Genomic DNA, 72089 nt, shown 5'->3' on the forward strand with positions numbered 1-72089 from the left:
GGATGGAAGGAATGGAAAATAAATTCAATTTTTTATAGTTTGTTTTTATATATCTTTAAAATGCTATTGAGATGCTTCTCTGTATGCTGGATTTAATTGAAAAGAGTGTCTAACCTTCTAAAATATAACAGGCTAAGTGTGAGAATGGAACTATCCTGGTATTCACTATTAGCCTATAAATACACGTCTCTTTTTGGGCATTTAGATTTGTCAAATCAACCTTTGTCCCTCATTACCTATTTTGAGCGTGTATGGGGGGAGGGATGTGTTTATATTTTAAACCTTGCATCCACCTCTCCACCAACCACTACAACAGCCATGATGACCAGGTCTACGGTAACCGATTGACCTGCCTTAGACATTGCCAGCTAAGTAAAGAGAAAGAAAAGAATAAGAGAAAAGTAATACAGGAGCAGCCACACTGAGTGAAAACTCTGAGAAGTCTGGAGCTGTGTAAATGAGTGAACCTCGGGGAGGGTGCTGGGCAAATAGAGGGCCCCAGGAAACTTCTTTTGATTAGTGTTGATTCTGACCAGAGGTTCTCTTTGAGATCTCCTCCTCTCTAAAATGGATGTTAGGATTTCCCTTCCAAGGATGTTGTGAAATTAAATGAGAGTGACTTAAGCAAAATATCTAGATATAGTACATAATAAATGAGTGCTATCATTACTTACATCAAATCCTCATGCAGAGAAGTCAAGGCGTGTCTCCTGATTGAGACAGTTTAGACCTTTTAGCTAATACATTATAAATGATGAGGTGAAGTCACAGTGTTGATTTCCCAAACAAGATATATCGATCCTCTCTTGTAACAACATCCTTTTTTGCAATAACTTTGTTTTTTATGCCACATTATTGACACACAGATTTTGTGAGATGAATATTGATGCTGCGGATCCTCTCCATTTTTTAAAGCATAACTGACCATTTGATTTTAATCTGATGCTTTCAATGTGTCAGTAAGTGTTGGTAAGATGCTAACATTTTTCTTTAGAGACTGGGAAAATTAACCTGTGCTGAGCAATTTGCTTGAGGTTTATGGAGAAGTATGTAGTTGGAAGTGAAAGCTCTATCCCTCTCTTTGCACATAGAAGAAAATGTCAGCCCTTGTGATGGAAATGGGAAAAGACTGGGGCTGGTTCTGGGCCGTAGAGAAGGAGATGCTTCTTTAGCCAAGAGAAGCCATTATCAAGGAGCAAATGTGGGTTAGATTTTCATACAGACCCAAGAAAGTAGGCAGAACTTGAGGTATAGGGCAAAGATTGATTACAGAGATATCTATAGAATACCTTCATCCTAACAGAAACATGGGCAAGGTTAGGAGTAAGGAATACGCATCTCTACTCTGAGCTGGCAGGGATGACTAAAGGAGGCAGGCATGGGGGGGAAGGCACATACCCTGGAACTCTGTGCAGTGTCCAGTGATGGCACAGTTTCTGTTGATGGTGTAGAGACCACACATCTACAGACCTTCTTATGTGATACTTGGGTCAATGTCCTTGGAACAGCCTTCCCAGGAGAAGAATCCAGTAGGCAAAGTCTGCCCTCAGCAACCTGAGCCTTCTCATCTGTGCCTTTTTGCCCCTACTCTGAGATGCTTTTATCTTGTCTTCCTTCAGAATCTCAGTACTAACCCCACCCATGTAAAACATGGGCTCAGAGAAGGGATAGTCCTGTCCACCCAGATATCCATTTTTACCGTCTCCTGATAGGGATGTTGTTGCCTTCACCACCCAATTAGACGGATCAGTAAATAATTTGGGAAAACAGCAGTTCAACACCTGGTAGGATATTATTTAAAACCCAGTCCCAGATTTAAAGGTTTTTATAAAAACTTGCCATCTCAAAAGTATCTCTGCCCTCAACCTGCTGGTGGTCAGCAGGAGTCTGGCTCCCTTCCAGCTGAAGACACCAAACCTCCCAATAAAGGAGCAGCTCACACCACCATCACTCAGCCATGCCCCCAGCATGAAATATTCTAGCACCACTTTAGTAAACTCATAGCCAGTGGAGGGAGCCGTGCCAGAGGGGAAAGAGAGGCCCAGAACCATGGTTTTTACCTTGGCTGTTTATCAGAATACCTGGGGAAGAATAAAAAAATATATAGTCTCCTGACTCTACTTCAGAACTAGTAAATCACAATCTTTTGTAGTTGGTCCTTAGCACCTTCATTTGTAAAAAGATCCCTGGATAACTTAATGCACATTTCAGCTTTGGAAATTCAATCTAGGTCAAAAGACCTTGAGTAGACCTTGTAGCAACCAGAAAAGCACCGGCTTTCTTGGCCTCTAATTCAATCTAAGCCATGCTATTTTCAGAGTTTGAGAGATGCGGCAAGGCTACTTGACGTGTGATGCCAGTACAAAGTGGTGTTGAGCATCTCAGCATGTTTTATCTGGAGGCCCCACTCCTTCTTCCATGGGCACAAACAAGAGAGGAAAACCACAGATACTGAATTTTATATTTGATTCCAAATCTGTAAAGTGTTTGAATTAAAAGAACACTGCTAGGGGCACCTGGGTGGCTCAGTCGGTTAAGCGGCCGACTTTGGCTCAGGTCATGATCTCGCAGTCTGTGAGTTCGAGCCCCGCGTCGGGCTCTGTGCTGACAGCTTGGAGCCTGAAGCCTATTTCGGATTCTGTGTCTCCCTCTCTCTGACCCTTCCCCATTCATGCTCTGTCTCTCTCTGTCTCAAAAATAAATAAACATTAAAAAAATAATAAAAAAAATAAAAGAACACTACTAGAAATAGAAAAACAAAACAAAACAAAAACACCTAAATATCCTTTAGTAGGGAGAGGTTAAGTTGTGATATCCCCATACAATAGAAAGAATGTCAAGTGATCCTGAGTAAATACATTTATAAATCTAAAAGGATGACATAATATACTGTAGATGGGAAAATAAACATTACACATAGCATGACCAATATCTGCTCAGAACGACATATACATGCATACATACATGCAGATACAGATTGCAACCAAATCTTAAACAAATATTACAAAATGTTTACTATGGTCATTTCCAAGTAAGGACACTCTGGGTGACTTTTGTTCATTCCATTATTGTCTGACTCTTGTAAGGAACATGCATTATTTGCAGACTTGAAAACAATGAAAGAAAGTACCACAAAGACACAATGAGCTCATGCTCTCAGCGTCTCTCACCTCAACTACCATGGTAGCTTCTCACATCTCTCCATCTCATAAGTTTTCAATATGACATCATCAATATCTTAAAATGCAGACCAGGTAGTATCCATCCTCTCCAACTTCAGCAACTTCTCATTAGGTACCAAATGAGGTCCAGCTCATGTCATTTGGGTTTACTCCTGATCTTCCTTCAAGGCTGTTTCTCTCTTGAACTGCTGGATCCCTCCTACCATGCCCGAGTCAGAGCACCCCTAGTACTACCGGCACACAAATATTTTCAATGCTGGGTGGCCTTCTTACATTTTTTTTCTTTTTACCTTTCCAATTACACTTACTCTTCAATAGTTGCTCAGAAATTGCCACCTACATCAGGCCTCCCACTGACACCCTCAGATTTAATGGCCCCTTCCACCACACCTACACTGTATGTTGGTTGAACCTCCAGGTGCCACCTATTTTTATTCTTTCTTGTTTATTGTTTACAGCTTTACTTCCACTGGGGGATAAAGGCTCCTGGAGCAAAGTCAGCTTCCTGTTCACCTTTGGATCTTTCATTGTTCCCAGCTCAGTGTACTGCAGATTACATTCACCCAATAAAAAACACGTTAAATAAAGCCTGAAATGTCAATAACCCAAATAACAATATCGTTCCCAAAGTCTATAGGTTTGGAGAAATTGTATCACTCCTACATTTCTGGTGGCAATGTAAGATTGTTCACCCTCTCTGGAAAATAGTTGGGCAGTTTCTTATAAACCTGAACAGGCAACTACCATATGATCCAACATTTATAGTCCTGGGTATTTAAGCCCAAGAAATGAAAACTTAAATTTACACCAAAACTTCATATAGTAGTCCCCCTCATCCACAAGGGTTATGTTCCAAGATCATAGTATCAAAAATAGTATAAAAAACTATATATGTAGGATGCTTTTCCTATACCACATGCCTGTGATAAAGTTTAATCTATAAATTAGGTATAGTTAGATTAACAACAATAACTAATAATAAAATAGAATGACTATAACAGTATGCTACGACAAAAGTTACGTGAATGTGGTTTCTCAAAATATCTTATTGCATTGTACTCACCTTCTTGTGATGCTGGGAGATGATTAGATGCCTACATGGCAGGATGAAATGAGGTGAATGACACAGGCACTATGATGAGCGTTAGGCTACCATTGACCTTATGGCTGTACTTTAGAAGGAGGATCATCTGCTTCCAGACCGTGCTTGACCTTAGGTAACTGAAACCAGGAAAAGCAAAACCACGCATAAGGGGGGACTGCTGTGTTAACTATACTTTCTAGTTTCTGTATCTGATGTTCTGACATCTGGAGCTTTGCTGCCTGGGGAAGGACTGATCCTCCCATGGGTGGTTAAGTTTGTAGATTCCTAGAGGTAGCAGAGCACTTTCCCAGAAGCCTGTCTTTTATTGTGCAAACAAACCAATCCAAAGCCCGAATCTCTGACCTGCAGTAAGTGCTGCTCTTAACACTTCTGAGACTCTATTCTCTGGTGGGGCCAGGCATCAAGCTGACTCTGCAGCCTGGAGCCCACTAAAATTATTCAAATGAGCCAGTCTTAACCGGGTTCATTGCTTAAATTACCTTGCTCATTCCTTCCCATGAAAACTACAGTAAAGGCCTTTCTGTAGTTTCCCAGCTCTTTCTCCCTGCCTGCAGCTGACCTTAGTGTTCTCTTATGTGACCCTGCAGGCATGGTGTGCTCCTGTCCTCATGGGGACTATGAGTAACAAGGAGTCTTTTCAATGGCAATGTCTCCTGATCTGTTGGCCTCATCATACTTGAATGAAACAAAAGCCCAGGTAGGTTTTAATGCAAATCTATACATGATAACCCCAAACTGGAAATACACTCAGATATCCTTCAAAGAGTAAATGGTTAAACGAACTGTACTAGACCCATACCATGAAATATTTCTCAGAATAAAAAGGAATGAACTATCAATAAATACAACAACTTGGATGGATTTCCAGAGAATTTATGCTGAGTGAAAAAAGCCAATCCCAAAAGTTACATACTTTATAATTCCATTGATATAACATTCTTGAAGTGACAAAATTATGAAAAAGACAGATGAGTGCTTCCCAGGGATCAGGGTGTGGAAGCAGGGCAGGAAAGAGGTGGGTATGGACAGAAAAGGCAACATAAAAGATTCCTGTGGTGATGATATTGTTCTGTATCTTGACTGTAGCAGTATCAAGATCCTAGCTGTGATATTGTACTTTATCAATGAGAAAGGTTACCACTGGGGAAAACTGGGCAAAGGGTACACAATTGTATATGAATCTATAATTATATCAAAATTTAAAAAGTAATTAATATAAAATTATAGTATTACACTTAGAATCTAAGAGATGTGTTCAAAGCTATCAATAAATAGCCCATAGAATCTTTTAGTAAACTTGATCATCTATCCAAAGTCACTCACTGACAAATAAATTCTGCTCCTTGCTATAACACACATTTCTAGACCAAACGATAACTATGCGCTTAAAACATATACACACATACACACACTATAAAATATTGCTTATAGTCATAGGTCTTCATAGGACAAGGAGAAGAAATATTAAGGAAATTACCCACAAATCATGTCACAGCATCTGTTGTGGAAGAAAACTTAAGAAGAACAATAATATATAGAAGTGACTAATAGTATCAAAGTGATTATTTGTTATACATTTACTTTAAAAGGAATCATTCATGATGAGATTAACATATTAAACCAAAGATTTTAATTAGAAAGAGATAATCATCATAACTATAATCAAGAGACCAAGTAATGCCATGATACATAGGGAGTTACAAATAATAATCATAAGCCAAATTATCTACAAGGATACTGTGCTTGTATGTCCAACATCCCATCGAAGTCATGTTCAAGGCAAAATGTATGCTTGTGAATATCAATCAAATCAAAATTAAATGAATGCCAGATGATTAAAATATGGAACAGTGACAGGAGATAGTTGCAGGAAGTGATGAGAAGGCCACCAAACAATCCTGTAAAACAGGAGCCTGAAGTAGGAGGAAGGCCCAAGAGTGGGATACTGACAAAGATCCAGCTTTCTGAAATGGAAGGATGAAGGCCGTGAGGGTCTATTCATAGGACATGAGAAAAGCCCATGGAAATTGGCAAAAGACATTAAAAAAATGTACACTCCAGTGGGCAGTGAATGGCCCTCCACTTTATTGCCTGTGAATGAAACAGAAATGGGGAAATGGGTACAGAAGCAGTACCAGGAAGTAAGTTCAATGACAGCTCTCCCAGATGTTGTTACCCCTCCTCCAGGAGGCACGTTTCTCTGTTAATCTGGTACTTATGTGTGACACACACCACTGTAAGAAGATTCTACCCCTTTCCAATAATAGCTAGAGACATATGCCCATACTGACCATGAAAGGAGGGGAATTTGTGACCGTCTGAGACAGATAGCAGCTGACCTGTAAAAAAATTCAGTGACTTCCCTTGGGTGACAAGAGGACTGGGGTGTGTAATGCTGATTAATGGAAAATATCTTAAGGCTCAATTCCTTCCTACAGTCTATTATGGCAACCTTAGATTCATTTGCAATAAAAGTGAAAGACCTCCAGAGTTGTTTTGCAATGGATAGCAGCTACGATATGGGAAGTTTGGCCCTCTTGGAGAGATTTTCTGAAGAAAGTCAAATTTCCAGGATCTATTCATCTGTGAGGACTATTGTAACAAAATACCACAATCTGGGTGGCATAAGCAACAGAAATTTATTCTCTCATGGTTGTGGGGGCTGGAAGAAGTCCAAAAGCAAAGTATTAGCAGGGCTGTTTCTCTGGGGACTATGGGGCAAGAATCTATTCCAGGCTTTTCTCCTTGGCTTGTAGATGGCTGTATTCTCTCCATGTCTCTTATCATTTTCCCTATATGTGTGCCTCTGTGTCCAAATTTCACCTTTTTTAAGGACACCAGTCGTATTGGATTAAAGCCTATCTTGAACTTGATTACCCCTGTAACAGCACTATCTACAAATAAGGTCATATTCTGAGGTATAAGAGAATGATTTTACCTGTTGGATTCACAGGCAAAGGGAGGCAGCCTCTATCTGGAGGTTCCCCTGGGGCTATCCCCGACATGGCCACCAGTTACTCCTTTTGAAAAGCAGCTATTAATTTGTTTCTGGGTTTTTCTGGACACCTGACATCTGAACATCCCACAAATAAAGGCCTTATGACTCCTACATGAAATTCACATTTTAGGGTAGGTGAACTCAGACTCAATAACAAAGTGGGAAGGGCCCATAAATCTTCCTGGCCAAATGGAAATGATACCTGTGACATCTTGGCTTTACATGGAAAGGTGGTAGCTATCTCCAGGGGAAGAATTTTTTTTTCTAAAAACGTGGGCCTAGTTCACTGTAGTTCAGCTAAGCTAAAACATGGTGGTGCCCGCTGGCCTACTCCGACTATTCAAGGTCAGCATCAGCTATGCAGAAGAAAATTGGAAGTGGTGGGCAGAACCCAAGCCATTTTCAGAACTCTAAACACTATTCTCCTTGATGAACCTTGTTATATTTTTACTGACTCTTGTTTTATTGCCAATTACTTATTTCATCTGCCACCTGGACAATAAGGCTAGCAGGTTAAAGATACCCCTCTTTGGAACTGAGGACTATGGAGACAAATAATGGCTGCTAGTCAAAATGTGTAGGTCCCTCAGGTAGGTGACCCCTGTAAAAGTCTGCTCTCTGATGAGATTGCCTAGGATCAAGCTGTTGGCCAAGCCTATACCACCCTGATCACTACAACCTGACCATCAACACACTGGGCATGGAAAGAGAGACTGAGCACAAACCAAAGGACTCTACATCTCTAATGCAGAAGCTGTCGCTGGATTCCTGACTTGGGACTCTTTCCAAAACTGACCTGTTTGCCTTGGGTTGATGGAGGTGACATTACATGGAATAGTATCCCTGCCTGCTTTTGGTAGACTGACTGCATAAAACTTTTGAATCTCTTTCAAGGCCATCAGTGGTGCCTCACCACTGTCGACACTCTTTCTCCATCTGTGTGTTACCTTTCACACTCAAATACTATATTTTGATGAGTCGAAGTGTTTACATTTGATGAACTCCAATTTATTAATGTTTCACACTTAGAACTTGATGTATGTTGTTTATTCAACAGTATTTGACCACAAAACAGCAATTTTGTATGGTTCAACCTAATAATATGGTTTAACTACATGAATATGTCCTATATATTAATTCATTTAATTTTCACAAAAAACCATTGGGAGGAAATCCCCATTTTACAGAGGGTGAAACTGAGGAAAGAGACTAAATAACTTCCCTGACCTCATACAATTAATTAATGACAGAGGAAGATTCAAACACTGGTGATGTGGCTCTCAGGTCTGTACTCAGTCACAATCCTGTATCACATGTCCCATCTGGTGCTGAAGTATCAATTAATATGTCTCTCTCTCTCTCTCTAGTCTATGGACTCCTTGAAGGGAAAACTGCTTGCTTGCCTTTGTAGCCCTTACACCCAGCACAGTACCTTGCACATGGTCAATGTCAATAAATACTTGAGGAACAAATAGGTAAACAAATGGGGAAGTCTCCACCAATGCCACCATCAGGGACTGCTCATTTGACATTTCAGAGGCAATGATCATGTTCTTTCAGACTTGATACATTTGTACAGTGCACCTGCTGGTCTTTAAACATACATCAGGTTTTCTGGAACTATTCTTTTTCAGATCCTTCCTCTTTAAATAAAGCATTGAATATCATAATACAGATCTTCCTGAGTAATATAGTCATTGCAAGTGGGGGTCTCTGACTTATACGATTGAAGAAAATCCTATTGCAGAAGATCCTAAGTATTAAAAAACATATCTCAAGGACAAAACAATGGTGCTTTTAAAAGATTACAAAAATTATATATGATTCTCCCAATTCTTCTGGAGAACCGTTTCCCCTCTATCAAAAAAAACCTGCCTATCTACTATTATACCTAGTCATATATATTATATACACATAATATGTATATATATAAGTGGATATAATGCAACACAGCTACAAAGAAATTATTTTGTGGGATACTTGAAATATTATGATTATGATTATGATTATTACTATCATTATTAAAAAATTCATCAAACATATTTGGAAGAATCTCACCATCTCTCTTTATAATCCAAATCATTATTTGAAAAAAACTGGCCTCATTCACTTTTGGGATTGTTGCATGCTACACTAACACACTCATTTAAGGGAGAAAACTTATGAGTTACCCCTAGGCAGTTCAGTGACAATGCAGATGAATTATGTTATAATTTTTGGTAATTAGCATTCATAAAAACAGGAACATCCTTTACATAGAGTCAACTTTAAAACTCCTTCTCAGATTTAAAGCCTCTAAATAAATCACCTCTAATTTGTGCCTTATAGCTGAATTCCTATTGTGATTTACCAATTCTAACTCACGTCAGCCTTGGTGCAAGGATATTTTGCAGAAATGTTAGCTTTGCTACATAAGTTAAATATTGCTGTAAGTGGGGTTTGCTGGAGTCAGATCTGATTGTTTTTGCAATAATATAATTTCATTAGTTCTTAGTAGTGCTTGTCAAGATATGTTACAGCTATTTGATCTGATATAAAATAAAGCCCTTATCCTAATTTATATTTGGCTTTGAGAGAACAATTTCTTCACCACATAGGTAGCATGTAGGTGAATATATATTTCTTGTAAATAAGTAACTAGAAGAACACCTAGGAAATGTTTTACAAAACTAACTCATTCTTTTTCATAATATTTGGGCCTTTTAAATAAAAGGTACCTTGAAAATTCCAGATGTTACTACTATTATTATAGTCATTTAAATTACTAGAAGTAATATATCATATTAATTGCTCTTAATGAGGATTATAAATAATTACAATAAAAATTAATTGCCCTTCATAGAGTGAGTTGCATTTTGTAATATTTCTGGATAGGTATGGTTGGAAACACAATTACTTTCTCCAAAAATGCAATACAAAACATATTTTTTGATCAGCACATCAAAATGTCCTGCAACCAAATACTGTGTATGGACAATGCACTCCCAGCCATATTTTGGGGTGATATCTTATGGATGTTTCTGCTAAAAGAGAAACACATAAATATTGTGTTATACTACACTTTCACCCAAAAGTCAGAGTGATAGTGAAAATAACTAGAAACATAAGCTACAGAGACATGTATGGAATTCCAGGATTTCTGTATTAAAGAATAAGTAAGACTCTCCAGATAAAGTCCTGACTACCCACTTAGTTTTCAATGCACATGTTGGACTCCAGTCCTAGAAATTCTGACATAATGGCTCCTAAACTGCATTTTTTGTCTGTTTGCTTCAAGTTTTATTTAAATTCTAGTTAGTTAACATACAGTATAATACAATATTAGTTTCAGGAATAGAATTTAGGGATTCATCACTTATATAAAACACCAGTGCTTATCACAAGTGCCATCATTAATACCCATCACCCATTTAGCCCATCCCCCTGCATTTTTGAGAGGTACCTCACAAGATCCCAGTGAACGTGACTTGGAAAGACTGAAGTATCAGGCAGGTTGCCAAGATAGAGACTCTAACATGTAGAGGGAGGCTGAAAACTGGTTATCAGAGGCAGATCACAATATCAGGGCTAGGCTGGAAGAGATGCCCTCAAGGTTGGGTTAAAGCTCAATTTTTGTTCACATCCAAGATCAAATTGGTCTTAATGAGTAGGGTGGGGCTGAAGCTATAGGCACGAATGCAAGTGGTCCTGGTTGAAGACAGAAAAAAAGCCCAAGAGGCTAGAACACAGGCAGTTTCTGTCACGTGGTGCTTCTCTCACTTCCATCTCCTGAATACTCTGCAGCCAAATGGAATATGGCTCTCCCCTCTCAAATCACCCAAGACTTTGGGTGTGGAGAAGAACCATTATCTCTCTCTCTCTTTTTTTTTTTTTATTTATTTTTTTTTAATTTACATCTAAGTTAGCATGTAGTGCAACAATGATTTCAGGAGTAGATTCCTTAATGCCCCTTACCCATTTAGACCATCCCCTGTCCTGCAACCCCTCCAATAACCCTCTGTTTGTTCTCCATATTTAAGAGTCTCTTTTGTTTTGTCCACCTCCTTGTTTTTATATTATTTTTGATTCCCTTCCCTTATGTTCATCTTTTTGTCTCTTAAAGTCCTTACATGAGTGAAATCATTTGATTTTTGTCTTTCTCTGACTGACTAATTTCACTTAGCATAATACCCTCCAGTTCCATCCATGTAGTTGCAAATGGCAAGATTTCATTCTTTTTGATTGCCAAGTAATACTCCATTGCATATATATATACCACATCTTCTTTTTCCATTCATCCATCGGTGGACATTTGGGCTCTTTCCATACTTTGGCTATTGTTGATAGTGCTGCTATAAACATGGGGGTGCATGTGTCCCTTCAAAACAGCACACCTGTATCCCATGGATAAATGCCTAGTAGTGCAATTACTAGGTCGTAGGGTAGTTCTATTTTTAATTTTTTGAGGAACCTCCATACTGCTTTCCAGAATGACTACACAAGTCTGCATTCCCACCAGCAGTGCAAAAGAGATCCTCTTTCTCCGCATCCTCGCCAACATCAGTTGTTGGCTGAGTTGTTAATGTTGTCCATTCTGACAGGTGTGAGGTGTTATCTCATTGTGGTTTTGATTTGTATTTCCCTGATGATGAGTGATGTTGAACATTTTTTCATGTGTCCATTGGCCATCTGGATGTCTTCTGTGGAGCCATTGTCTCTCTTCTTAAACTTGATGGGATAAGCTCTGATACAGGAAGATTATCTGAAAAGATGTCAAGTGGAAACAAAGGATGCAGAGGGTAGAACTACCTGGGGCTAGGATTATGGGGACATACAAGATAACTCTCTGGACTTACCAGTAAAGTTGACTTCTACTCTGCCAATGTCACATCTCTGAGTAACATGACTTCCTGGAATTCACTTAAAGGAAGGAGTATAGCTGCATTAGAAATCAGTGATTTCCAGTTTAGCTGGCCATCAAGACCCAAGACGCATTAAAATTTCTCCCCAAAAGATTCTCATTTTAGTAAATTTTAGGTAGAGATTAAGAATATGTGTTTTTAAATAGTGTCCCAGTTAGTTCTTATATGCAGAGCTGGGAACCACTGTACCAAAACACATCAGAAAGTTAACATATGCCTTAATTCTGTCTTTATTTGATGAAGAATTTATAGCTTGAAGATTCTAATAATTAATTCTATGCTTATTAATTACTACAGCCAACTGTGCAATGTTCCATGAGTGTTTGAAATGTTAGTGTTTTCATGAGTTCAGTCATAATTCAAGTTGAATTATTTTAACTAGAGTCCATCAACAATCTCTAAATTAGTATTCTGTGAGTGTGTTGCTATTTCTGTCTCACCCAATGATCTGAGAGGACAACTACAGTGTGACTAAAATTTTAGCATCAGACAATAGTTTCCAGAAAGGGAAAAGACAAGGTCTACAGAAGAACACAAGATCCAAGGAAAGAACCCCTGGCAGCCCCAAGGCCCAGTGAAAGTGTGATCTTTAGCAAAATGCCAAATTGTAAAGTGTAGACTTCACATGGTATATTCCCTGTAGGATAATGAAGCCTTCATTAGGAGGGGGGAAATGAGTGACATGGAATGAGAAAATAGTGGCAAGGTTGACACCAGTAATGACCACTGGCTTTCTTTAGAATTGTCCCTTAGTTAAGAGGTGACGGTAAAGCAGAGGGAGAGGGAGACAGCCAGGAAACAGACTTTTGTTTTTCTGTCTGAAAGAAAGAAATGCTGTGGCCAAGGTAGCTGTGTTCTTGAGCTAATTATAAGAGCTGAAGACACAATAAATAATATTTCATTTTCAAAAGGCCAGACAGATATTAAAAGCTCACTGAGCAGAGATCTAAAGCAAAAGAGTATCAAACCACTTGATTTTTGGTTACTTTTGGCATAGACTGTAAAGTCATGTTATTCTTGGAAAAATGATGTAGCAGTTGAGAGAAAAGGGTTCTATTGAGAACAGAATTTCCCCTGAAATTGTCTTTTTTTTTTTTTTTTTGCAACTGCTAATTACTCCCTTCCCTCAACCTGCTAAACCCATCTATATCCACATAGTTACTACAGGCTTTCTCTGATGGTATAATATTACCCTGCCCCCTGATTACATGTGATTGGTCCAAGGGTGGGCATCTGACCCAAGCTGGGTAAATCATTCTGAGTATTTGGCATGTGTCTTTGGGATTCTTGCTCATTTTAGCTGCTTGCTTGAAAAGAAGTGATGAATTCCTGAGAAATGAATACAAAAACCACTTCTCATCACAACTAGAAAACTGAGAAATGAAGGCTGTGATATGAGAAAAGAAAGATGTGGATGTGAAAAGAGAAGCAAAGACAAAATGTCAAAAAAAATGTCAGTGGCAATATACATCCCTATACTAATTATTCTTCAGGTTTGGACATGCTATTCTATTTCATGCTAGTCTCTATTAGGCTTTCATTATTGCAATCAAGAGATCTCTAAACAAAGTCGAGGAGAAATGCCAAAGGATGGGCCAAAGAGACCAAAGTCAAATGCCCAGGAAAGAGATGGGACTCTGAAATTACCAGAGAATTGCACTCCTAAACAAAGTAGGCTGAGTAGGACTGACATCAAATGTCAAGTAAAATTATTACTGGAAAGTAAAAAGGAATAATCAGGGTGAAGCCACTTATGGGGAATCAACACTAAGAAGTTTTGTTACCAATGGGTTGGCCAGATTTGAAAGGCTTCAGATAGATACAGTTGATTGAGGTAAGCAAGGTTCAGCATCCACATCTGAAAATCCACGCACAACTTCTGACTGGAGGAGAGGAAAATGTGCTATGTTCAGTTTTTAGAAGCTCTTGATACCAGTAAAATAGAAAGAAGAAACTCCCATATGGGGTTTATATGCTAATCTTTGCTATGGCTGATATCTTTTGGTTTATCTATCTCTTTTTTTATATACACATAAAAAAGATACTTGGTGGTATCACATGTATTAGTATTTTAATGATCTTCATTTGTTAATATTGAGTTGCGTCTATTTTTGAACATGGTGATAGGAGGATAATGAAAGCATAGGAGTTATTAACAGCCTTCTAGGGATGGACCTTGAAAATTCAAAGTGGTCATTGATAACACATGTTTCTGAAGGTATGTGTCACAGATGGTCCAATTTAATCTTGTCGTATAAATTTAACTGGTACTAAGAAGACCAAAATAGTTCTGTGGATTATGGAGAAGTTTAATATCAACATGTATTTAAACTTCATTCCTAGAGATTATTGTTATTTTAATCACTATGTTGATGTGCTGAGAATACCTAAGGTGATCAGTTGTAGTAACAAATCAATGAAGTTAATAAGATATCTAAACTTAAATAAATGGATATTGTCTGTTGATGGACAAAAACATCTCTTAGACTTTAAGTGAAGAAGAATCGGTGTAATAAAGTGTTGTTAAACCAGATCATTTCATAGGTCTAATATTATGTACTTGATCTCTAAGTTTACTGAGAAAATATCCTAAGATGAATATATGCTATGTAAAGTTATTTTAGGATGAAAGAGTACTGAATTGGGGTAATGAAGAATAAGGATAAAAATTCTAGTTTTTCAGTCATAATGAATTCAAGCAGCCTGACTCTCTGAACTTCGATTTCTTTAAATAAGATTATATTATCTTTCCTCCCACCTTAAAAGGGTGCAGTGAGGAAGCCAAATAACACTGGGGAAAGCTTTTTGCCAAAAAGAGAAACAAATACAAATAAATGAAGAAAGAAGAAGAGCCCCTCCTCCAAAAAGATCTCTACATTTCCAGCTAACAACCAAGACTAAAACTGCTAGAAAATAAGAATGGAAACAAACAAAAAACAAACAAACAAACAAACAAACAAAACTGGGAATCCACAAATGGCTACAGAGGTAGACAGAAAAGGAAGAGCTCTTGTGATGTTACTTCAGATGTGCCAAAGTGTCTCCTCTGATTAAAACCAAAATAAGAAAAGGAGACCTTGTCTTCTTACTTACTAATTCCCCAAGTCTCCAAGATGAAATCTATACCCACTTGTTAAAATGCATTGCCAATGTAAGAAATAACATTTATTAGTCATTTACAACTTAGTTTAAATAAGTTAGTATGTGTTGTTGGGTGCCTACTGTGCACATGAACATAATTAAGCTACAAAGAGCTACAAAGAAGAATACAATACAGTTCTTGCTTTCAAGGAGCTCACAAGCCCAATGGGAGAATCAAATTCATATGTAAAAAGTTACAATATGTAATATGATCAACTCTATAATAGAAGTACAACCTACAGAAAGACAAGCAGAAGAGAGTCAGAATTGGGGAAAGCTTTTCTTAGAATAGGCTTTCAAGTTGAAGGTAAGAGAAAGAAAGGAACTGGCATGAGGAAATTAGATATTTCAGAAAAGAATCCATAAAATGTAGGACAGTAACAGAAAGGGAAAACAGAGCATTTGGGCGGGGGTGGGGGGAGACATTGCTTTGTCAGTAGTAATATCACTGGTAACTTGAGGATAAATTCTGGAATATTTAGGTTATAAGCTATTCCAGAGTTCTTTTCTAGGTTCTATCACTGCCTGCTCAGCCACAAAAGAAAATAATGGCAAAAAAAGTTTTCAAAAGGAGAGCGGGCAAATTGTGGGTAACTGTATTTCTGAAAGCTGAAAATTTTAGTTGAAATGAAGAAATCCAACAGGAAGTGAATGCCTGGCTAGCAAGGAAGGGAGAGGAGCCCAATTTCCATAACACGGAGGGGCCCTATGTTCATTAAGGGGGTTCAAATGCCCAGATCTCCTTTTGCCTGAAATTTTCCCAGGTACTTATGGTCACAGCAGGAAAATAATCTTCAAAAATCAAAAAACTGTATGCTAATAAACACCACTGCTTTCTTTTTGGTTGACTGTCTTAGAAGAATAACTGTCATTTTTCTCAGATGACTTGCACTTAATTTTCACATCAGGTAAAACCCACTGACATCACCTCCATTTCACAGTTGGTCATATGGAATCCTATTGCTACCACAAACCAGCTAAGAATTCATGGAACTTCTCTTTAGTGGCCCACATGCAAGTGTCCCAATTTCTAGTCTCTTATAATAATTTCCTTGCTGAGTTGCCAGATTTTTATACCTCCTTGCTTTTCAATTTCACATATAATTTTTCTTGGATAAAAGAGGAAAGCCCTAGAGGATTCTCCTTGTTCTCTACTGCTTCAAGAAAATAGAATTTTAAAATAGCTATAGTTTGCCCAATGGAGAAAGAGACAAGTAACTTACAAACAGTTACAGCTCTTCGAAAGATCCTAGCAGTGTACTCATTATTTGCGTTCAAATTTAAAAAAAAATTGCAGAGCAAATAGAACTTACATCCATCTGAGGTAAAACATTTCATTATATTTTATTATCCCCCAATCAATTCCTAAAGCAATGTGTGAATTAAAATGTTTTACCCAGCATTTTCAAGAAACCAATTTAAAATTACACAGCTTATAACAAATTGCCAGAAATATTGCAAGCAGCCATTAATTTACTCCAAACCAATTAAACTCTACATTAATACATGCAGTAATACACATGCACTTGTTCCTAATTTCCTTTTGTAATTAAGCATGGGTACAAGGAATAGTTTCACTTGACAAAGAACTTTAATCCCCTTGTTTGATCTTCCCTTGTCCTCTCTGGCCTCTACTACAAAGCGGCAAAGGTCACTTTTTCCATCATTGCCCATCTTCTTTCATTTATAAGACCAATTTCCTTTAAATACTCAAATATACTACATAGTGAGTTTCTAGGTATTCCGAAATTGCCTTATAGTTGGGGGACATTCCATCCTTGAATCAACAGAAAGGAGCTCCCAGAAGGCTAATGGAAAGTATATATAAGTGTTCCAGAATTTAACGTCAACAGTATGGGGAAAACAAATGCAAACTTCTCTAGTTTATAGTCAAGATCAGCGTGGATTAGTCAGGGTTCTTCAGAGGAACAGAAGCAAAAGATTGGATGATGCCCACCCACACTGGTGAGGATATTCCACTCTACTGAGTCCACTGGTTCAAATGCTAACCTCACCTGAAAGACTCCTACAGACACACCCAGAAATAATGTTTAATCTGTGCACCTCATGGCCAAATTTACACACAAAATTAACAATCATAAGTCCACATCTCATCAACTTGACACCCATGTGCATCTTCTTAAACCATATTTAATCTTCAAATAAAGACAATAACAAGGTCATAATTCCACCTAACATTATATAACTATCCTGTGCACAACCAAAAACTCACAAATTCCTGCCCCAGAAGAGAAGGTAAAGTCCTTGATTCATGTTTTCTATTCTCCTTGACATCCTATAACTTAAATACTATGATTTAAGATTAGCAATACTTAAATGCTATGATATAAAGTTAATATATCTTATTTTATATAAGTAAATAAAAGAACAAAGGAAAAAAAAATATATGTATGTGTGTGTGTGTGCGTATATATATATACATATATATATACATATATATATACGCACACACACACACATACATATATTTTTTTTTCCTTTGTTCTTTTATTTACTTATATACACACACACAGATTCAAAGAACATACACACACACCACATAAGTGTATTCATAGAAAAATAAAGAGTAAATATTCATGAAAATCACAGTCTTCATTTCTGTAATGGGTCATATGGTCATAGCTGCTATTTAGAACTATTGTCTTCCACTACTCGTTCTGTATTCCTTTTGCCTTCAAGCACCTCAACTGGTCATGGTTCTTTACCCGGTAGGGTGACCCTAATCTTTGTTCCTGCAGTCTGAGTCATGAGCAGTCCTGCCTGGATTGGGTGGTGGTAATTTTTCATTGGTCTTAATCTGGGACTGACAATATTAAGAGATGCCTTAAGGGATGTCATATAGCCCGGACATACTCTTCCTTATCACTGTTGTGGAATAGCAGTCCAATCTCTTTTTGGTAGTCAGAATCAGTCACCTGAGCCAACCTGTTAACTCCCTCCAAAATCCAGAGAGGCACTATAGGTTACATGCCTGTTTGGGGGTGGTAAAAGGGTCTGATGCAAAAACTTACCTTTCACCTTGGAAGGAATATCTCTACATGCCCCACACCACTGGACCTTAGAAGTTTCACTGATATTAAAGGCCCATGAATTTTAGTTAGATTTATTTCATACCCTCTGACAAAAAATGTCTTATAACAAGGTTAAAGTACTTGCTACCTCTTGCTCACTAGGCCCAATCAGTATGCTATCATCCATGTAATGGACTGGGGGGTGATATCTTTCGGAAGGGAAAATAGATCAAGATCCCTGAAAACTAAATTATGACACCAGGAGAGTGAACAGTTGATGTACCCCTGAGATAGTACAGCATATTGCTGGATTTACCAACTGAAAAAAAAAAAAACTGCTTTTGGCAGACATTATGGACAGAGATGGAGAAAAAGACATTTGCCAGATCAATCGCTGTCTATTAGGTATCAGGGAATGTGTTAATTTCTTTAAGCAATAAAACTACATCTGGCTAAAGCAGCTGCAATCAGAGCCACCAATTGGTTAAATTTCAATAACCCACTGGTCATTCTCCACAATCCACCTGTCTTGTGCATGTCTTCTGCAAAATGGGAGAGTTGAAGGGAGATGTGGTGGGAAACACCAGCCCTGCATCCTTCAAATCCTTAATGGTGGCACTAACCTTTTGCAATCCCTCCAGGAACATGGTATTGCTTTTAATTTATTATTTTGCTAGGGAAGGATAGTTCTAGTGGCTTCCCCTTGTCCTTTTTCACCATGATAGTCTTTATTCTATAGGTCAAGGAACCAATGTGGGGTTTCTGCCCGCTTTTCAGTATGTCTGTTCCAACTATGCATTCTAGAACTGGGGAAATATCACAAGATAGATTCAGGGATCCATTGGGCCTACTGTAATATAGACCTGTGCTAAAATTCCACTGATCATCTGATATCTAAAAGCTCCATCTCTGACTGTGGGGCCACAGTAATGGCTTAGAGTCTCCTGGAATTAGTGTTAGTTCAGAGCCTTTGTCCAATAATCCCCAAATGTCTGATTATTTCCTTCCACCAATAGAGGGTTACCCTGGTAAAAGGCCATAGTTCCTTTTGGGGATGGCTGAGAGAAATATTAGTAGTATACATTTTCAGTAGTGTACTGAAGTCATACCTCAAGGGGATCCAGCTTCCCCTTCATTCAAATTTTTCTGGGTGTGGAAACTGGCTCATGTCCGGGAATTGATTGAAGGGACATGGCTTTCTGTTCTTATGATTCAGGTTAGACTTATTTACTTGACCTAGAACTTTTCTACTTGTACAGATCAAGTAAGAATTTAGCAGGCTTTCTAGCTATTTCATTTCTAGAGACATCATGATCAATTAGCCAGTACCATAGGTCTGCGTGAGTCAGAATATTCTGATTGCTGCTTTGACTCTGGTGTCCATTATAGTAACCACACCTACCTCGCCTGTGATGGTTGAGTACCACCACTTGGCCCTTTCTACCCTAGGATCCAGTTAATGACCTTGCATTGAGGTTTCCCAATTCAGTGACTGCAGTGCCCACTGTGAGGTCTGGTGTACAGAGAAGACTAATTACAGAGATTTTCAAGGACACCAGGGCTCCCCTTACAAATTTATTCCTCACAGTCCTGCTGAAATGTATGTCTTCTGGACCCTCCTAATTTCGGTAAGTCACTCTTAAATGGTAAATCTACTCTCTAACACTGTAATGTCCCTAAGCCTTTGGATCCCTTCCTCTACAAAGCATGTCTGGTATTTCCAACTCACTCACAGGGTCATCTCTTGATCCGTGTTTCAGCCAACCAACCAAAGAAACTATTAGAGTCCTTTCTAAACTCCCTGAATTACAACATTAAATGCATAATCTGCTTTATGAACCTGTGTCAATAAATATAGCTTGATCCCACTTTCTGTTCCTTCCACCATTGTCCTACATCTTTAGTATCTATTCCCACATGTCCCCTAGATTTCCGTCTATATAAATTAGAAAAGTTAGCCAGATGTAATACACCTTCTCATTGGTCACACAGAATACCTCATCTTTGGGACCTGCTGGTACTTGAATCTAGTGATAGGTCTAGAAGCAAAGAGGGGTGGTTGGATGGGTTCTGAGGAGATTCAGCATTGTCATGCATGTCAAATACCTTAAGGGAGGCCATTACAGTTTTCCCAGGGAATGTAGGGTCAGTCTGGTCAGTCAGGGGTGGAAAGACCAACACCACCGTGGATGACAAGGCCAGTACCACTAGAGGTGGGAATGCCACTGTGAGGAGTGAGGGGGTGAGGAGGCCCACTCTGCTGGAGATGGGGAGACTTCCTCCACTGGTAAGGAAGAATTACCAGAATTTAGAGACTCAATGTCCTCAGCTTCAGCAGAATCTTCACACAACCTCATCCCAGCTTATGATCCCATTCTTGCCCATTCAATGTCCTCACTTTAATAGTAGACACCCTGTGAGGCTGGGAGTTCAAGTTGCATTGTAATTTAACAAGTCACAGGATGAGGTTCTACATTTGGTTTTTAGCAGCTTCAGCTCTGTAGCTACAGGTGATAAGGGTCTTTCCAGGAATGCATAGTAGCTCTTAGGTCATTTGTGAAGAGCTTGAGCTGGGAATTTAAATCTCTGAACTCCTCCTTTTCTTTTGCTACTTTGTCAATAATATTAGGAGCAATCAGTCAATGTCATTATATTCATTAATTTTTCAAAAATGTCAGAAGTTCCATATACTATGTCACCTAGCTCCTTGTTTCTTATAAATAAGTGATTTATGCAGATGTTTTGCATATCTCTATAAACAGTTTACACTGTGGATTATAAGTGCTCTCTCCATACTGGAAAGAGAGTCATTAGCATCTTTAAACCTAATTAGATTAGAGAAACAATTCCATACTCTTGGTACCAAAATTGTATTAGTCTATGTTCTTCAAAGAAACAAAAGTCATAGGATATATCTGCCCATCTATTTATCTAATAATAGACATATCTATTATATCTATCTATAAAATTTTATCATCTATCAAAAGAGAGAGAGATTTATTATGAGGAATTGGCTCATGTAATTTTCAAGGCTGAGAAGTCCTATGATCTGCCATCTGCAAACTGGAGATCCAAGAAACCTGATGGTCTGAGTCCAACTGCCTGAGAACCAGGAGAGCATATGTTGTAAATCCTAGTCTAAGGGCCAGAGAAGATGAATTGAGAGGAGATGAGATGAGATGAAATGAGATATCCCACCGCAAACAGTAAGGCAGGAAAAAGGTATGAAAAGGGGAAGAATTCCTCCTTCCTCAAGTGTTTTCTCTATCCAGGCCCTCCAGGGATTGGATCATACCCACCTATGTTGAGAAGGGCAATTCACTTTGCTAAATCCATTGATTCAAATACTAATCTCATCTGGATATGCCCTCACAGACACAGCCAGATATTATGTTTAATCTGGGCACCCTGTGGCCAGTCAAGTTGACACATAAAACTAGTTATCACAAATTAATATACCATTCTGAGCTTTATATTTTCAATTGCATATAAAAATTGATCTCCAACTCAGGATATTTAATATCCTTCTGAAATCCATTGAAATATAAAGGTTACCAATTATAGAAGAGCTACCATGTTAATCCTTAATTTCTAATTGCCTTCTAAAAATTCTTATTTGGGTCAAAAACAAGAATATTGAAATTTCTACAAAAAACAATTTGAGTAAATTTGTCATCCTAAGGAAGTCTCAGGTATTTAGTAAAGAGAAATAATGGTATTGAGCTCCTACTATGTCCTGTGCTCTTTAAGTGGATTTTTTTATTTAGTTTTCACACACACACACACACACACACACACACACACACATTAATAAGGAAAAAAATAACTAATATTTGGAAAGTTTCATAATTTGCCACTGTCAGTTTGGAGCAGAGTTTTTCAAACCTAGCTCTAATCCCAAAGCTGTGTTTTTTACATAATAGAAACCTCCTACCCAAAGAAACAACTCTATTTGTGGAATGTTAGTGCCCATACATATATAAACATCTCATATACTTAAGTAAAAATATTCATTCTATCGTTTTTCCACTTGACATTATGGCATGAACATTTATGCATATAGGCTCTAAAATGTTAAAAGTTAACATCTTTATAATGCTTTTTCTTGGTAGTATACTTTAATTTCTTTAATTTAATTTAAACAGTTTCCAAATTCTTTTCATCATTGATTAGGCATAAGTAAGGTATTCATTCCCTTAGATTTTGATTTCTATTGAGCTATTTCTTTAAGATATAGTTTTAGTTGTGAAATTCATGGGAGTAAAAGATATGAGTATCTATATAGCTCTTACTACACTGACCCTTTTTTTTCTCAACCAGGTGCACTAATTTAAAATGAAATATTGCTACTTTTAAAAGGAGACACTGTCAATACTCACATTCTACAATGGGAAGAACATCAAGCTTCAGGGATTTATCACTCAAATTGTTGTTGTGAATTGCCCTTGAAAAGGATAGTGACAGACCTCCTCCCCTACCCTGAATTATATTACATCCGAGAGGACTGAAATGGTCATTAATTTTTAATATTATCTCTTCTCAGGGAAGAGCATAATGAATTTTCCTTAGACGTTCTTATAGGATTGAAATCCTAGAAATTCTGGGAAGATTTCAGGGTATCTATAGTGAGCTCTGAAAAATGTTAACCAAGTTTCCAGATGAGAGTAGGTAACAGAAAAAACAGTAAATATTAAACTACCTACAATATCAATTCCTACCATAATAACAACTAATAATGCCTGTACAATGCTTTCCTGTTTAGACAGTTTCTTCCCATATGTTTGATCTCGGGTGGGGAAGAATAGATTACACTAGAATGAGGTTTGTGAGATACAGAAAACTGTGTGCCAGGGATAAGATTTGTGCCTTTGTCCTTACTGAAGTTAACAGTCTCATTGGATTAAAAATACATCGTCACATTAAAAACTATGTCCCAAAGAAGGTAACATTAAATATCTAACAAGTAAAATATATGATATATCAAAATATAAAAGAAGGAAAGCTTAATTATTCTGGACTTGAGTAATCAGAGTAGTCAGTATGGCTGAGGTATGGAAACTCCTTTTCAGAGAAGTTATATATGATAAGTATCAGGAAGTTAAGCCTTCATTGCATTCTGGCCCTTCTCTAGCCTTCCCATCATCACCTCAGTGTACTTTATTCAGGCCTTTAGGAGCATCCTGAGGAGTTTCCTTTATGAAGGTCAGTCAAGTTCTGGAACCTCACACTTCCTTGTCTATCTCTGGAAGTAGAACCTTTTAGCAAAGGTTTAGTAGAAACTTTTTTTTTTAATACATGAAATAATTACCTTTTTTTTTTCATAAAAGTCATATACAAAATGGACCCCAACCAGTAAGGCCTCCTCATCTCAACCTCTTTAATCAAGATTAAAACTCAGTGCATGTGTGTACTTCATCCAGCATCTGCAGGCTGCATCCATGCCTTCAGGCTCTGTTAAGGAGAGTCATCCTAAGAGTTTTCCAGCTATCCTTCTCGATGTGGTTTTCAGGACCTTCACTTTCAAAGGAGATGATGAAGAGAGCTTCCTCGCTCCAGATGGGTGCCGTGAGCAGGTAGTTCTGAATCTTCTTGTCCTTCTCGAAGGGACAATCTACCTGAGTCCATGTCATGAACTCATGGATTTGTCTGGAGATTTCCCTAAATTCCTTGAAGTTAACATTCCCATTGGGCAAGTGATTGGTATGGATTTTGTGCAGGAAGTAAATGTCCTTAACGAAAAGGTTGAATACAGGGATAACAATCTTCTCTCTGCTGTTGTTGGCCATCTGGGACCTTTGTGTGGCCCCCTGCAGGGCCGTGCGGTAGTTGCAGAAGTTGCTGGATGGGTCCATGTGGTGCTCCAAGATGTCAAACTTGGCCATCTTGACTTTGGACCACGTTTTCTTAAGCCTCGCCACAGGACTGAGGTTCATGCCAGAGATGATGGACATCATAGAGTTGAAATTCCCGATATTAAAGTGCTTCTGGGCCACAGCAAGAAAGAACTCTAGCATGTGAGTCCAGTGCTTCTTCTTCACCACCTGGCACACCTCAGTGGCCACTAGCATGCTAAGGCAGTTGAACCACTGTCACAGGCTTCCAGGCTATATGTCTTGGTCAGGTCCCCTTGGCACCGGTGCTTGTCCCAAGAGTTCATGTGGCTGACGATCTGCATCAGATCCTCAGGGTGAATGCTATTGATCCTCTCCAGCTCAATATGAGTCAGCTGCTGGGCCAGCACCAGGGGGTCAAAGCACACACCCAGGATGTCCTTCTGAGTGGCTGGTGGCTTAGCCTTGAGGAAAGACCCTTTGTCCATGGCTGGTGAGGGAAGCTTTTCCCACAGCTCCTGAAGCTGGCTCTGGGCAGCTGGCTACAGCAGCAGGCTCTGTGTCATTTGGGAAATAGCCTTCTTCACTGTGCCATTCTCCTCATTACACTGTGTGACCCGGTGGGTAATAGTCTTCGGTTCAACCATGGCCTTCTCATCCTGGAAGTCACAGGAGAAGGCCTCTGTCCACTCCTTTAACAGCTGCACAGTCTTGGCTGAGAAGGACTTCAGCTTGGCCAAAGAGGTATGCCAATGATCCTCTACCACTCTGTAGCAAAGGATTTCTCCTGCATCGAAACCATCCATGTTTAAAAATCTTGCCCAGTCTGAGTGTAGAAAATAGCAAGCTACAAGGATGGATGGTGAAAGCAGCTATTGATTCAAGTAGACAGCTAAGTATGGCCATTCATTCAACCAATACTTACTGAGCACTAACAAGGCATCTGGCACTGGGTACTTAAACACATTACTGAGATATGAGGGAAAATGTAGTATTTGATTCCAAATATAAAACAGAATAGATTCATACAATTTATCCACAGTAAGAACAAAGAAAATTATTTATTCCAAACCCTTTATCATGAATATCAAGTAACTAAGACACCAAAAGTCACTTACTCAATAGGTGGTTAGTATCAAAGCCAAATTTTAGAACCTAGATCATTTTATTCTTTGCCAATCCATCTTACCCAAGGGTTCCAGGAAGACATTATCATCACCTTTCTTTATTGAAACTTTCAATCTTCTTCTCTGAAAGAAAATGTGAAAAATGTCTTTCAGTGCACAAGTAGGCTTTATCTTTTTTCTTATTATTTTATTCCAAGACTATTAGTTCCTCACCATCTAATACTTATTCTTTAATGAAATGAACTTGAATAACTGGGTAAACATCTACAATGTTTAACAAACTATTGTCATACTTTAAATAATGGCAAAACTACCAAAGCCGTATTGTTCAATAAGAGAGCCACTGGCCACAATTTAAATTACATACAATTATCCACTTTCTCAGTTGCGGTAACTACATTTCACGTGTTCAGTAGCCACATGTAGCCAGTGGCCACCATATTGAACAGTGCAAATATAGAACATTTCCATCATTGTAAAAAGCTCTATTGCAAAGTATCACATTAAAACAAAGAACCAGCTTCCCACCTGGCACTGTAAGGAATGAATTAAATTGCAAAATGTATTTTTTAATACATTCTGCCTTGAGTAATAAGATATTTACATAAGGATATGCAGGAAGAGAGATTTTACTGAGAAGCAGTACAAGAGAGATACAATCATATTGTGTTCTTCTGCTTTCCTGCTTGCAAACTAAATGCTTAAGTGGCATTCTTTGAATGCCTCAGATGCTCAGAATCTTTTCCTCCATATAACTAGATTTGAAATCTTTTCCATAAGTCCTGTGAAATGGTTTATGTATAAATAACACGAATATTCACTATAGTATTCATTCTCTTACACATATTAAATATAAAACAAGTAAATAATATATACTAAAGAAAACACATATGATTATTTAGGAAGGAAAGTTATTTCCAAGTGAATATTCAAATTAAGAACTGTAAAAGAAAAGGTAACACTTTTGACTGAAAATAGTAAATTGGGCACAGCCTATTTTCATATTAGAGAATTTTGGAGAAAATCATGGAAGCATAAAAATATTTTTATATAATAACATTTATAGTGGCAAATTTTTTTTAAACTTAAATGGTCTTCAGGAAAATATTAACAAAATAAAATCATCACTTCCATACAAAACGATATTATATATACATAAAGGGGGGTGACCAAAACAACTGAAAGTGTAGTCTTCTCCCAAAAAGGAACAATGTGATTCCACAAAGGAAAATAAAAAGTGTTAGTATACTGTCTGTCCTTCTCTGTCTCTGCCTCTCTGTCTCTGTCTCATTCTCTCTCCTCACCTGTCTTTGTTGATTGTTTATTGATAGTGGATATGCACTACTATTATAACAGGAAACGTGCAATACACTTTATAAATAAAGAATAGAAGGCATTTTCCCTACCTGGGTATCGTTATAGTAGAAAGTTCAAATAACAAGTGCATGAATGTATGAGCTAATGAATACATGTAGAAATAAATATAACTCCCTTTCCAAACACATTTGGAATATTATTACCCTAAGTCATAATTTTGGAACACCACTAGCAGATGAAATAGAGTTTACTTTTGAGATTATAACAAACAAATCTGTAAGAAATCAAGCTTTCAGTAGTTACTAACCTTGCTTAATAGTGTAAAAGGGCCAATAAAAAGAGCAAGGCAAGTTGAGAAAGAAATAATGGAACCGAGGATACATAGATTTATACTACAGCAGTGTGTCAGGATAGTTAGAGGACTATTCCCAAAGTTTGAATTTTAAATGAGTTTAAAAAAAAAAACCTTGGAAAGTGAAACTTACTTTAATCAATAGTGCTAAACATAGCAGTCTACATTTCTGTTAGTCTGGTTATCAGCTTTTAGGATCTCTACTTTTTTTCAAATATTTACTGTGCAAATCACAGGCAATAAGTTAATTTTCTAAAGGACACCTTTTAAAACAAACTGAAAATTTGTAAATTTCTCTCTCCTTTACTTTGAACCTTAATGAGATCAGGATCACATGATTACTATAAGAAAGAATAGATGAGAGGGTAGTGGGAGGGGGGGAAAGTTCTAAACCATTTCAGTGGAGTAAAGATCAATTTCATTTTAATATAATTTTTAATGGTTGTTCAAACTCATAATGCACCCACACAAAAGCCTTCAGTTAATGTGTGTGTATTTTGAGCAGTTCCCCTCTTCGACCCTCCAGTTTAATTTCCGTCCTTCAAATGAGATGAATGGAGCGTGAAGCAGGTCATATCTCAATGCTGACACATGGGTTGCAGACAGAACTCACAGCCTAGAGAAGCAGCCAGTTTGGAGATTAAATCAAAGCAGCTCTGAATAGATGGGAGGTCAGCCAGGGCCAGCTTTGACATTTGATAGGACCTTGTGATCAATCAGGCCTTTCTTCGCTCTCCCAGGTTTCCTTATGACAGGGGCCCTAAAAAACAGATGGGATATGTTACAAAGTGCAGGAGAAGCACTAGATTGTGAAAGGAGATAGGTGTCAATACTATCAAAGGGACAACTGTTATTTGAAGCAGCCAGCAAATCAGAAGGCTCTGTTTTGCTGCAATTGGGATGTGAAAGTTTTGCCTTTCACAATGTGAAATCTGAGCCTTCAGAATGGAGAGATAATTTTTCAAATGCTTTTCAAAATTTCTTACTTTCTATGCATTAAACTGGAAACTTTGAACTTTCTGAATATTATAAGATTGAATTTTAGCCAAGCTTCACTCTGTGAATAAGCTGTGTTTCCAGCAAAGCCAAGCTTGCTTGTTGCTCTATGTGTGTGTTTGTCTTTGGAAAACACATGCACACACACACACACACACACAAATAAAACCAAGACATGATAACCTTTGGAAGAAAGGAATCAGAGGGTATTAATGTGGAGCACTTACTGGGCAGGGACCTGAGCTTGGTTTCAGGAAATCCCAGTCACGTCGCCAAGGGGGTCATAAAAAATGAATGGCCCCAGAGCACCACTGTGACAGACTGTTTCAGCGAGTGGTAATGGGCCATCTCTAGGATGAAAGGCCATGTATTTATAACTGTGCAGGCTACCAGGTATCACACCATTCATTATGCCTGCATGATTTAAGGGAGATGCCATTTACCAGGATGACATGAGAGCAAATTATTTCCAGGAATATCACAGCTCTCTCCCCCACCCCTCATCTACCTCTCCATCTTTCCCACCCCCATCCCAGCCATAGAAACACCTGCTTATATTCATACAAGCATGAGCACATTCTCTGAAATTTTCCTGTCAGAGAACTTTTCATACTCAGAGCTAACTTCTCCAAAACTTCTCACTGCAATTTACTTTGGGATGGGAAAGTTAGAATGTGGGAGCCTGACCTAGGGAAGTCTCAAATAAGGAGGAAGGGCACAGAGTCACTCTACTACCTTTCTTCCATGAAATATTTGACTGGAGCCCGAAAGCCAAGACAACTGTTGGGCTGATTTGTAAAGTGAGTTACATTTTCACTTGACATGGACTCCATCTTTACAGAGAAGGTTGGCATTTTGAGTGGCATTTTGTTTCTTGGCCACTGACAGTGGTCAGTCATCAATCAAATGTGCAAAATTACTCAACCTCTGTGGACTATTTCTGATGAGAATTTAACCAACTGCAAAAAATTTTAAGTTATTGTCCAGCATTAATATTTTATATTGTCTTGAATACTTGATGAAAGTCTAATAAGACAGAAGCATAATAAACAAAATATTCCACCAACACATCCTGTATTCTGGTAAAAATAATTAATCTCAGGGAACTTGAGGTAGCTAACTCAGATAATAGCAATGTCAAGGATTGCATTTTGAAAAAAATGAGATTTAAATCTAACAGAAGAGTCATCATAAGTGTTTATAATATATGATTTATGTCCCTTAAAGTGTTAAATGAAAAAATAAACTTTAAATTTCATATTAGTCTGTTGGGGAGAAGATAGATATAACATACTTGGATTTTAACCAAGTTAATTCAGCTGTGGCCTTAATATAACTCAAATACATCAGTGATTATAATAAGGTTTCTACAACAGTGTTTTCATGGTCTGTATCACAGCCTCCTTTAACGAGTTGGTACAGTTATTCTGATGAAAGTTTCCAGAGAGTATCATAACACAACCGTGAGACCTTTGGATTAGTAAATGTGAGTGTGTATGTACGTGTGTGTATTTAATCTATGCAAATCATGCCCTGATTCTGGCCCCCAAGAGCTCAGATGTTTGTGAGAAGTTAGAGATTATTTACAGAGGGCATTTTTTTGAATAATTTTGTCATTGAAATGTGACACAAATCTTCCAAAATGGTAATTCTCTCTAGCAAGCTAATCCTTCAAGAGGTTTTTATGTCTCCAAGAAAGCTGTGTGTAATCAAAAGACTCTACAAAATACATGTGGGTTTGAGTCACTCTCTAGAATTCCATTTAACTATTGCCAGCTCCAGGAACAGCCACAATTTCCTTGTCTCTTGTGCACATCAGATAAAGAATTCAGAAAGAATTGGCAGTTGGCAGGTGAGTAGCTGAAAGAGGAAGGAAAAAAGCTTTACTGGTGTTTCCCAATTAATTTTCTTTTCAAGTGAAAGTCTGAAAAGAAAAAATAAGAAAACTGGAAATGACCTAAAAACTCTGGTGTGATAAGATAAACTTTGGCCTGACCATCACCCTGTGACTTAATGCATAGTCTGAGAATGAGAAAATGGACCGAAAAAACAAACAAAACAACCAAAAGCCAAAAAAAGAGACAAACCATGGACTGTATTTCCAACAATTATTTTTTTAATTATACTGAAACTTAAAAGTGAGAAATAGAAGGAATTTGGTCTGAAAAAAAATAAGTCTGTGGGAAAATTAGTGAGAGGAAAAGCAAATAGAAACAAATATTTAGTTAAGAACCTTAACTCAAAATTCCATTTTTAAAAATTGTACTAATGCCAAAACCTTAACGAAAGAGCCGTTTTTTTCAAATAGGGCAAAGACACCTGTTAATATCAAGGAATCCATTATATTTTATACTTCAATTATCTTTTAAAAATAATGAAGAAATGAGTCAATGGTATTTTTCAGAATGACCCTAGATGCATAACTTAAGACATGTGTTCTGGCACATGACAGTTTACTGTATGTCAAGCTCCCTTTTCCTTAGTGAGGAACAAAGAGGTGGCAGTCTTGGTTTCAGGCAGAGGCAGGGAGTTTTTGTTCCATTCAGCCAAATGTCTCTGTGAACCCTGAGACTGATCCCTCAGGATCGTGTACTCCTGATTCTGAAAATCAATATAACTGGCCAGTTCAAATATCTCCCACGTTCTAAACAACATTTCAGATGCTAAAGTTTTCCGAGGGGCAGAGGCTATAACCTGGTGACAAAATTTATTTCATCCTGGGCATTCACCCCTCTCTTCAAAAACATCATGAGCTCAGCTTTGAGAAAGTAGTCTGTTTAGATTCTAAACCCCTCTCCAGCTACATCCATGAAGACATGGAAAGGGCTTGCCATAGTTCTGTTCCATAAGTATTGTGCCATGGAAAATCTACTCATTACAGCATATTAACTTGTTTATAAGAGGTACAGGAGATCATCTTTGCCTGGGGTTATTAAGAGCTCAGGCCTTGCAGGGGCACCTGGGTGGCTCAGTCAGTTAAGCGTCTGACTTTGGCCCAGGTCATGATCTCATGGTTTGTGGGTTCAAGCCCCACGTCGAGCTCTGCGCTGACAGCTCAGAGCCTGGAGCCTTCTTTGTATTCTGTGTCTCCCTCTCTCCCTGCCCCTCCCCTGCTCATGCTCTCTCTCTCTCTCTCTCTCTCAAACATGAATAAACATTAAAAAAAAAAAAAAAAAAAAAAAAAAGCTCAGGCCTTGCAGAAAGGTAGGCCTGAGTTCAAAGTTCAGATCCACCTCTTACCAATGTGTCATACTGGGCAAGTCTCTTTAAAGTAGGAATAGTAATGATCCTTACTTCAAATAATAATAATGGCATTGGGCAAGTCTCTTTAATGTAGGAATAATAATACCAATACCTTGATGTAAGAATTACCTAGGGGCGCCTGGGTGGCTCAGTCGGTTAAGCATCCGACTTTGGCTCAGGTCATGATCTCATGGTTTGTGGGTTCGACCCCCGAGTCGGACTCTGTGCTGACAGCTCAGAGCCTGGAGCCTGCTTCAGATTCTGTGTCTCCCTCTCTCTCTCTGACCCTCCCCTGTTCATGCTGTCTCTCTCTGTCTCAAAAATAAATAAATGTTAAAAAAATTTTTTTTAATAAAAAATTTAAAAAAAAGAATTATCTAAAAGGATTATATAAAAAGCAATTTTCACAGTTCCTGGTACAGAAAAAACAAGCCAACAAGTGAGCTATTGTTAGGTATTGATGCAGCCCATTTATCTTTGAGCATTCTAACCCGGGAGAAGTCTAAGGACACAACAGAACATCACACTCTAATGACATTTTTAGCTATCATTTTATAATTAAAGGAATCAATTAATCAAAAGATCAAGTAAGACAGTGGAAAGATAGGAGACAGAAACTTGGGGTTAGCCTTCTTCAAATGGTGCATAAATGTTCATTGACAAGATCATCCTGTTAAAGATTGGAATTACCCCTTCACAAAACATTATATAATAGCAATTAGAATTTAAGAGTGCAGACTATCCTCTGGAATAGAAGTGTGTTTTTTACCCATTTCTGTATAGCAAATTATCCCAACACATAGAGGCTGAAAATTATGAAACATTTGTTGTCCAATAGTTCTTGTGGATCAGGAATCCAGGAGCAGCTTCCTGGCTAGTTTTAGCTCAGCATCTCTTATGAGCTATAATCAAGGTTTTGGCTGGGGATGCAGTGATCTCAAGGATTGACTGGGGAGGACCTGCTTCCAACCTTATTCACATGGCAGTTGGCAAACCTCAGAAGGTCCACTTTCAAGTTCACTCCCATGGAACTTGCCACAGGCTGCCTCATGACATGGCAGCTGGATTTTCCCAGATTGAGACATTCAACAGATAGTGAGAGAGTCTCCCAAATGGAAACCACAACTTTTTATAACCTCAGCTCAGAACTGACATCCTATCACTTCTGCTGTATTCTGCTTGTTAGAAGTGAGTCAATAAACCCAAACACTACTCAGCAGGAAGACACTACACCAGAGTGTGAATCCCAGGAGGCAGGGATCACTGGGAGGCACCCATAGTCCATTCTCTGGTTCTCAATGTAAAATGTTCGTCCTGCTCCCAAAGAGTTCAAAATTCTCAATATCTACTCAAACCCCAGAATCTCATCATCTGAATCAGGTCCAAGTATGGATGAGGTCCCTCAAGTATAATTCCTCAAACATAACTTGTCAAGTATATTTCCTTGCGATCTGCAGACCTGGGAAGCAAAAGAGACAAATTATCTGCCCCCCACCCCCTGCAACATGCAATGGTAGGCCTGGCATGGGATAGCCATTATAGACAGTCATGTTCAAAGACCAAGGTAGGAAACACAGGGGAATTACTGGTCCCATGCAATTCTGAAATTCAGCTAAGCAAATTGATGTTGAAAGTCTTTGGTTAGTTCTCCTATCCCAAGTAATTTTTCATGTTTTCCCACTCTGCCCTCTGGGCTCCTCGTTCCCCCCTCTTAGCTATCTTAACATTTTCACAAAAAGTAGCAGGTGCTAAAATTCTGAGGATTCAAAGGCCAACTCTCCTCATTCTGTACTGTTTCTGTCCCTCTCAGCCCAAGCTGGTGATGTTTGTGCAGATTTCTCCTTTGAGAACTTTGTGAGTCCCTTATGACGTCTAGGGGTCAAACCCGATAGACAAAAGCCACACCCATAACCTCTTCTGGATAAACCCCTCTCTATCTTGGGCTGCTGCTGAGATGCCTGAAAGACAAGGCCCTGAAAGTTCCTAGAAGTAGTTTGATGGAGAGACCCTCTGTGGTACCCTTTAATCTCTTTAGAGGGCCTTCAATCTGACTGAAGTTCATCTGAGGCACCACTTTAGACCTTTTTGAGATTTGAATAAGATATTCTATGGCCGTACGTTGCACTTTATCTTCTTTAACACAGTGTTTTTCTGGCATCGCCCTGGATTAAATCCTTGCTCAGACCTTTTTCCTTTTCTCCTTCCTTCCTTCCTTTTTTTTTTTTTTAATTTTAGCATCATCCTGGACCACCTGAAGCATCTTAGAGCTTTCAAACCCTCAATTCCCAGCTTTTGTGTTTGTTTGTGTCAACCCCTTACCTGAGTTTCTCTCTCCTGCATCTCACATTTTACTTCAAACAAGAAGAAATCAGGTGGTAAGGAAACACTTTGGAAATCTCCTTAGCTTGGACCATTTCTGTACTTTACGCCAGTTTCCAGTAAGATTCTCCTCCTACTCCTTTTAAGTTCTCACTGCCAGCCACCACGTAATTCAAAATTCTACAAAGAGCATATTCAAGGCACTTAAAACTTTTAGTGATATTCCCCTCAAAAATGTTACAGTGTTTCCAACTTCCGCATACTGCCTCATTCCACTGCCACTCCCACATTTTAGGTTTTGCTATGGCAGCACCTTAGCCCATTTCCAGGTACCAAAGTCTGTGTCAGACAGAGGTTAGAATTCATTCAGTATTTAGACATTAAAGTGGGTGGGTAGGTAGGTAGGCAGGGAGACAGATTTCAAAAAAGGAAAAAAAAAAGGATTAGACCTTATACAATCCTAAGAGATGGTGAATCAGCCTCCACAAGGCTATTGTCTTTAATCTGACACTGAAACTTGAAGTCTAAGGCAACCAGTTGGAAAGGGAAGATTGATTTAAAGTTGGTCAAAGACAAGCTGGAATCACAAACATGATTTGAGCCCATGAAACTACAAAATGTGTGTGTTCTTATTGCCTCTGACTTTGGTGGTATGAATACACTGATGAAGTGAGGGCTCTTGGTCATACAGATAAAACACACACCTGGTCCAGGAGTCAAGTAAAGCTAAAGGAAAAGCCATATGAGGTGGAGCTGTGGCAGGCCTGGCTGCTGCGTCACATCAATGAGGTGAGGCAGAACATGAGCAACACGCAGACTAGCTGTGACATGGCGATTGCTTCATTTCTACCCTCCAAATTCCCCACAAGAACTTCCCTTGTGTCCCATCTTCATAGAAAACATAAGAGCGAAGGGAATTTTAAGGAATGTAGTTCAGCCTAGCCAAGTGGATATATTAAAAAGCCACAGTACACTCCTTTAGTAATGTATGTATCTCACACTTTTAAGAAAATTTTGTACATTTCACCTACTCAGTAAATGTTAGGCACTAAGTGAGGTGCTAGGAACACAAGAATGAACAAAGAAAAAATTCCAGTTTTCTTGGAGTTTGTTCTTTATCTCAGGAGGATGGACAATAAACAAAACATAGAATAAATAAGTAAAATTACATCCTACCTGAAAAGGCAGAAAATGCTATAAAAATCAGGATAAGGGGATTGGGACTGTAGGCTGAGAAGGGAGGTCAGGGGTCTCATTGAGAAGGTGGCATTCATGCAAAGAGTTAGGGAGATGAAGAAGTACACCACACAGGTATCTAAAGGGAATACCCTTACTGCCTAGAAAATGGTAGATAGTCAACAAATGAATGTATAAAAGACAATACAATGGAACGAATGAATGAATAAAATGGAAACAAACATAATAGGAAGACATAAGCCAATGGATGAGTTTCTGAAAGGAAGAACACTATTTCCCCACAAGCTTTTCACCTACATATCTTACTAACAGATGAGTCATACTGAGGAAATATTTCTGCTTGTTGCAGTTAGGATTTTTTTGGCTGCAAATATCTTGGCCAACTTCAAAATCAAATTCATTGCAGTGATGTGAAGTCACTGATGAAATCAAAGAAACTGATTAGCCAGGCCTAAGGGAAGAAGAAATCAGGACAATTCACACGGTCTACTTAAGAGGATTAATGGATCAGTGAGAACTCTTTTCAGGGTGCCACCAGCGAACTGAATCACTAGCCATGGTCCATTTTTGTGTCAAAATCTTCTGTTCAAGACTCAAATTCTTGCAACAGTGTCTTACTCTTCAAGTTTGGGTCACAAGTCCACTCACAAAAAGGCAGGAAAACTGGACTGACAGTGTCACCAAGATCACGTGAGACAGGGTGGTTAGTTTGCCAAAGGAAAAACATATGCCATTGCCAAATGAAGCAGGAAAGGATATTGGGTGGATAAAAGTAATAGATGCTCACCATCTCTATCAAAACTCTTTGTAACTGGCTGATTGCCTGGTATATGAAAATAATGAGTGAAGAGACTCCTCATGGTGCATGGAATTCCAAAGGTGTCAATGTAATTTAGACCTAAAGACAGCCACATAGGAAATCGTTCTATTTCTGTCCCCGGTGCTAGGGACATCTTTTATGTCCAGGGTGCCTCATGCTTTACCTAGTTGGCAATCTTACACAGAAACAAGAAGAGGAAGGTAAGGTAAGGAAGAGATGTCTTGAACTAAACAGGATGATTAGAAACACCTATCTCCTATAGACACGGACTAGGAAGATAAATTATCATTCTGAGATCACAGAAAATGCCAAGAGCATTGCAGATAGGATAAACATTCAGACTTTGGGGCTGCCGTGACTGTAGATAAGATTATTTGTTTCTTCTCAGTCTATTTATGTCAATTTCTTCCTGTTCCATTGCTAACATTCCTCTGCCTGTACATTTAAAAAATATTAATTCAGAACATGTATCTTTCCTTTCTTCTCTAAAATGTCTCTGGCTATGTGATATTTTCACACAAAGAAGCTATATTTGGCATTCAAAAATTGCTTTTCTTCCTGCTGGCAAGAATAATTCACTCACTACCTACTAGTGCAAAACACTTATTTTGCTTAAGAAAAGAAAAAAAGGAGCTTCCTCCAATGACACAGAAAGAAAATAGATATTAAATTTTAAAGAGGACAAAATGATTCCTCCTCCTTGAACATTTTCCAGAACAATACACTGCTCCTGTCTATTGTTTCAGAGGCTAATAGTTACATAAATGCCTTTCGGGTAGCATTATTTCCATGGTATCATCATCTTAGGCACAAAAGGAGTAGGCAGCGGTATAATGACTCACTTTTTAACCACGCCCTGATTTATATCCAGAGCTCCCCAAAGGAGAAAATACTGCATTGTTTGTTTGTTTTTTCAAATTTCTTTCCTTGTTTCCTTGTTATTTTTCCTTTTTTAAATCTTTATTAAGTTCTGTTCAATGTGTACAAGGGACCCCTATGTCCATACCAGCAATATAAGGACAAAATTAGGCCAAGAATCAAAAGACTGGAATTCCCTTTGGTCTAGCACCTTAGTGGATATGCTGAAACTAATATGTGCCCTAAAGGGAAGGGGGGGTGGGAAATGGGGACTTTGTAAAAAGGATTTGCCCAATTTGATGCTCAAATAGATATAATAGGGGTTAGACTGAAAGGTCACTTTATTTAATCTCTTCCTTTAAATTCCTGGTCGTATGGCAATTTAGATCTTAACCACTCTTTGTTAGAAAAATCTGTGAACTTAAGTATCTGGTGAAAAATAAACTTGGCTAAATGTCTGTCACTAAATTTAGGCATAGAATGTTATTGCATTTTTACTAGCGTCTTTGCTGGATTTTTTGTGAGACCTGACTCTGGAAATTCTGCAAGCCATCCTAGTTTTTCAAAATTAGTAAGGTACCATTTAGAACACATAAACTCTTGGGCTACTGATTAGTGAACAGCTAGTCTGGAAAATTAAAAATGCCCTCCAGAAAGTGTTATGAGAATAGGGATTTTAAAAAATCTTTTTTCTTCATATGGAGAGGGCCAGACTCAACTAATGAGCAATTGAAAGAGTCAATTATTATCCTATGAGATTAGAGGTCTATAACAGAAAATAAAAAGCAAGCTACTATAAATGGCATCAGAATACAATAAAACAAAATTCTACAGTGAATAGGCAGTCCCCGGTTGCGTGATGCCTTCCACTAACAAGATGAGATGATCTGGAATTACACCAAAACACTGAAGAGATCTTGCCTTGCCTTATATGTCTCCAGGATCTATTTCCTCTTATGATAAAGAATTTGAAGGGTGCCTGGGTGGCTCAGTCGGGTAAGCAACCAACTTTGGCTCAGCTCATGATCTTGTGTTTTGTGAGTTCAAGCTCTGCATGGGGCTCTGTGCTGACAGCTCAGAGCCTGGAGCCTGTTTCAGATTCTGTGTCTCCCTCTCTCTCTGACCCTCCCCCGTTCATGCTCTGTCTCTGCCTATCTCAAAAATAAATAAACGTTAAAAAAAAAAAAAAAAAAACAAAGGGAGAAAAATTATTCTGTGAGTCTGAAGCTAGAGTCAGGATCCAACGTAACAGTCACCAGAATGAAAAGATTTCAGTGCAAGTTAAAGAAGGTCACTTTTACCAGTAGTGGAATGGGGCTCCTCCTGAAGTGGCCAGGTTACCCACCAGTGACCATATTTAAGAGACAGAAATACTTGGGGACACCTGGGTGGCTCAGTCAGTTAAGCCTCCAACTCTTGATTTTGGCTCAGGTCATGATCTCACCATCTGTGAGGTTGAGCCCGTGTGGGGCTCTGTGCTGACAGCACAAAGCCTTCTTGGGATTCTCTGTCTCCTTCTATCTCTGCCCCTCCCCTCTCGTGATCTCTTTCTGTCTCTCTTTCTCAAAAATAAATATACGCTAAAAAAGTGTCATTAAGAAAAGAAACAGGAATACTTGGCATTTGTACAAAAGCTTAAATTAATAATGATAAAAATTTACATGATAAACTGAAAGAATTCTGGGCCACCCTCATGACTTACTGAGCAGCTACCCCAAAGTAGATCTTGACTGATGGTTGTCTTAAAAAAGTGGTGCAGGGACTTGCCTACTCAGTCCATCTGTCTGTCTGTCTGTCTATCTATCTATCATCCGTCTGTTCATCCGTCCATCCATTTCACATGAATGTTCTCTCTCACCTTTCTTTCTGAGGAATGCTATGCTCATGATGCCCTGACACCCTTTTCCCCCTGTGTTCTCCCTTCTCTCCTACCTCTCAGACACAATTGTCCTAATCTAGGCCTTCCTCTGCAGGCACTATAAAAAGTGTAGAAACTGCAGCATAACCTCTTACTCTGACTTTTTTTTTTCTCTACATGAGACAAACTCCTTAGAATTCAGGGGAGTCAAGTTTTTCCTCCCTTGTCAGTGGAATTTATTATTTTATTTTTATAACACCATGTAAAGAAGGCAACATTAAAGTTAATAGCCCCATTTTGTAGATAAGCAAACTGAGGCCCAGTGAAGTTCTGTTACTGGTCTAAGATCACATACATAAAATGACAGAACCACCACCTGAACTAGGTGGCTCCAGGCTTGGTGCTCTTTCCACCACAAGTGAGACAAGTAGGTATTGGATTTAATACAGAGATATACAGGATCTTATACAGGATATAGGATTTAAATGAGGAATTCTTTCTTTAGGCTAGAGGCTTCTTTGTACTTCATGTATATATGATTCAATTTTCTAAATGTTATTTATCTATTGATAAAATATGAGGATCTATAAATGTTCCTAATACCAATCTCTTTTTATAGGGTACATTGCAGCAGTTATAAACTCAGGGTACTATTATTTAAGTTAGTTAAGATGCTTTAAGATTATATAAAGAGGCTAATTTTATTTCACTATTATTGCTATTGTATCATTTTAACACAGGTTAATTTAAGAAAAGAAAGTAATTTCAAAGGCAGTCAGCCACAATGGTATAGACAAACCTCTGCCAGCTGGCTGTAAAGCTCTGAAAATTAATGAAATCATCACCCCTTAAAATTTTCTCTACAGTTGCATTGTCAGGAACTTATTCTTTCTACATTTAGCTGCTGGCAAACAGTCACTCTTAAATCTAATACAATTTAGTAATATTTTCCATACATATTAGGGTGTGTCTTTTTACTCGGTGAAATTGTAATCTAAACAGTGGCATAAATGAATCAAGATGAGTTGTACTGGGGAGTTGGAAAGGCAGCTCCGAGGAATGAGCCTCTAAATGCCTACTATAGATAGTTTAGCCTGGGTTGGAAGAAAATCAGGTCTTATATTCAGCCCTATATTCACATACCGCAAGTCTTTGAGTATCCAAGTAGGATGATGATGATAAATGTCACAGAAAGCCAGGCAGAAGGAGGCCGCATAGATCATCAGTCTTCAGTAGGATCTTGCTGAAGGCCAACTTTCGGTGAATAAAATAGTTATGATCGCCATAAGTTTAGGGGCATAAAATGTGTTAAATTTGCATAAAATTTACATAAACCTACCTAAATGATTCCAGCTGCCACAAAAAAATATGTGGGCATCTTCTTACATTATCTTAAACCTCATATACCTTAAAAACGAGAGAAGGGCTTAGGAGAACTTGCTTGTAAGTTTCTCTGAAGAACACTATAACAAAGTTTGATAGGAAGAGCTTGATTAAATAATTGAGGAAAGGGAATCTGCTTAATTCAAGTGAATCCATTTTTAAAAAAAATCCTCACTGTTGCAATATGTCTAAAATAAGCCCGATTTCCCCCTTGCTTTTATCAGTTCAGTGTATGGTATGGAATATGATTTAGAGATACTGGCTCATTTAGGGGAAAGCACAAATGGGCTCTGAATCCTAGGTGTGATATCTGCTAGCCATGGGATACAAGGCAAATACTTGAAATTCTTTCATTTTCCATTTTCTCAGTTGCAGGATGCAACGATGGAGGTTCTCCAACCTGACCTAGCAGAGATCACCTGAGGGCTTTGATAACTACAATCCCAAGACCTACTCTGAGAGATCCAAAGGTGAGCATGAGGAAAGAATCCAGAAATCCATATTTATGATCAGCACCAGAGATGATTCCAGGACAGTTCATCAAAGCTAGGAATTTGTGGACCAGAAGAAATCTACAAGTCTGACAACTCTAAAAGTTTGTGTCTGCTTAACTCTTTTGATGTTTAAGCATCTTGAAACTATAACCTCACCAGAGATTAAGTACCTGAAGAATTTGAGGTCTTAAAATTAGCACCGGATCAAGATTCAAGGGTAGGAATCCTGAAGTCTTTCACTCCCTGGATGCATGACATTTGCATTTCCTTGTAAGTGTTCATGGCTAAGAAGTGAAGACTAATTCCTTTAGAAGGTCTCTAAGGTCTCTACAAAGAACTTTATATATGAATCTAAGTTATATGACTCAGATACATTTGGAAAGTTGGTGAGGAAAACATGTTTCCTTTTGAAATGCCTCCTCTTAAAAGATATTTCACAGAGACAAGCTCTGTTTAATTGACTGGGACCTCACGGATGGAAGCTTCGAATCTGATTCAAACCTAATTATAACCCTTCTCTACTGAGAACTTTACAAACTGTCTCCCATTTCTATTTTCAGATAGAAATGAGACAAAAAAAAAAAAAAAGGAAGAAAAAGGAAAGAAGTGTGTTTAAATGTTTTTGCTCAAAAAGCTAATTATTATGTAACATCTCTATTCAAGCTCTCATTCCACATCACGCAAAATATTTGCAATAAAGCATAAATCTGGATTAACTTTCTCTGCTTTGAGGTTTGCAGAAAGAACTGTCTGCAGGATATACGAAGCCTGCATAAATCTGTGTGCAGTCAGTGGTCAGTATTCTAGAGGCAGTAGAAAAATAGGTTTTCTGATAAGGCATCAGTTTTGCAATGAACACGATGAAATATGTCACTTTCAAGTTGAGTCCATTTTTGAAATTCCAGGCAAAGCCATCACAGCCCCTGTCATGGAGGCTGGATAATTGGGATTCATTGCACAACCTACATTCTCTAAAAGATGATTGACATCCCTGCAGTTTGTGCTGTGTGAAACTGGCCACATTGTCAAAACCTGGACAAACACGATCTTCTCGAATTGAGATTTAGTTAAATACAAAGATGTGGAGAGGTGTTTTCATACATTTTTAATAAATGTTTTCTAAAGTTGTGATTAGAATAAAATAATTTGTCTAGAAAGTTGTACTGACCAATATATGGTAGCTGCTAGCCACATATGGCTATTGACACTTGAAATGTGGTTAATTCAGATGGAGGTGTGCTAGAAATTTAAGTATTCCCAGACTTCTAAGAGTCAATTTTTTAAAAAGAATACAAAGTATTTCATTAAAATATTTTATGTAGATTACATGTTGAAGCAGTAATATTTTGAATATATAGGCTAAATAACATAATTAGTGAAGTTAATCTCACTCTCTACTTTTTTAATATGATTACCAGAAAATTATATATATATATATATATATATATATATATATATATATATATATATGTGTGTGTGTTTGTGTGTGTATATATATATTACATTATATTTCTATTAGATAGCATTGTTCTCAACAGAAGATTGAACAGGTATGTCTTCTCAGACAGGTTTATTGATATTATTTGAAGCTCACTTTAGCATATATTTGGACCTACAGTACATGAGTTCAAGATAGTAATGTTTCTCCACACCAATTTATTTGATACTAGACCCATATTGTTGCCTCTGAAATATAAAACTATAATTTATTTCAGAATAATTTTATGTGTCTAAAAGGACTTTGATATATTACACAGTGACTTAGAGTCTTAGAACTTCTAGATACCCCCAAAATCATTTAGCTCAATCCCATTTAGTTCAATTCATTTTTAGAGGAGGACATTAAGAACCAGAGTTCCAGTGATCTCCTTAATATTACTTAGGAGCAAAGCCAGAATTGGAACCCAGATATCTGACTCACAAACCACACTATTTCTATTTTACCAATGCAATTTAAATTTGACTATGTTTCAAAGTGAGAATGAAATTATTCCTTGCTTCTTCCCCCATAATAAGTAGTCTTATTTTTTTGCAAAATAACTTCAATTCAAAAGCTATGTGGTTTTTTTTGAAATTGCCATAATTAAGGCTATATTTGTTAAAACAATATGGTTGGTTAAAGTAAATTAATAATATCTTATTATTGGTCTCATTCCCCAACAACTATAATTTGGCCTAAAAGAATTCTGTGATATAAAATAATGAAAACATAAAACTTACAAAATCACCAAGAAAGCAATCAGTACCTAAAATATGATATGTCTACCTACAAGTAGTAGCACTAGGAGAAAGAAACCAGCATGGTTCAAAAAGAACCATAAAGCCCTAGGGCAGAGAGGGACCCCAGGCACTGGGTCTGGCAGGGGGATTTTCTGCTAGGAAACTAAAGACAATACCCATGGAGGAATCAAGTTAGCTAAACAGGGGGAAGGAAGGCACTGACAAAACTTGCAAGAGATATTAAAACAGAACAGAACAAAACAAAACAAAAACAAAAACAAACATTAATTTAAAATATTTGAGAGGTGCCTGGGTGGCTCAGTTGGTTAAGCATCCAACTTCGGCTTATGTCATGATCTAAGGGTCTGTGAGTTCGAGCCCCGCGTAGGGCTCTGTGCTGTCAGTTCAGAGCCTGGAGCCTCCTTCCGAGTCTGTGTCTCCCTCTCTCTCTCACACTCTGTCTCCTCCTCTACTCACACTCTGTCTCTATCAAAAAATGAATAAACGTTAAAAAAAAATTTAAATATTTGACACGAAGGGTAAAGGAAAAATGTTGCTTCTTTATTAGGGAAAAAAAAACTATCCCTTGCCTGAGGCTCTTGAGATATTGTCTTGGGCTATTTGGTAAGTATTTAATCTCTTTAGGGCCAAGTCCATTGAGGCCCTAAACCAGTCACTCTCCTGTAAAGTGAAGAATCCAGTGAAACCTTTTACTTTTTTCATTACAAAAAAAAAATTAAAATAAAATAAGTAATTAATTGATATTCCATTTGTGGGGGTTGGGAGGGAAGGGGAACTAAAGTAGTCTTTTTGAAGTCAATTAAAAGATAACCTCAGGGGCACCTGGGTGGCTCAGTTGGTTAAACATCGACTCTTGATTTTGGCTTAGGTCGTAACCTCACAGTTCATGAGTTCAAGCCCCATGTCAGGCTCTGTGCTGACACTGTGGAGACTGCTTGGGACTCTCTCTTTGCCTCTCACCTGCTCACACTTTCTCTTTTTCTCACAAATAAATAAATATTAAAAAATAAAAGTCTCAAGATTAAAGGAAACTAAAAAAATAAATAAATAAATAAAGGAAACTAGTCCTTCTAAATACTGTTTTGACAGAAGTAACCAGATTTTTTTTTTTTTGGTCAAATTCCATGAAATACAGTGCATAAAATATCTGTCACAGTACCTGTGCATGCTAGATACCGATAAATGTTCATATCTGAATCATTCAAAGTGATTGTTCATGTAAATTTAAGGTTAGGATGACAGAGAACTGGAAGGAATGAAGCATTTATATTTTTATTTTTATATTCTGATTGTATTCTATTTTGATATTCCAACTGCAATGAATTTTCATTATATGCAGCCTGGAAATTATAAAAATATAATATTAAAGTATAAAGTATGTAATAAAAATCCTTTTCTTCTTTTATTTTCTCCAACATTTTTTTTTTATCTCACAATGTCTTTCCCCTTCACATTTGATTTTTTTCTCAAACAGTATTTTATGCTACCCCAGTCTTTCTCTATCTCTATTCTCTTCACTTGGAAACTACTTTGCTGAGTTTGAGAATACTCAGTGCACAGGGCAAGATGAAATCACACAAACATAAGGGAGGCCACCTAGGGAAGACCAGAGAGTGTGGGTGGGATCACCAACACATTAACTTTAAAATTCACCGTTGTTATTGTATTTAGAAATGATCTGACTCAGGGGAACCAACTCTCACTAATTAATCCATTAAAATCCAGCAAGTCAATTACCATTCTACAGAGAAAAAGATCTACCAAGGAAACAAGAAAGTTTACATCAGTCAGACATTCTTCTCCTATAAGACATAACGCAGGGGAAGCTAAATTATGGTCAGTAACTTGCTTCAGATAGATGTTCTTGATGTGTATCATTAAACTACAAAGGCCAGATGCATTTCTCCACGCTCTAGAATTTGCCTGCCAAATCTTCAGGAATAGTAAGAACATTCTTTCCCTCTTGGGAGTACTGAAGATATTCTGACAAATATTACTTCTTGACAGTTCTTTTTAATTATTCCAGGTTAACCATCTCTCTTCTTTTAATACTGTCTTTCCATAAAAGTTTATCATAAAACTGGTTAAAATATCACAATCATACTCTGGTTCTGCTTCTCTAATGGGTCTCCTTGATTGGAGTTTTAGGAGCTATCAAGACCTTCCAGTCCTACATTTGCAGGTGTCTCTTGGTTTAGCCATAGAGAGTGCAAATCAAATGTTATGTGTAGATTTTTTCAGACTAATTCATTGAAAGTGATGCTATTTCTAACTTTTTGGTGGACACCTTACTATTGCAATCTGTATTGATTATGTAAGGACCCTTGTATGCTCTCTTTAGTAATAAAGATATTGAGCCTCTTTATAAATAATTTAGGACATGTCTAAATGTATTTTCCATGGGGAATTTTGATCTGCATGATTCAGTCACTTCAGAGAATACAGCATCATCTTCTAAAAATTCCAGATCTAGACAAGTGGAAAACCTCCTTTGGAAGGGCAAATGCTTCTCTATTTTAATTCCTTCCCAGCCTTCCAAGGCAAATGGGTCTCTTACACTATTTTCTTAAGCCAAGTAAACATCATTAAGTGGTCCTTTGGCAAAGCTTGTATTCATTAAGTGATGTTTCCATTTGAAATTACAAATATAAACCAATCCTTATGTTCCATTTGCCTCCACCCTAAGGATGGCTCTATTTACTTCAAATTTTAGTGTAGACTCAGGATTATGTCCACTTCAGGTTGTAGGAACATCCTGGCTCAGGATTATGTCCATTTTATGCTGAAGGAACATCCTGCTTCTATCAGCAGTTGAGAACAAATTTCTCTAAAACCAAGTCCGTATACGATATTAAAAATGTTTAATTCTTTCACTAATGCTGGTTTTAAGGATGAGTACACATTATAATTTTTATAAATATTCCATTTCTTAGATCCCTGAGGATCTCTCTTACATCAAACCAGCGCTCTCTTTTTCCCTTCACAGTCCATAGCTTACAATCACTTAGTACAGTTTTTATAGTACATTACAATTCTAGTAAAAGAAAATAATATATAAAAATCCTAACTGAGCAAAAGTCAAAAGAAGAATAAAAGTACTACTTCTTCACATTACCAAACTCCTGATTTGAGAAATATCTTTTTATTTTCTCAGGAAGGCTGAATTTCCAAGGAAGATTCCAGAACTGAACCTACCATCTTCCATCTTCCACGAAGTTAATTAACCAAAAGCAAGTGATGTACAGAGGCAGGTATGGTGGTAGGGGTGAGGTTGTTGGAGTCAGTGACAGGTCAGCACATGGACTCTCCTTTCCTTTGAACTTTCTAGAAGTCCAAAGTAAGTTGTAGTTGGATACATAAGAGAAATTTCAAGAGTAAGTGAAATCAGATAAATAAATTGTGAAACTTTATCACTATTGGTCTTGAGCAATTATTGTAAAACACATATTGACACAGAAAAAGAATCAAGAAAAGCTATGAGCATACTGGCACAAAGCATCTGATGATGAGGCACTGACCCTGTCCCCTTACCACCTCCACCAATGTGATTGTTTATATTCATACATTCCTATCTTTGCATCACTTGGATAACCATCTCCTAATTTGCATCATAATGTTGGGTAATTGGCTGTGAACATTTTATCTCAATAACTGTGATTCTTGGAAAATGATGTCAAAACCAACATATTTTTCTCTCGCTCAAAAGTCTCAATCCATTGTCCGTTTTTCTCCCAAACGTCTGCCCTTCCTTCTCTCATTCTTCTGCACGTTCACTAAGCAAGTTCAGAATTTCTGTAAAAGGTCGGCAAAGATTAGCTATGTCCAGCGTTAAGAAATGACCCCACCATGGGGCACCTGGGTTGCTCAGTTGGTTAGGTAGCCGACATCAGCTCAGGTCATGATCTCGCAGTTTGTGAATTCAAGCCCCGTATTGGGCTCTGTACTGACAGCTGACAGAGCCTGGAGCGTGCTTCAGATTCTGTGTCTCCCCCTCTCTCTGCCCCCTCCCCTGCTCACACTCTGTGTCTCTCTGTCTCTCAATAATAAATAAAGGTTAAAAAATAAAAAAAAAAAAAAAAGAAATGACCCCACCAGGATGAGGAATGGATCCAGGCTATGGTAAGTGATAAATGTACTTGCTGCCTCTGATCTCTGTGCAACTTTTTATGCCCTACCACATTACCCCCATTAGTGATGCTCTCTGACTTAGTCCTCAACTTGGCAATGTGCCTTAGTGGAGGCACTGCAGCCTTGTTACAACAGTTCTCCATGTGGTTCTGCATCATGAATTACGGCATTTATGTTAAGCGAACTAGCGTGAGCTTTTCAGACCTCAAAAGGTACCCTGCAGTTCCCAAATATCTAGGATACAGAAGGCAAAAGTAGGAGAAAATATGGAATTTGAAAAGAGACATAAGAGAAAAGCACGAGCAAAAGAATTAAAACAATAACAATTTTGGCCAACGTCCAAATACATCAGTGAAAGAGGGGAGGTAATTTTGACCCCCCAGCTAGTATATCAAAACCTGTCATTTCACACACTCACACTGAATGATGACTCGGCTCTCTTTTTCTCAGCTCCAGCTATAGCTAGGAATACTTTGTTGATTTTTTTTTTTTTTTTTTTACCTCATACATTTGTTTCCCTGATTGCATTTTTCTTTAAAAGAAAAAAAAAAAAAAGGAGGGAGAAAAAAACTTAAAGATCTTCTCTCAAATGAGATTCTCTTTCCCTCTGGGTTTTCATTGATTTATAATTGCATTGATATTTCACATTTCTATTAAAACACCATGTTCTAATGCTCAGTCTGGCAGAGGCTTTCGTTGGCATTTGACAGGATGTCCACCAAATCTTCCTATTATGGAGAGAGCTTGGGGTTCTGGGAAAATCAATAGGTATTTAGCTACCAGGGATCCAGGGAGATGGAGAAATATAAAAGGGTGGCCACCAGCAACTGCAGGGATAGGAATGTCTGTAAAGACCGAAATGAGGCCACAAGTCTGCAAGTTGTGGAATTTAAGCAGTTATGCAACCATATTTTGGGGTTAACTATTCAGTCTCTCTCTTTTACCTACGTTTCCCTTAGGTGAGCTGCTCCAGGGAGCAAGGTACCGTGACTTCATTGGCCATAGTTTTTGTCTGAAAGGGAATGGTCTTTCAGAAAAACCATATTTGTTTAAATATCTAAATAACAGATCCTTGGCCTCTGTGATTCACATTGCTTTGCCATCTTTCAATTACACATCGAGGCAAAGACAGGTCTCCCTTTTCAGATCTGCTCTGTCAAAAGACTGCCTCCCCGCTATTTGTGGTGGGTGTTCCATTGTAATGATTCAGCTAGCTGCCTTTTCCCTCATCTCTGCCTGAAAATCAAATCATCTGCTCAAAGTCAATGAAAGGTCCCAAGCTGCTAAGGCAGCTAAACGAATCTGCTTAACAATAATAGCCAGACTGAGGAGAAATGTAGAAGAAATTAACTATATTCCTCAGAAGGCATTCTGGGAAACAGCATGCCACACCAAAGTCCAGCTCTAAAATGTGAACCCACCGTGGGGTTGGACGGGCCATGCTTTGTGACTAGCGTTGATGGCTCATGTGTAAACAGATGGCATTCTCCCCACCAGTTCTCTACCCCACAGCTCCTGACAGTGAGATCCTGTGATTAGCTGCTTCAGAGTGGTTGGGACAATTGTCTAACAAGTTTCCATTCATCAGGAAGGCAAGGATCCGAGCTGCACTTGGAAAATGTTGTGTGACCAAGGCTTTCAAGCAGCAAACCTACCCTCAAGGAGAAAGAACAGCCTCCTGTGGGAAATAGCCAAGCCTAAAATAAAGTTGACCAAGCAGAAAGTTATAAATAATATTATTTTAACAGGGTTTTGAGGCACAGCCAAATATTTTGGAATGTTCTCAGTCCAAACAAAGCCAGCATAGTTCTCATTTTTTCCAACCTCATGACTGAGAAGAGAGATAAATGGAAAGGAAAAAAGCCCGCAGTTGCGAAACATAAATTTAAAAGAAACAATCAATCTGGACAGTCATGAAAACCAGGTGGCTGGCAAAAATTGGACTCATTTGTGAAGAAATGCACAGCATCCTCTAACAGGCAATAATTAAGGTCCAGTGAAAAGTGAAAAGAGCAAAGAATTTGGAGGCAGAAAGAAGTTCAGATCCTAAGTCCGTGACTCACAAAAATGTGTGTGTCTGGGTAAATTTTGTAGTTACTCTGGGCCTCACATTCATCATTTGAAGAATGGAGGCAACAGAACTGACTTCACAGAGCTGTTACAAGGGTTTTAAGAGATCAAGAATGGAAGTTCCTCACCCAGCGCTCAACATGTACAGAAATATCAGGCCTCCGCCATTTTTCCCTGCTTCCCAGACCCCTTCGCCTCCCTGCACACAGGAGGATCTGAAAATTTGACTTGTGTAGACATGTATTAAGCAGCTGGATTTTTGCTTGTTACTAAAAATATATAATTGGGTAGACATCCAGAAAAATGAGTCTGTTACTGATTCTGCCACTAGAACATATCAGTTTCAAGAAGTGGCCTCACTTCTCTGGGCTCCACATTCTTGTCTTTAAAGTGAGGCCACTGGAGTAAAATAATCTATAGGGAAACCTCCAATATGAGCCTTCAAGGACTTGCTGTGGCCTATGCCCATTCGAACCAAGAGTTCTGCTTTGTTTTTTCACCCTTTCTTGATATATGTTAATTCAATATAAGTTTTGATCTAACTAGTATTGGGATTTTTCTTTTATGTGGGGAGATCTTAGTGAAGGTAAGGAGAGCCTTATTTTCAGAAGATGTTTGATATATGTTTGTGGAATGAAGACGTTACACTAATTAGGATGAAACAGAATGCTATTCTTAATATAAAACTTGGATCTCATCCCAATGCACTTCTCCTCCTTAATTAGAGCTCTCCTGCCCATGACTCCCATTTCTGCAGAAATGCTGGGATGGAACGCCGCCCCTTGCTATTGTCAATTGAAGTTAAGTTGCAGGTGCTTAAAAAATGTCTGCTTCTGAACCATGTTTATGAGTACCTCATGAATCTTTTACTATTGTTATGATGCTCAAGAGGCTTGGGGGAAAAATCACCTCTCCCCAAATAAACAACAAAATGAGTGTAAGGCATTTATTACAAATAAATCCTAAGAGAAAAAAAAAAAAGCCTAAACGTACGGGCTCTGACTTAAATGCCTTGTAGTAAGCCCACCACAAATTGTAGCATTGCCTTTCCCTCAGACCTAAACAAGCAGGAGCAGGGGAGAAATTCCTTTTCCACCTCTGGCATTTGGCCACCAGGGGCAGATAACACCACTTCCTGACCCCATGAGGCTTCTGTTAGGTGTATGTCAGGTCTACAGAACATGAAAATGTCTGGATTCATCTACAAATCAAAGCATTTTTATTTGTAAAGTTGGGAATTTTTATTCAGTGGAAAGGAACACCTAAAAATTATGTTCGCTTGTAAAGAAGAATCTTTCTACTGTCAACACTTTTTTTTTTTTTTTAATTGAGAGGGGTGTTCTCTCCACTTCACACAGCCCTGGATCATTTGCTGGTCAAGACTGGAATTTAAATGGCTGTAAAGAAAAAGAAGCATTGGCTGGAATTTCCTCCCCTCTGGCTGTAAGGTCTCTAGAGGCATGTGTTGTCGCTGTCAGTTGCCTCATGCTTGGCACCTTATAATTTTCCATTTTCATGGATGTATTTTGAATTTCCTTAGGAGTCAGTTCTTCTATTGGGGGATGCAGTCAATCCAGAAAGGAGCTTTTGCCAAACCAAGAAACATTTTTTAAACCGTAGTGTTTTACCCATGGGATTTCAGACATGCCTGTTTGGCTTTCAGGCTTACACAAAAATATAACCATTGAGTAGACTACATCTGATGAGTTGTCGGTTTTAAACAGATTCTCCACTTCTTGAATATGTTCCAATTATGATTCTCTGCATTTAATTATTCACTTTCTTTTCTGCTGTCAGAAACTTAAGGAATTTTGTGGATGTGTACATTCTGGGTGAGTACGTAAAAACAACAAAGTTTGCCCTCAAACTCCTCTGCAATATGAAGATTTCATAAGTTTATAAATTTAGAAAGGATGTTGCAAAAAAAAAACTGGCTTTATTTTAATGTGCAGAAATATTTGTTTCCAATAATATCCGAATTCTCTTGAAAAGCACTGGAAGATTTACTCTGAATTTGCTAGACCACTGTTAAAAAGAAATTTTTTTCAGAATCCTCTAAATTCAGCTAAATTACTTGTCAACCAAATTTTAATAGCTAGGCTACTTATACTTTAAATTTTACCTAAAGCACTGTCACAGACAAGTATCCATCATATTAATGTAAGAGCTTTTAAAACCCTTCATCATCTCCTAGAACAATACTCACTGACTTAGTTCCCATTCCTCTCTAACCTACTACCTTATTCCATGTAGTCTGAGTGGTGCATAGGTATTTCCACCTCTCTGCTTTTTTTTTTTTAATTTCATTTTTAATGTTTTTGTTCATTTATTTATTTATTTATTTTTGAGACAGAGAGAGAAAGAGCATGAGCAGGGGAGGGGCAGAGAGAGAGAGGGAGACACAGAATCTGAAGCAGGCTCCAGGCTCCGAGCCATCAGCACAGAGCCCAATGCAGGGCTCAAACTCACGGATTGTGAGATCATGACCTGAGCTGAAGTTGACTGCTTAACCAACTGAGCCACCCAGGCACCCCTCCACCTCTCTACTTCTATCCACATCTGGGGCTCTCTCCTACTTTCCCCTTCTATGCTTGTTAATGACCTACTTTTTCAAAACACAAGTACAAGTCTTATACTTCTTTATGTCCTCAATACCTGGACTAGCTCAGCACATAGAGGATATTCACCAAAGATACATGCCTGGCAACTAGAACTCTTCCTTTTTCCCAATGTGTAACCATGTGGCAGTCCATTTTCATTTTTCTTTCTATATTTTTTAAATACTGAATAGATTATATCAGGCCTACCATGCATACTATTTTGAATATGTACTATAGTTTAAGACCGGGCTCTAAATGGAACGCCAAAAGACTTAGTGAATGTTCCAAACTGTCTGATTTCTACCCAGAAGTAGTTAATATAGGCAGGATCTAGAATATAATATTGAAGGTTTTTAAAACTTTAAATACCTATGGCATTTTGAAATTCATTGTGCTCTTTCATTACATTCTATCAAAATACATGAACCTGGGCAAGCCACAGACAGAAGCCCTGTATTTAATATTTCTGACACGATATCCAGGGTTTTCTGGACTACATCTCAGGTGTTGAAGTCCCCATAATGAGATGGACAGACTCTGAATGGGAGGGAGAAAAAAATACTCTAAAGGAATATGACAAACACCACTCCCATATAAATGAAATTGAACCACTGAGCAGCAAACCACTCAACCATGAGAACTAAGAGAAAAGGAGATGATACATTTAATTTTAGAAAATCATTACACATACCTAAAGCCATCCAGAGAAATGCAACATATTAATATTTTTCATTTTAAAAAGGCAAAGTGAAAGGTTTTATATTCACACCTGGGATGATTTGAACATCCCTTTAATGGTTGATTCTACTGTAGCCATGCTGGGAAATACTCCCCTATAAAGCAATTACTGTCTCTTCCCAAATGACACAGCCTTGTTCACCACTGTCCTTGAAATCCCAACAAAAAGAATGGCAACTCCAGTCTAAATATTTTTACCAATTTTTTACTAATAAAGGAATTTAACATTTATCACCTCATTTCATCCTAAAGCATCTGTGAGGAAGAGAGAATTGAAGAAAAAACACAAAGAAACAAAGCCCAAAGGACTTAGGCTTCAAGTCCCAAATCATAGGCAAGATTGTCCTAAAGAGAAAGTATTTGAAAGGGTTTGATTCCCAAGTATGGACATTCCCTGTCATCTTTCCTCCTCTAATACCTTATGATTAGTTTCTTTCTTCCTGGTATCTAATTTCCTAAGGGAAATTAGAAAGAAGTTTAAAATATTAGTCAATCACTCAATAAAAAACAAAATAAAAGAAACAAAAAATAAAACATCTCATTGCCAGAAGCAGGAATTATCAGCCTTGGAGGGAACAAGACAAGGGCCTTAATCTAGCAAGCAAATAGTCCATGAATTTTGAAAACCCAATAAAATAATATTTTGATAACTCTCAATAAAGTAATAAGGGTGAAAATCTTATGATCAAATATTTGGGAGAAATGGTTAAACATAATTAAATATGTCTTTTTATTTTAAGGCCTTAATATACCAATCACTAATGTGAATTTGTAAGAAAGAACATTAATATGCAACTTTCCTCAATTAAATTATTTGACTGTGGAACCCCTTCTACCATTCTTTTTCCCCTATGGGCCATCTTAAGAGATGGACATACCTGGGGCACCTAGGTGGCTCAGTTGGTTGAACATAACTTCACCTCAGGTCATGATCTCGCCTTGGTGGGTTCGAGCTCTGCATCTGGCTCTGTGCTGACAGCTAGGAGCCTGGAGGCTGCTTTGGATTCTGTGTCTCCTTCTCTCTCTCCCTCCCCTGCTTATGCTCTGTCTCTCTCTGTCTCTCAAAAAATAAAATTTTAAAAATATTTTTTAAAAAGGGGTGGACATACGTTTTTTTCTTGGACACAATTTTTGGGGAAAATGCTGTATCCACGTCTGTTCAATTTAGCAACCCACTGCATAAAAGCTGAGGAATACAGTCAGGTGGTTGAATGTTTACAAATCCGTCTCATTGCAGTGTTAGAGATGTCTAGATTTCTATGACTGCCTTTTCATATATGTTAATTACATATCAAGTCATAGGAGTATATTTGTAAAAACATTAAGGACAAGCTCAATCCTTTGCTTAGTGATTCGTAATTCTTTCATATTGTTTTGATTTCTGTTATTTAATATAACCTGTTGAGTTTGAAGAAGAAAAAAGAATTTGTTTGGCCTTGATCATTTCTCACATGATCAAGGATCATAGGATTGGCTCTATGAACAAGGAAGTATGACAGTATTGTAAATTGTAGGAAGTGATACCATTACAGAAGTGATCACAGCTTCTTGAGCACCTGCATGAAACAGGTTATATTTTAAGACCCTTCTTCAAGGTATTAATTCATTTAACACCAACAAAGACCCTAAAAAGTAGATACTATTATTTTCTCCTTTTCCAAACTAAGTAATACAGAAAAGTTAAGTAATTTGTCCAAAGTCACCCAACTAATAAATTGGTGTGGCAGAATTTGAGCTCTCCAGAGTTTGTGCATCTAACCATCACATTAAACTACCTTGCAAGCATTAGCAATAGAAATGCAGTCTTTTGGGAATTTCTATTCTTGCTACTTAAAAATGGATATAATAACTCAAGTATGTAAGTCTTTTGCATAACTGCAGATTGAAAGGAATACATTTGTTTTCACCTTGGAAAAGAAAAAAACAAAAAACACTCAAGTTTACATTATTTTTCTCCTTATATTTAAATCAACTCCTTTGACATTCAGCCCTGGTTCAACTAATGAAAAAATCGCACAGGAGGTACTAGCAGGAGGCACCAGTTTGATTCTATAATAGATTTCATAGAAATGAAAACATTTTAAGCAAAAGACATGTTGCTAGTTTTCCTCTCTTTGTTCAGCCTTATAGATACATCCTAGAGGAAAGTTTTCACTGAGCACATTAATATGTGGCTTAAAAATCACAGATCTACAAACTAAAAATGGAAAACAAATCTCAGATAAAAAGTGACAGTTAACCTGAAAATTATTGGCTTCTAAGATGTATCTTTTAATCATTTCTGAGGAGTGAACTTGAAATGAGGAACATTTATTAGTGAATTATATTTAGCTTTGAACTGATCCCTAATGGCTTTCAGAACAGTCCTGGTTTAACCTTGGGATATATTTCATTATTGCGTCTATGGACAGAGCTCTTTCACAGTGCAGACTGAAACTACAATTTTAAAAGAGATGTGCTCTATTTAATTAGACCAATCTCCTATATATTTTTAATTTCAAATTTTGATGAGTCTTTATGAAGTCTTAGCAATGAGAATAACACTTAGGGTACCTAATCCATGTTTAATAACACCCCAAACTTACAAGGGCTTTTCCAAATAGATGCAAAAACATTATCTAATATTCTTCTTCTTGACAATATCCTTGAAATCCAGGCAAGTGACTGGTCTTATTCTCCATATTTTATGGGAAGAAGATCTGAGTCAGAACAAAATGAAATGACTTATTTAAGGTCAGACTGATGTTTATGTTGATATCCTATATAGCAGAGTTTTTTCCTTTAAACTCTATTTCTTCAAGTGACAAATGAAGAGATAAATGTGAAAGTATTTTGTGTAGTTCTTTGCTCATAATTTAACAATGATTTATTTATGTGTCCACCTACTTGTTTGCTTACGCTCCTCTGCCTTCGATAAAGAAATTGAGGATGTTATTGCAACAATAGTTCTTCTTCTACAGTCATTTAATGAGGTTATAAAAATACTAAGTCCTGTCATTTCTCTAAAGGAAATCATTTGCATTGCATTGTTTACTTCAACCATGATGACAAACCCTGACGCCTGTTTCTCAGGTCTAAAAAATAGCTATAATTGATCGAAAGAAAATGTCTTTGACAACTTTCTTTGTTTTAGAGTGTATTTAATAATCTGGTATAACTGTTAGTCACCCTCATAAAGGAAACAAAAACTACTCCAGGTATTTTAAACAGGAAGTTATCCAATACAGGGAATTGGGTATTTATAAAATTACTGGAGGGGATAGAAGAATAAATTACAGGCTGGGCCTCCAGAAATTACCTTCAGAACAACACAACACTTACCTACCAGGGGATCTCTGATCCCACCACTATAGCTATTGAGTCAGAGAGCACACTGCAGAAGAATGATTTAGAGACCAACAAACTATAATCAGAAACCCATTGAAGCTTCTGCTGCTGCTTCACAGCTGCCTCTGGAAACCAGGAAGCATCTGAGAAGTCCACTGGAATGTTCTTGCAGGGTAATATGTTGTCCTCAAGATCCTGTTTGCCAGAAATACACGTTCAAAGGGATCAAGAAGACACCCTTTGTCTTATTTTCATCTTCCAAGTTTTGTGTGCTCATTTATTTAGCAAACCCCATTCTCAGGCCAAACTCTGGCTGTATTGAAGCCTGGGAAACTTTTAAACATTTCAGCGTATGCAGTACAGAGAAGCACAGCAAAAGGAGGATGGAATGAGATTGAATCAGATACTATACAATGTCTAACAAATGTGAATTAAAAGTTGTAGCTATGATTAGCTTTAAGTTACTTTCCACCAATTCTAAGGCACCACTGTTTGCATGATATACCATTATTTCATATAGTTATAAAAAAGAAAAAATAGGGGCGCCTGGGTGGCTCAGTTGGTTGTGCCCAACTTCAGCTCAGGCCACGATCTCATGGTTTGTGGGTTCAGACCCCGCATCGGGCTCTGTGCTGACAGCTCAGAGGCTGGAGCCTGCTTCAGATTCTGTCTCCTTCTCTCTTGCCCCCCTCCCCACCTCTCTCTCTCTCTCTCAAAAATAAATAAACGTTAAAAAAACTAAAAAAATACTGTCCATTAGATCATGAAATGGTACAAGAGGCTTGCAGTTGTAAAATGCGGCCAATTTTAGAGATATTATCTGGTAAAAAGATGTGCAGGTTAGAATCAATGAAATCAATGAAATACAGTATACATGTCATGATAGATTGTAATGGTATGACCTTTTCATGGTGGTATGCTTGGCTGTACAGAGAAGTTTACTGTTTCTGGAGAAATATTGAAAGATTCAAATAAATTAACATTTCCATTAATTTTAAGTGACAAACTAATGTGTAAAGAGAAAAAAACTGAAACACCTGAGTGGCCCAGTGAATTGAGCATCTGACTGTTGATTTCAGCTTAGGTCATGATCTTGCAGTTCGTGAGATGAAGCCCCAGGTTGGGCTCTGTGCTGACAGCCTGGAACCTGCTTTGGATTCTCTCTCTCTCTCTCTCTCTCTCTCTCTCTCTCTCTGCCCCTCCCCACTCTTCTCTCAAAATAAATAAACCATAAAAGAAAACAACCAAAGGATAATAGAATGGTAAAAGACTGGAAGAGATCATTTATAACTCACCAATCCATGGATAATTTACCAAATTAAAGAAATGAAAACTATTTATGCATCTCTAGGTCAACAACAGATAAAATTATAAATTTACCTATTAAGAAGTTCTGACCTTATTGGGAAATGGAAAAAGATATTTTGTGAGTGTCATTAAAATACACTAAGCCAAACCATCCAGATTGTATTCTGTCAACCTCAACCAAGTCCAATTGCTACAGAAAGGGTCATTCTTCTTCCTGGCTAGAGTGCTCCCAGGTGAGGGTAGAGAGCAGTGAAGATACAGGAATATGTACAGAACTGTAACTTCTTAGAGTGTGAGCCTACTGGAAGCCTATGAGATAATCAGGATCCTAGGCTAAGGTTGAATCCAGATGGATACAGCAGGGCCTGTACGAGGTGTAAGACCCTGAGGGTCAAGTGAAATTGCAAGGGGAGAGGCAACCAGTCAGTAGTGCTAAGGAAACAGAAGGTAAATGGCCTAAGATTGGAGCCTGAGATAGATATTTGTTGAGTACCCACTATGTGCCAGGGACTATTCCAGGTACTCTTAACAGAAGGAGAAAGGGGATCAAAAGGTACCAACTTCCAGTTATAAGTAAGTCCTAGGGATGTAATGTAAAGCATGGTGACTATAGTTAATTATACTGTGTCACATATTTGAAAGTTGCTAAAAGAGTAAATCTGAAAAATTCTCATCATAAGAAAACATTTGTAACTATGTGTAGTGATGGTCAGTAACTTACTGTGGTAATCATTTTGCAATATATACAAATATCAAATCATTGTGTTGTGTGTCTTAAACTAATGTTATATGTCAACTACTCCTCAATGAAATTGTTTTAAAAAGTTTTAAATAAAAGAAAAATGAAGAAGGAATCAAAGTCACATAAGATAAGTAAAGTAGTATTCAGAGACCAGAGTTCTCAGAACAAAGGGTGTTAGCTGTCCTGATGCAATTATTTCAATGAAGTCTCAATTATCCCACTTTCATCTTGAATTGTTAAATGAGCCTGCTAACCTGAGGTCAGAACTTAAAGAGCTGTCCCCTGAACTGTTGAGAGGTCTAGGCACATTCAACCATCACCAGCAGCATTCACAGTAACAACCTGCTCCTGCGTACCAGCATCAAAATGTCTCAAAAATAGAAGTTGGCTTGTGATATTTATGGTGCATAATATATTTTTCTGTCAGATGAAAGACTGCAGATGTCATTTGCCAACATCTTGCTTATTTGATTTATGGAATAATTAATTGTATGCAAGATAAGCCGTGCACTACAAAATGGCAGCTATAATTAATCGACCCTAGCAGCAGAGATCTTTACGTAATTGTGAATGCAAGTTCATAGACCACAAAACCAGTGTCTCCCAAATTGCCTTACTCTTTCTTAATAAAGAGGTGTGGGTCAAGGGCTGTAACCCTTTATAACATTTGGTGCTTTGTAATTTACAAAATGATTTCTAACGTGTGCTATTTTGTGGGGTCATTACAACACCCCTACGATGAACACAGATAAGCATTGTTACTTGTGCTGAGGGCTGAGAAACCAAACCCTGAGAAGTGAAGTGACTTGTCCATTGCCACACACTAAGTGAGAGAAACCCAAGCACAGCGACTCTCAAGTCACTGTGGGTAATGCCACATGTTGTGGGATGTTAGGAAAAGCACTGGCTTCAAAGTAGGTGGATTTGGATCCTGCTTCTGCCATGCATGGCCTACACAAACAAATCTCTCAATCTCCAGGGGAATGTTTCTTCAAATATAAAAGGGACAGAATAATTTCCATTGTAAGCTTCTGGTGGAGGATTAAATGAAATGAAATAAAGCATGAGACAGCTCCTCTCTCTTGGTGCTTGGAACACAGGAGGTACCTCCACCTTTAGCTTCTGGCTGCTTCACATACTCCAGTCTCTGTGCCCCACCCGACCCTTCATTCTTTTCTATTCCCCCAGTTGCCTGACTTAGCCAGGTGTTCAGTTCATCAAAGGCTCCCCATAATTCTGCCATGTCAAGGGAAGATCAGACAGCCTTAAAGGATCCTTTTCAATACTTCAGTAAAACCTTTCTGAAATAGATCCACTCCAAAGGAGATTGTGCTTCAAATAAAACAATATTTGAGCCAGGTTCACACTTTTTTTTAAGATAACAAATGTACCAGTCTAGACAAAGCCACTTGCATGGGGCACAGAATTTTGACCAGTGTCAGTACAGTAGCTATAGACACTTTCATGTCTGCCTTCAAGGAGCCTAGTGCCTAAAGGGAAGGGCTTGCCAAGAGAGAGGACATACATAATAACAAATGTGAGTCCTTAGTTATCTTTTTCATAATGGAATGTGAAAACGTATCTTCCTTCACCCGTCAACCATAACTCACTGCTAAGAATTACAGTTTTATTTCCTTTACAAATGAGGCAACTGTTCTAATTATAATAATACCCCGTGTTCAAAATACCAACAGTGCTTTTCTTATTAATTTGGTGGTAGACTTGCCCAATCAAAGAGCAACAATTCTTTCCCCAATTTGCATCAGTTCTGACTGCAAATTGTAGGACTTTTGTTAAAAAATAAAATCTCTGTTCTGACTGTATCCATATCACCTGGATGGATTATTTCTGACCAAAATCTTGCTGAAGTGTGTGTGTGTGTGTGTGTGTGTGTGTGTGTGTGTCATGTGCATATGTATCCTGGAGAATGGGAAAAATGGTGAACGCATTGAGGAATTTACTGTAGAAACCTAACATGGAGTGCAGCTCATGAAATGGGTCAAATAGCCCCTGATTTATTGCTCTCTCTGAGTACATTTTCATCACCATCAATAATACTTCTTGGAGCACAGTCTCCAAGTATGTGATTTCCTCACCAGTCTGTGGACTGTGACTGCAAACTCAGCTACAGAACAACTTTCCAAAACATTTTTAAGGTACCTCCAGATCACATACTGAAGAGGTTAGTCTGTTTTGCATCAGAGACCCACAAGCACCAATTTTCCTGATCACCCCTCCATGAAGCATGGTCTGTGCTGATCGATTTAATTGAAAGTAACAACTGAAATTAACTGATCAGAATGTTTCTTCTAAGGAGCTCAGCAATATCTGTCATATAAGAGAAAATGAGAAAAATCACCTAAACAGTGAGTTGTTTGTGATCTTGTACCCTGTATAAACATGTTGAATATATTCTCCCTGGATGGTTTTGTTTACACACACACACACGCATGCACGTGCGCGCGCACACACACACACACACACACACAGACACTGATTTCTTTTAATTTGGCAGAAAAGGGGTAGTTCAAAAGAGAAATGGCAGGGAGGGGGGTGTTGTGTAAAATATGTGAGTTACTTTTAGGCAATCAGAATGGATCTTATTTCAACAAACACATAATCAACACCTCCGTGGTAAATGGTCCTGTATGAGGGAATGTTGATAGAAAGATAAAAAAGATACGGCAAATAGCCCTCTCAGTGATCACTGTCTAGCTGGGGAGACATGAAGTGTGCCATGACAGTGTGGTGGGGTGAGAGCTGAGGGAGGAACCACAGAGGCTATGGATACATGTTGTGGGGGAGGCAAGGAGCCATCTCTGAAGAGGTGATGGATAGACTGGATGGTTGAGTGGGAAAAGCCCGGAGCAAGGGGAGAAGGGAACATTTGGGAGAGGACACAAACTCTGAAGGGAGCACCACAGATTAAGGGCAGAGCACAACAATGCACTGATGCCAGGGCAGCGAAAGGGAAAATGGTAAGAGCTAAGGTAGGGTCAGATCTTCACCGGCTTCATATGGCCAGCTAAGGAGAAAGTTCAGAATGATTTCAACAGATTATATGATTCAATTTACTTTCAGAGGCATCCGCGGCAGCAGGGTGGAGGGTGGATCGAGGAGGGCGAGGGGGGAAGGCAGGGATGCATCAGAGGCTGTGGTAGTCACTGTCACCGTTCAAGTGCTTGAATCAAGGCAGTCAGAGGAACACCGGTGAGGAGGAGGGAATATAGTATAAAAGTCTATTCAGCTAATGTACTGGTGATTTAAAAAGTGAAATCACTTTATAAATTCAGTCGTGGTATAGGGAGAATGCTTCATTCTCTCCTGGTCTCATTTGGCAGCCTAAAAGGTGGTGTATGCATGAGGAACTTTTAGTTTTTATGGTGATTCAGTACTCTGTTTTTATCACAATGAAATCGATAACCAAAAGCTGGAAAGGAGAGTCTTTGGCTTACTCGGGATAACATAAAGGAGCCCCCTTGGCTCTTTCATTATTAATACAGAAGATAGTAGTTAACATTTACACATCAAAAATACCTAATGTTTACTAGGACTATCATTAAAAGTAGCAAAACTGTCCATGGCAATGTTGGTTGTCAAGGGGAAGCTTCCAGATGAGCCATGCCACTCAACCCATGGAGTGTTTCTGAATCAAACACAGGCAGTTACAGGGGGTGTAGTTACAGAGGAGCAGCCTGGAAACGGAAGAACAAATAATCTCTCCAACATAAAACACTTATTTGCTATTTTGTGCCTAAAAGTTGCTCCTTGGATCCAACTCAAAAATGTGTCACAAAAGACAGATTGTTTTTCCGGCTTACTCTTTTTTTCTCCAGATGTCACTAAATGTTCAAATGTTCATAGTGTTGGTGTGTACAGAACAGAAGCTGTTCAGGAGTGTGCTCTCTCTCTCTCTCTCTCTCAGTATTCCCAGATTACTTTTTGTTTCATATTCCACCAGGTATAGCTGGAACACATTTTTTTTTGTTCTTAAATATATAATCATATATATTTTTTATTTCCTCTGCACAAAATTGTGTAGCATATTAAGTAGATTATAACTTGTTTGCTACGCAGAAATGTTAATGATTTTTTTCTCCCTTACTAAAGACTATTTGCATCTAAATGATGTTAGATTTTTTTTGCCCACCTCAGAATGATCAAAGTGAATTTAGTCCTGCTTATCTTTCATGTTGAACAGAAGTCCTACCTATACCCATGTGGTTATGTGAATACGTATATGGGTGTGGGAAGGCGATGGCTAGTACAAGGGAAAGATATAAAAAGTTTAGAGATAAAAATTATAGGGATTAAAGCTCTCTAAATATTAGGTAGCTAATTGTTATGCCTCCCCATCAGGGCTCCTTTTTGATACTGCGGACGCAAGAAAATGTACACCATTATTCTCATCCCTAATCCTTCACTGCATTTTCACAAAATGTTTCTCAAATACCTGTGATACATCTACTGAGTTCAGTTCATGGTGCTAGAGGAAACAGCCAGGAAGACAGTGTTGGATGATTATAGATATTTATAAAGCAAACCAGACTGAGGGATCTGGGGAAATACAGACAATTGAATGAAGAGATTGGAAAAAATGCAGGAATTATGTTCATTTGTAGGAATTGGGGAATGTTTCACAAAAGAGATTTCGAACCTGGAGGCTGGGTAAGTGTTCTTAGTGGGAATACAGACAGTTCATAAGGAGGAAGTAGCAAAGACAAAGCCAAGGTGAGAGCAAAGGGTGTGCTAGAGGGAGAGTGCAACCACATAGGCACATTTGGCTGAGCATGATGTAATAGAAATGAGCAGGAGAAGAGTTGGGTAGGAAAAGTTGGGCCAGGGTGTGAGGTCCCTGTGAACATCCAAGGCAGATGGACATATTTGAGTTAGAAAGAGAGAGCCAATGAGAAGTTTTGAGTAGGAAAATGACTACCACAACCATATTTAAGAAAAATTTATCTGGCACTTATATATTTTAAAGAGATGGGGAGGAAAGACATGATAAATTAGGAAGCAGGGAAATTAGAACATTATCTCATTAAGAAAGGAGACATTGCGTAGGGCCTGAAGAGAAATAGTGAGATTAGAAAAAAGAAACTAAATGCATACTCATTCTTTATCATGGTGAGTGCATCATTTTCTTGTGGTTGGCAAAGTACTTCTCTATGTGTAGAAATAAGATGGTTCCCATGAGTGATGGTTCATCGTGGAATATTTCAGAGGTAGATCAATTTGTTGATGTTGATACATTTCCTGCAAGGGCCCGCTTACTCATTAGTGCTCATGTATTTACTACATATATATGTACACACATTTACACATACATATATATACACACTATATATAAATGTATACACACACACACACACACACACACAGTAAGTCTTTCTTTTTTAGGAAACAGAATGAGGTGGGAGGATATTATGGAATGTGGAGAGATAGAACATTAATGAAAACTAAGCATTCAAAAGGATTGACCTTTAATTAGATTCTACAGATCTATTGAGACAAAATCCCAGGGTTTTGATGTCAAAGAGTTATCCAGGGGTCACATGTTAAAAAGGCATACGACAGGCAAAGAAAATAGGAACTATGTGCTAGAAACCATGTAGGATAATTATTCAATCAACATTTAACAAATCTATATCCATCACTGTGCTAGATGCTAGAATAAAACAAGGATGGCCATCCAGACCCTTACATAGATCATCGTCGAGCATGATACTTGGTAAATATGGAGGGAAATAGGGAGAACAGGGTGTGAAAGCATGGATTGGAAGCATGTTGTGCTAGAATCATCAAAAAGGTAGGAAACACTGGCTTGCAAGTATTTACCTGTTAAGAGAAGAAGATTCTTTCACAGGCACTTTTATTCACCCAACTTTTGGATGGAGAGGTTTCATTTGGATGGAGAGGTTTCATTTGGATGGAGAGGTTTCCTGAAGAAGGCCATCATCTGACAGAACGTGGGAGCTATTGTCAAGCAGACTTGATAGGACGTGCCTGGGGAGGAAGATGACAGGAAGCCTTGAGCTTGGGCGAGCGAAGGGGTGAGGGATGATGTCAGTGCCTGTCCTCTCCCTCCGTCTACCCTGAAAGAACACTGCCCCCCTTCAGTGGACTCGCTTTCCCATGTGTGTACCCTATCCCACGTACACATTTGATAGTTGGTGGGAAGAAAGGGGGAAAAGGAGTAGTTTTAGGCCAAGTTTCCATACTTTCAGAATCCAGGTTGAATACAGCCATTAGGAAAAATGAAGTACCGACTTCTCTTTTCTTAAATATTCCCTTGCTTCTTGACTCTAAGTCCCTCCCCTTCACCTCCAACCCTGTCCTTTCTCACAGTGAGTCCTGGACACTGGTCATGTTTCTGTAATCGCAAGTCTCCTATAATCACAAATGAGGATCTCATTTTTTTTCAGGGATAATTCAGGGATAATTATGCAAGGATAATTCAGCCCAAGAAAAATAGGTTTCATTTCCTTTTTTTTTTTCCTGCTTCAGAGTACCATATGAAGTATAGTACTCTCTACAGCAGAGGTTCTCAACTTTGGCCGCACATTAGAATAATTTGGGGACCTTGTAAAACTCCCAATGTATAAGCCATACCAAAGGATCTTTAGGGGTGAAACTCAGGCACCAGTATTTTTAAAGCTCCCCATGTGATTCCAATGTGCGGCCAGGATTAAGAAGCACTGATCAACAACAACACCTAATTACCTCCCAATTCCCCAAACTGGCATTTATTTTTATGACTTTCCTGGTATCAAATGTCTTTGCTTATTTACTTCCCGAAACAAAACAAAACCAAACCTGCACAGTTGTCAAAAACTAGGTCAAATGCCCCTTCCTCTGGTAAGTCCTCTTTTCTTCCCCATTACCAGTCTGAACTTAATTGTTCCTTCCCCTCACTGCCTCCAAATGACTCGTATCCATCCTAACACACGGGACACTTGGCTTCAGACTTCAGATACTTGTGGACGCGGCTTTTTCCCCAATAAATTTCAAGCTATTTAAAATAGGGATTGGGCTTATTCATTTTCATGTCGTGAGCATTCAATAAATATTTTGAAATCAAATTAAAATGGCCAAAAGTAAATAATACAAATAAATCCATACTTTGCCTGTATATGGTATGGGTGACGACTTGTGCCTTCTATTAAAAACACGTTCTTTGGAAAGTCCATAATACCATTTCTTATAAAGCATGAGATATGATTTACTATTCCTGGCAATAGCTGCTGCTTCACAATGATAACTTCGAAGTCAGTGATAACATAATTCAGCAGACATGGTGATTCTCAATCTACACGTGACACCATATGGGCTTCAATATAGAATTACTTCCTGCTCATACAAATACACTCCAGGTTTTGTTTTGTAAATCTTAACTTAGATTAAATGAGCATTGGCCAAAGCATCTAAGTCCTCCCAGGATAATGGCTACAGACGGAGGGAAAGATAGGAGGGGGTAGAGGAGGTAGTGAGGGAGAGAGGGAGGGTGTTGTGAATATAACAGATGCATAAAACCCACTCCTGGAAGAGACAATTTATGCATGACCAACACATCGTCCCTGCGTTCCAAGTGTCCCTGTCTTTCCTCTCTGCTCCCATTTAAAACCTGGATTTAATTATATCTTAGTGTATTGACTGCCTCCACTATCAAAGGGGACCAACTTGAAAGCACATATCATGTTTTACTCATTTTTTCCTACATAGCACTTGCCTATCACAGTTCCTGTCACACAACAGGAGTCAAAAAACTATTTCGAGCCAGCAGTTGAACAAAAGGAATAACTTTGAATTGAGAAAGTAGGTATTCGTGTGAATAGTTCTGTCTCAAAAATATTCCGGTTTGTTGCCTGCAGAAAGCAAGCACCAATTCCTGAGAGACCCACAGGTACAGCAATTTAAATAGGTACCTGATTAGATATGAACACCAAGGAGAAAAGTAATTGAATACACAAATGATAAGTCAAGCAAATATTACCTGGTTAAGTGATATCACTTGAAAATGTGCAAAATTCAAGTTATAAATTTCATTTGCCTGCTCAAAAATCTTAAGAATTTACAGTTAACTTCTAGGTCCAGAACCATGATGAGGCAAGTGAGGCTCCCACTTCAGGTGAGAAATTTAAGGGAGTCAAAAATCCTTGATGATCAAGATAACAATATTTAATATAATATTTTCAAATATAAAAAACAGTGCAAAAATCCATTATGAATAATTATAAGAACACAATCCACATGGGATTTGTAAAACATATTAGCATTATTATATCATTAGCACTTTCATAACAAACTATTATATGAGTGTTACTACATAATGCTGTTAATAAAGGGCCCAGTATGATAATGACAGCCGGTAGGCTTTGGGGGTTTTTTTAGAATGAATTTTGCTTTTTGCTTTTTGGGTTTTTTTTAATTTTAAAGAGTGAGAGAGAGCTCCATTGGGGGAGAGGGACAGAAGGAGAGAGAGAGAGAATCTTAAGCAGGCTCTACTCTTAGTGTGGAGCCCAACACAGGGCTCAGTCTCATGGCCCTGGGATCATGACGTGAGCTGAGATCAAGCGTCTGACGCTCAACGACTGAGCCACCCAGGCGCCCCCAGCCCGCAGGTTTTGGTGCACATCGTTTTGAAACCGTAACCAGCTAGGCACAAACATGGCCTGCTTTATAAAACGAAATATTTTAACACCAAAGCCTGTTGTGGGTGATTTTCTCTAAGAAGCAGCAAACAATTTTTCATGTTCGGGTTTTAATTAGTGGACACAGTATCTCATGTATTAGAAAAGAAGTTGATACTGCCCCTACTCTAATGCTGTAGCAAGTATTTATATATCGAAAGACTTATCCTTTCATTTCACCACTCGCGGTATCATTTCTTCAGTGCTCAGCACTGAGGCTAACACACTGGCCAGTGAGGGGCAGACACCCTTGGCAGCAAACACCAGTAGCAGAATACTGAGAAAGATACAAGAGAAGGCAGTGAGGTTACCATGGAGACAGGAACGCCTTCTCCCTAGGGAAAAGATAGAGAGAGAGAGAGAGAGAGAGAGAGAGAGAGAGAGAGAGAGAGAGACAAACAAAAAAATCAGGTCAGCATAATACATCTAGTTAGTTAACATTACTTTTCAAAACTGCGTTTCCCCCCATCAGGTAGTGGCAATATGTATTAAATGGCTTAAAATTTGGAGTAATTTTGATGATTCTTGTTTCAAGGAAATTATTTCAAAGAAATCTTAGTGAGTGTGTGTTAAGTTTTCTCCGTGTAAAAGTTCATCATAGGGGCGCCTGAGTGGCTCAGTCGGTTGAGCGTCGGACTTGGGCTCAGGTCATGATCTCACAGTTGGTAGGTTTGGGTCCCGCATCAGGCTCTGTGCTGACCGCTTACTCAGAGCTGGAGCCTGCTTCGGATTCTGTGTCTCCTTCGCTCTCTGCCCTTCCCCCACTCACGCTTTGTCTCCCTGTTTCTCAAATATAAATAAATGTAAAAAAAATTTTTTTTAATTCATCATAGTACCTTCTATAATATGATAAAAATAAACGAATAAACGGAACAGCCACTGGTATGACATTGTTGAGTTACACACATTGTAAATGGAATATTCGTAGTGACTAAAAATATGTTGGTAGGAAATCAGTAATGACACAGAATGCTCTACACACCTGCTACTTTTCACATTGCGCCACGTACACTGCATGAGAACATGCAGATTCTCAGGCCCTAGCCCAGACTTGCTGAAGCAGAATCTAGATTTAAACAAAGTCCTCAGGTGATTCCTATATGCATAAAATCTTGAAAAGCACCTGTATATTCCATATTTTTAAGCAAAATAAAAATATATACATAAAAATTCCCCTTTTCACTCCCCAAACTTTGACTTGATGATTGGAAAAAAGAGTGAATATATATGCATCAAAATGTACACAGTGATTATCTCTGGGGACTCTGCTTTTTACTTTCTCTTTTAAAAACGGTTTCCAGGGCCACCTGGGTGGCTCAGTCAGTTAAGCCTCTGACTACAGCTCAGGTCATGATCTCACTGTGGTTTTGAGCCCCACGTCCAGGTCTGTGCTCCAGGCTCAGAGCCTGGAGCCTGTTTTGGATTCTGTGTCTCTTTCTCTGCCCCTCCCCCACTGGTGCTCTGCCTCTCTTTATCTCAGAAATAAACATTTAAAAAATTTTTCAGTTAAAAAAATAATAAAATATTTTCTAAATATTCAATTACAAATATATATTACTTTTGTTATTAGAAAAAAGTAATTTTTATAAATGTACTTTCTCTGTTGTTCTTTTAAAATGATCATGGTGAATGAATTTTTTGGGTAAGATAAAAGTTTGGGTCAATTACACATTGAGGTTGGCAAAATTGAAAGTATAATTTCACATCAGTAAGTTCTAGGACCATATATCTAGTACTTGTGATTTTAAGTATTTCTTTCCACTGTTTCTTTGTTTCCCAAAGAATGTTTGCCTGTGTATATTCATGTTGCTTGCGTTTCTGCCTGTTAAAGTGGTGACTACAGTTGTAAGACATCTCCTCCATCACCAGGTTATGTAATCCCTCAGGTAGTAGTTGAACCTCAGTCTCTCCCCTGATATCATCCTAAGACTACTAAGATATGAAAAATTTCTACTTTTCCTTTTCATTTTATTCTAGACTGGAAAAGCTTCATTTCAAAAGATGAGTGTAATTAGCATACCCAGCTGTTACTAGTATGAAAACCCTTTGGGGGCTATTTTTAATCTCATCCTATTCTTAGAGAAGCATTCTGAGGTTAGGAGACACAGGAGGTACCATGTTGAAGCCAAGGCAAGAAGGAGGAAAGGTCTCCCCCTGGAGAGCTGCTCAGTTGGGGTCGATAGCTACAGAGTAGACTGAAAAGAAAGAAAACAGAGGCATCAGAAGAAAACTGAAAAGGCCTACTTCCAAAGTTTGCCTATAACAGTCCCAGGTCATTTCAAGACATTTAGGGAATATAAGCAAAATCCCATTTCAACACAAACTTTTCAATTTAACATTTTGTTAATGAGTCAGCGCACATGTCCTCTGAGAAGGGACATGGTAATTGTGCTTTACTCATTTCATTCCATGGATCTTCTAGAACAAGCAATAAGACCCATCAGTGTAGCAGCCTGATTAATGCAAGCCTTGCACTATTGGGCATCTGTGCTGTTTTCTGTAGCAGGGATTTTAAGCTATAGCAATGGGAAGATAAATGAGACCAAGAAGATGCGCTTCAGAGAAGTCACAGGTGGAGGAGAGGAGAAGGATTGTTGAAAAAAATGTTAGAAGAAATGGAGAGCAAGTAACATTTATGGAAGATCTAAAGGGCAGGGTTTTGCATATATCATCTCATTTAATCTTCATAACAGATTGTACTGTACATAAGCTGGCTCAGATTCAGTGGGTTTATAACTTTCTCCAGTAGACCCACCCAATGAATGGTGGAATGACAAATCAATTTAGCCTTAGCTAGTCCAAAGCCCATGTTCTTTTCACAATAACACATAGGCTCAAGAAGCAATTCTTTTGATTATGAGTCATTCACTGCATCCCCAAAAGTTTTAAATTTTAAAAAATTCCCCAAAGCAGGGTTTCTCTGATCCATAATTCATAGTCTATGTTTCATCAGAATATCCCAGGTGTCATGTTAAAATGCGGGTTCCTGATTCCATTCTCTTAGTAGGTCTAAGTGGAGCATAAGAATCTATTTTAAACATTTCCCGGCCACTGCTATGCACAGATCACACACAGGCATGCCTAGGAAGGACATAATCTGCATATCATTGAAAGAGGATACTTTGGCATTCCTGGAGCAAATCCTGTATTTGCCCATCAATATATCTGTTAACTCTGCCCCCTCCTCTTGGCTGCACTCCATGGGTCACTGCCTGGGGCTCTCTGAGATAGAGGAGAAGGAGAAAAACAGAGGTTGAGTCTTAAATCTTGCCATTAACTAGTGACGCTAGGTAAAGATGTAATAACCTCTCTGAAACTTCATTTACTTTGCTATAAAATGGAGAGAATATTTCCTGCCTCAACCTCCCCACATGAGGATTGTAAGGAAGTAGTAAGAGGATTTACCTAAAATTGACTCATAGACTATTACTAATTTTCCATACAGATGTTAGGAATCAGGTGAACAATTACAGGCTGTGGAAAATGAAGAGTCCTGGACTTTAAGTCAGATGTGAGTCACATCTCTGGCTCTGCCTCTCACTAGGTCTCACTTTGAACATGTAACCTCCTGGAGCCGCTTTCCATTTGTGTTAAAAGAGAATACAAACATGCATGTCCAGTAGCAGGGACAGAAGTAACGTAAACATCCATCAGCAGGGGACTAGCTAAATTAAGGGTGCTTTGTCCATACTGTCAGAGAACAGCACTGGTTCCACTTCTGGTTTCTGTAGAAAAGGAATTTTTAAGCATCCCTGTGGCCTCCCTCCTGCCTTTGAGTCATTCTACCCCTGGGGAAGGAAGCATAACTTATCTGCATGGTAGATCATGGCTTGGCTTTATCCTTTTCATTTTGGGAACTGAGCTCAGCTACATAAATGGGTTCCACATACATAAGCTCGGTATGAACGAGCCTGCTTGGCTAGTCACATAAATCCCAGGTTCTATCTGCAGTAAAATTTTATCTGTGGCCTCTATTTATTTCCTTCTCAAATTGTTCAGAACCTCAGGAACAGGGGAAGGGGAGTGCTATTTATTGGATCCTCTCAAAACTCCAACGTATATACTGAAAGCTGTATTGTATTTTAAAAGGGGGCGCCTGGGTAACTCCGTGAGTGACCAACTCTGGATTTCGGCTCAGGTCATGATCCCAGGATCATTGGATCAAGCCCCGTGTAAGCCTCCATGCTGAGTGTGGAGCGTGCTTGAGATTCTCTCTCTCTCCTTCTGCCTCTCTCCACTGCTCACAGGCTCTCTCTTTAAAATAAAAAATAAAAACAAAAAGAGGTAAAGCCCTATGTACATACTGTCATGGAAATTATCTTGGGATATGTTAAGTAAAAACTATCAGGTCCAGTACAGGGTATTTAGTGTGTTCCCATTTGTATAAAAATAAACGATGCATTCACAAAGAAGTGTACACACATTTAATTGGAAAATTAACAGAAAACACTATAGAATAAACCACTTACTCTGGTTTCTCTTGGGGATGGAAGCTGACAGTGTGAGGTGAGATGTATATGTTCCAACAGGATTTTAACTTTTAATTACCCTTGCATTATTTTTTAAATTAAAAATATATATGGGGCGTCTGGGTGGCTCAGTCAGTTAAGTGTCTGACTCTTGATTTCAGCTCAGGTCATGATCTCATGGTTCACGGGTTCGAGCCCTGCATAGGACGCTGTGCTGACAGTGGAGAGCCTGCTTGGGATTCTCTCTCTCCCTGTTTCTGCCCCTCCCCTGCTTGTGTTCTCATTCTGTCTCACAAAATAAATACATAAACTATATTAATAACATAACTATATTAATAACTATAAACATAACATTATATAATATTATTAATATTCTATATACTATAGAATATGTATTAATATTATAATACATATTAATATTATATTATATATATAAAATACATATCCATCACATTGTTGTGTTGAGGAATAAACAATATTGCCTAGGTAAATGAAACCTGGATAGCAGAATCAGTAAGTTCAGCCTCTTCGTTTTTCTACCAGGAAGTCAACTCCCCACCTCCTTGCAAACTCTGTTCCTCGGAGTTGTTGTAGGTCACTTTCTTAATAGCACTGCACTCTGACTTCTCAGCCGTAGCTATGCCCAGAGTCATCAGAGGGTCTCCCTGCACCAGAAAGCAAGCTACAGGACAGCCAAGGGCCCAGAACCACCCAGCGCAGCCTCTGAACAGAGTAGAGAGCCAACATGTTTGTAACACTGAATAGCACTCAAGACTCTTAGTGCCTAAGCCAACCCTCTACTCTAATTGTCATGGAGTTGGAGGTGGGATAAACAAAGCCTTTGCATGCCTCCACTGAGCAGCAAGCACTGCTTCATGAGCAGCTGAGGCTCGCGAGCGGAACACGAACTCGGCATGTGACATTATGCGCAAAATCACCACATGTGTGCTGTTCTAAACCACCATCGTCTCCTCACACGGAAATTCTAAATGGAAACATATGGCTAGCACAAAATGAACCTGACTTTTTCCCTCTGTGTGTCTGGTGATTATTTATGTATTGGAGTTTAAGAAAGTGTAAAATAAAAAATTACCAAGGAAGGGAAAATGAGCTCCTTTGAAGGTTTTTTGTTTTGGGTTTTTTGTTTTTGTTTTTGTTTTTTTTTTTTTGGTGGCGGTGGTTGTTATTGTTGTTGTTGTTTTTACCTTGGGCATGGTTTATGAAGTTACACATTATTGCTGTAGGCTGAGAAGCTTGGCTGAAGTCCATCTTGGGTAATGGATTCTGGTTGAAGGATCATAAGCTAGGAAGTCATGCAGAATCGGTTCGAGTCTTGATTCCATCCCCCCATGTCTGTGACACGTGCTCTCCAAGTCTTCATTTCCAGTGTTCTAAGAGTAATATTTGCCTTAAGGATATAATACCTGTGAAGTTTCAGAGAGATGCCTTACATATGGTAATAGTTATTAACACAGAAATTAACTTATAAAAAATAATAGACTTGACTATGAATAATCATCTGTTCAGTTATTCATCTTGTTTCCCTCTCCCGCCCCACTGCTCTGTGATCTCTTAGAGCGCGGAAATTTCTTTTGCTCATTTTTTATGACCCTAGCACTGAG

The 72089-nt window shown here is 38.3% G+C and overlaps 1 protein-coding gene across 1 annotated transcript; it reads right to left on the minus strand.

The window, feature by feature from the left end:
- Positions 1 to 23803: 23803 nt before the first annotated feature.
- On the minus strand, positions 23804 to 24996 carry LOC122229302 (ras-GEF domain-containing family member 1A-like). The gene is given in 2 exon segments (XM_042954364.1): positions 23804 to 24447; positions 24450 to 24996. Coding segments are annotated over 2 exon segments (1191 nt in total).
- Between the last annotated feature and the right edge of the window lie 47093 nt (positions 24997 to 72089).

The sequence above is a fragment of the Panthera leo genome, chromosome C2 (assembly GCF_018350215.1).
Source record: "Panthera leo isolate Ple1 chromosome C2, P.leo_Ple1_pat1.1, whole genome shotgun sequence".
Lineage (NCBI taxonomy): Eukaryota > Metazoa > Chordata > Mammalia > Carnivora > Felidae > Panthera > Panthera leo.